The sequence below is a fragment of the Mytilus trossulus genome, chromosome 6 (assembly GCF_036588685.1).
Source record: "Mytilus trossulus isolate FHL-02 chromosome 6, PNRI_Mtr1.1.1.hap1, whole genome shotgun sequence".
Taxonomy (NCBI): Eukaryota; Metazoa; Mollusca; class Bivalvia; order Mytilida; family Mytilidae; genus Mytilus; species Mytilus trossulus.
The window spans coordinates 84,228,835-84,300,923 of record NC_086378.1 but is presented as its reverse complement, the minus strand read 5'-3'; the positions used below and the strand labels follow the sequence as shown (position 1 = coordinate 84,300,923).

General features: G+C 32.0%; 4 protein-coding genes across 4 annotated transcripts in view; 1 reads left to right on the top strand and 3 right to left on the bottom strand.

The window, feature by feature from the left end:
* LOC134723824 (solute carrier family 23 member 2-like) overlaps positions 1-13,303 on the bottom strand; it is a 14,410-nt gene extending 1,107 nt beyond the window's left edge. The window contains exons 1-10 of the mRNA XM_063587371.1: positions 13,244-13,303; positions 11,764-11,921; positions 10,823-10,923; positions 10,444-10,529; positions 9,531-9,712; positions 7,671-7,791; positions 4,340-4,484; positions 3,359-3,612; positions 2,718-2,991; positions 1,817-1,912 (exon numbers count right to left, since the gene is read on the bottom strand). Of these exons, the coding sequence (XP_063443441.1) occupies positions 1,817-1,912; positions 2,718-2,991; positions 3,359-3,612; positions 4,340-4,484; positions 7,671-7,791; positions 9,531-9,712; positions 10,444-10,529; positions 10,823-10,923; positions 11,764-11,921; positions 13,244-13,303 (1,477 nt within the window). The remainder of the gene's footprint in view (positions 1-1,816; positions 1,913-2,717; positions 2,992-3,358; positions 3,613-4,339; positions 4,485-7,670; positions 7,792-9,530; positions 9,713-10,443; positions 10,530-10,822; positions 10,924-11,763; positions 11,922-13,243) is intronic.
* A 5,316-nt stretch (positions 13,304-18,619) lies between these two features.
* LOC134723823 (GLIPR1-like protein 1) lies at positions 18,620-23,419 on the bottom strand. The gene is made up of 6 exons (XM_063587370.1): positions 23,156-23,419; positions 21,779-21,908; positions 20,891-20,997; positions 20,097-20,212; positions 19,309-19,433; positions 18,620-18,688 (listed from the first exon to the last, which is right to left on the bottom strand). The coding sequence occupies exons 1-5, from the start codon at positions 23,408-23,410 to the stop codon at positions 19,313-19,315; spliced, it is 729 nt and encodes a 242-aa protein (XP_063443440.1). The 5' UTR covers positions 23,411-23,419; the 3' UTR covers positions 18,620-18,688; positions 19,309-19,312.
* A 12,793-nt stretch (positions 23,420-36,212) lies between these two features.
* LOC134722058 (exosome complex component RRP42-like) lies at positions 36,213-44,718 on the bottom strand. Its single transcript, XM_063585498.1, has 9 exons — positions 44,573-44,718; positions 42,723-42,824; positions 42,068-42,162; positions 41,619-41,784; positions 40,750-40,820; positions 39,840-39,960; positions 38,485-38,543; positions 37,738-37,834; positions 36,213-36,496 (listed from the first exon to the last, which is right to left on the bottom strand). Exons 1-9 carry the CDS (start codon positions 44,627-44,629, stop codon positions 36,392-36,394), a joined length of 873 nt encoding a protein of 290 aa, XP_063441568.1. The 5' UTR covers positions 44,630-44,718; the 3' UTR covers positions 36,213-36,391.
* Positions 44,709-62,207, top strand: LOC134722057 (palmitoyltransferase ZDHHC3-like). Its single transcript, XM_063585497.1, has 7 exons — positions 44,709-44,801; positions 48,391-48,727; positions 49,233-49,357; positions 52,666-52,762; positions 53,723-53,804; positions 58,634-58,764; positions 60,736-62,207. Exons 1-7 carry the CDS (start codon positions 44,788-44,790, stop codon positions 60,889-60,891), a joined length of 942 nt encoding a protein of 313 aa, XP_063441567.1. The 5' UTR covers positions 44,709-44,787; the 3' UTR covers positions 60,892-62,207.
* Positions 62,208-72,089: the final 9,882 nt, after the last annotated feature.

Sequence of the window (72,089 nt, the reverse complement as noted above, 5' to 3'; positions counted from 1 at the left end):
CTAGCTGATTATCGTCAAGTTATCGGAATTATGATGGGGACTGACTGTGCACCACTTATTGCACACCTGTTTCTGTATTTATTCCTTAAATTAGCAAACAACACATCGAAACAACATCTTATAAAAAAAAATACTTTCAGATATTTGGATTATATATTGGCTCTCAATAATAAAGACTTCAGTAAACACTTAAGAGATTTATCCTGATGAACTAATTTTAAATTAAGCTAATACTAACAATGAACAAATCCCTTTCCTGGTTCTTGATACCTTTATTATTAATGGGAAGCTTAATACCAAATTTATGATTTTTCATTACCTACCGTTAATTATACTTTTTGTTATGGTGACGTTCCCTTGTCGTACACATAATTGAAGATAGCATATTTTAGCAATAAAAAGTATGTATTACAGAAAAATTATAACAGTACGGTTTTCGCAAATCACAAACTAGCCAACACATTTACTTAATTTTATCATCGGTACAAAGACATTATTCGTAAATATAAATCAAAATTCAGACATCTCATGCGTTCAAGTTAATCACATCCATTTCCTATGGGAAAATTCTTTACAAAGCACAAAAATGCCGACATTAACCTCAAAAGCTAACAAAACCTTTAAAAAGACTTACTTAAAAGGAATATAGTTACGGTACTGTCGTCATGTCATTAAAAATGGCATATTTTGGCTTTAATATGGATTCACTTATAGGGTAAAATAAACACATTTATTATAAAAACATTAGTTGAAATGATACGGGTTATGATCTTCTCATATAATTTATGATGGTATGATACTTAACCCTAACGGGAGGGATTGTGCTGCATATTCAAATGAGGAACACATAATTGGTCAATCAGTTTAATTGAGATTTAGAGCTGGCATGTCAATAACTGATAGTAGTTCTTTTTTAATTTATGTATCATTGTCATTTTGTTAAGTTTCATTTTTTACCTTTTCTGTCATTGGACGTGTATTCTGAACTGCATATTACAGTGTGTTTTCCCCCTACATTGGCTAGAGGTAAAGGGGAGGGTCGAAATCTCAAAAACATGTCTTCCCCGCCGCAGTTTTGCGCCTGTCCCATGTCAGGAAGCCCTGGCTTTTGTTAGTCCTGCATTTTTTTTTTAATTCTAGGTTCTGTTATATATTTCGGAGTTGAGTAAGACGTCCATTAACACTGACCTAGTACATATTGTTTAGGGACCACTCTGGGTGCGGGATTTTTTCGCTGTATTGAAGACCTACTTGTGGCCTTCGGCTTGTTTTTTTTTCTTTGATTTGATGATGTATTTTTGACACATTCCTCACTTCCATTTTGAATTTCATTTAGTTCTACACACTGTGCATAAATATGACAAAATATTGTTTGGGTTTTTTTTCTGAACGAAATTGCCAACTGATTTTTTTCCTTCATCTTTCATAACATTAAATATGAAATAATCTCTCAAATACAGTGGTCAAATTAAGTTTTTACCCATTTTAAAGAGCCTACTCCCTGAATATACAAGACGATTTCAAAACTACAAATATATGCCAATGGACCTTAGTTTATCAACAAATTTCAATATGTGCTTGTTTTATATCCTTTTTATTCTTTTGGGTTTGATGTAAAATGTGTTGTTCTGATTCAATCTCGTTCTCGAGATATATACTTAATAAGTTTATTGTAAAAGATTGACAGTTGGAAGTCTTTTCGTTATTTAGTTGTGGATTGTCTTTAAAATGTTACATATATGTAAAGGGCTTACACCACCTTATATCTAGAACAAGCAAAATCTTGTTGATTTATTCAGTAATTAAATCGTCTTACCTCTCACTGTGTTGTCTAAAAGACAAGCCACAACACCTCCACAAAGATTTGGATTGACTAATAACATCTTTATTACACCATCTCTTGATGTAGATCCTTTAAATAATCATCATATGTATCATAGTATTGCATGACAATATTCATGTTTCATAATATTGGAAAGAAATGTAATCTTAACCTATATGCATTAAAAAAAAAATAGGCCACCAATCAACTGTATTTCTTTTATTTTTAGTCTTAAAGCAAAAGGGAAGCAGAAGATACAAAACGCAACACAAAAGTTGATAACATATTTTAAAAACAATAGCAATAAACGAAAAACGACAAACGAAAATAAAAACACACAACAGTCTACAAAACACAACACGAACCCCTCAATAAACATTGGTGAACTGCTGGAAATGTGGGCAGATCCGCCTACACATGTAACACTCGTCGTGTTTACTCCTTTAAGTTGAAAAAAGTAAGTTTAGGACTTTGTGATAGGGATCACACAATAGAGCATTATTCATTGACTGTTGTCTTACCTTATATTTTAAGATATACAAATTACGTAAACCATTGGTCATAAAATTAGCTGAAACATCAAAACCTAAACGAATGTGAAATTAGGAAATTGAATCGCGTTAAGGTTACACAACAAAGTTACTAACACGAACAATCCAGACATACAGAAATCAAAAAGCACAATTAAAGAACAATATTCAACACTAAAGCAAGAGCAACAAGAGCCCTTTTTAGAATAAACTGTGTGGTTTCGTGTGTTCCGGGAAACAATCAATTTCCATTCCACATTTGGCATACTTTGTGTTGCTGATGTTAGTACAAACTGGCCGGAGAAAAGTCTTACTCGGTAGACCGCATTTTGATGTTAAGTTTTTTGTAGACATATATGGTTTACCTGTTTGTATTGCATCAGGATTTGTCTCCAACCAATATGGTATCATTAATCCAAACAGGATAGCTGTCCCTATGATAGCAAGGTTTCTGGTAGAACTTAGTGATACCACCTGTAGATTTGACAGTACAACACCGTTGAACATACCAAACATTACAATAAGAGCACCGCCAAGTACAGGGTAAGGGATTATTAGAAAAACAGCTGATATCTTCCCTATAAGTCCAAATATAAAATATATAACCCCAGTGGCAATAAAGACATCTCGACTGGCAACCTAGATGAACAATGTAAGAATAGAACTATAAATAAATTGTCATTGGGAATAATATTAAAAAAAAAACTTCGTTGGCATTTGTTGTTATGTTAATAAGTATTTTGAGTGTATTTTTCTGCTTTAATTTTCTTGCTAGAATACAGTTATATGTGAATTGCAAATTTCAATTTTATCTAATGTACAGAAAATGTTCACTAATACTTAGTCAGAACATCACGTACATAATGATAATACTTTTTAGTGTTTCCATATATTTTAAAAACGACTGATCACGATAGCATAGATACGTTTTCAATGTGTCTTATAACTGTTAAATAAGATGTTAAGGTCATCAGAAAAAGATATAAAAATGTAAATTCGATCTTACTCTTGTGACTCCAATTGCGCCAATATTTCCACCATAGGTCGTGGTTGCGTGCCCACATCCCAGAAACCCTGCTATCAAACTGCAAAATCCCTCTATTGCTATCCCTCTGTTGACAGTGTGTGCAGGAGGAGGCGGGAGGTTACACATCTTTGCGCATGCATAATAGTCACCAATGGAATCAAGTATTGAAGTGATTGTTCCGATCATAAAACCGGCAAATACACTGGTGCTAAATGATATCCTTCCAAACTGCCCTAAGGAAGATACACAAATTGTATATTATTAAGTGTTCTGGGTTAAAATGATAATTCCTGAGGCAAATATTTCATTAATACTGATTTAAAATCAAAACAAATTCAAACACATATTCTTCAAAATGTTAAAAAGTGAATGAAGTAAATTTACAAATAATGGCATGGCTGGTAGGGAGGAATATTTTAACTTACAATAAGTGTCTAAAGTATCCAAAAATTGTTAGTGAGAGAGTTTGTGTATGTAACGAGCACATGAGCTGGTGCGTTCCTTTCTTAACAACATTAGTTGTGCATTTATAGATCCCGCACATCTGACAGGGTGTTACTGTGTAATGGGAAGTCAGGGTGATCTTATTTCTACACCCAAGTCAGCCCAGGGATATATATTTAATCGTGTTAATAGTGGAAAAAATTATAAATTAATTGATGTATTGGTTTTATCGCTTTAATTTCTACTACGAGAACCAAATTCAATAAATATATTAGGTACTATTTGTGAGTGACTGGACTGAATTTACTATGACTTCCCACGCATATTTTAAATAATGCTAGCAATAAGTAGTTTTTTGCAACATGTTAGATACAAATTCCTAAACAATATGCAATGGTATTCTCCAAATATCATATATCTAGGTCAGCAAAAAAGAATGTAGGCAATATTTGAAAAAGAGAGACATGATTATTATGAGGTATTGATAGTAATCTTGTTCAATGAAGACTTGTTTACCTGGATATGGAAATTTGAACCATGCTGCGTCTCTTATAACATCTAATCGGGAATCTGTTCTTGCGTAAATATCATCTGGTTCGAACGCACCCGCTGCTGTCATGATTCCACAAACCAGCCATCCAACTAATATTGCTATTAAAATCTGTTAACAAAAACATCAAAATATACCGGTATAGTTTTCAAATATTACTCTCATGATGCTATTGTACATGTACAAAGAGCAAAAAAATAACTAGCGATAAATTAGTACCAAAGCTGATACCCATACATGTATTAGTCTGCATGAGTTAGTTTGCAAGTCGGTAGTATATGATAAGAGTAAAACATGTCCTTTTTCATATCAACCCTGGTATCATTCACTAATATCAACCTTACATTTAAGTTTCGAACTGAAGGGTATAGGGGTCTCAGTATGATACCCGGTCCGATATGACAGATCGCTTAATCATCTGTATTTATGACACTGGGTGGTTGATTCCAAAAAGAAAATATAAATAAATAATAAAATGTCCATGAAAATAACAAGAAACATGATCATTCGTCCCATTTACACAACGACTTATCTTTAATTCAACCTTAAGGATGTACTAAGGTGTGGTTTTGGAAGGAGTGGGTCCAGTAAGACCCCTTTTTGGCACCAAAATATAGCAGTTTTACAAAATTGTTAAAATGAAAACTTTTAGTTATTTATTAAAAGGAGAATGCTTCTGCTATATAGATATTAGCAGTTTTGGACAATGCAATGCACAGATAACGGGTAATAGCATCATTACATCATGCTTATATAATTCACTACTGAATTCTTAACAATTTTAGCACTTGAATTAAATTTTAGACTGTTTCCGTCTTAAATGAAAGTGGCCGCTTTGTGTTCATTCTTGATATTGAAATGTAAGTTGTATTTGATGATAATACATAACATATATAAAGGTTGATGATGAACACGTATGCAGCCACATTTATTTTTGACAAAACCATATGAAAAGTGATTTTTTGGGATATATTTGTTTAAATTAAACTTGAATTGGGGTGTTTTAATGACTAAATCAGTTAAGATATTTTACGTCAATTAAATGAATCAATTGAAATAGCCACTTTAGTGTTTAAAAAATGTCAAACATCTTTCTTCAGATAAACCTGTAATTTGAGGCCAAAATCAGCCAATACCGGACCTCCTCAATTTTGTCAGATTTTTTTTTACCATTCGATACAAGGTAAAATGTTTTGCCCAATATAACTCAATTAGTCTTCTTATAAGACTTTAAAATAGCTCATAGGTCATTTGCCAAATTTTAAGCAGGTTTTTTTATTTTTTCTTCTGACTTGAGACCCAAATAATACCAATGCAAGATATAAGATAAAAGTCCGAGTCAGCTTTTCCCGGCCATATTTTAAAAATCAAATATCCCGAAAAGGAGCTCCATGACCCTTTTAATATTTTAAGCTTATTTTGTTCCTTAACTAATGCTCTTCCGACAGTGTGATTCTTCCGATGGGAGTCATAATCTCCAGGTTTTCATACCCTCTTCCGTCCCTCCTGTTAAAATTTGAAATCTTCGGCTTTTTGAAAATGTCAACCTAAAAAATTTTCAATAGACATTTTTGATTATAAAATTTGAATACAGAGAGAGATTTCCGAGAAACTAAGAAAATTGATATTGGAAAAGTCAGATAAACCAGAAGTCACCATTTCTTTTTTTTTTGATTTTGTGTCAAAGAAAAAATAGGGAATTAACCTGGATGATTAGAACTGAAATAGTGACAAGAGATTAGTTGTATAAACAACGACTTCATTCTTTAATTAATTTGATGCTGAACCTCAAATACGAATGAAATCAACTCAAATATGATATTTATGGCTTGAATATCCAGGCCAATGGAATACCTATATGAGTATGTTTGTCTTGGACAATTCTTAAATTTGACAAAATGCAAACTGCGTGTTATCACCAAATACCCAAGCAGTAAATTAAAGAAAACCAAGTATCTAACCAAATGCAACTCTGCTTGGAGATCTGATTTCAAAAGGTGCACTGCTTTAGCTATCGGGCCCTTACTTGAATTGAACATAGACAGCTACCCAGCAGAAAGCCCACTACAAATGTATGTCATTTCAACATCTTCTGTTACTAGCATGTTTAGTAGTGGTGTCAAAAGTCGACAACTTGGCTTCAACAGATATTCTTTTTGCCAACTATGTTTGATGGATTATCACTTAATATTGAATTATACATAATAATAAATAATTGAAAACCCCTTCCAGTTTTATCAAGTAAAAATGACTATGCAGGTGTTTAAAGGTATCATTGCTTTGTTAGCACAAAAGGAAGATACATGTATGGAGTTTAAACACACACAAAAAACATTGCGAACGTCGATAAAAGGTCGATTAAAAATCTCCAGTTATGAAGCCCAAACTCTAGCTGAAAATTTCCAAATGTCCAGTTGTGGCTTGACAACTCTGTCACATGTCTGCGACTTATAGTGTCAATTTTAATTTTTGAATTTTTTGAATTTCACCTTAATACACCCTTAACTACATTTGCATTTGGTTTTATTTTTCTCCTTATATAATACTTACATATAAACTCAGCATTTATAGAAAAAACAAAAGAATACTTATAGACAAGTTTCATTGTATTAAGTAAACCATAATCTGTTTAACTATAAAATTGTTAATATTTAAGAGGCAAAAAAGTAGAGAAAGTCAATAAAAAGAAACATGAAAACGTCATTGAAAAAACTAAAAACGACGAAAAATAAAGATAAACAGTTTTCAAAACACTAATGGAAAACAAAAGGCTGATCAACACAAACCATAGCAAAAATTAGAGATTCTAGGTGGCCCGGATTGGTAGGATATCCATCTCCACTTATAACACCTTTCTTGTCACTCATTGAAGAACATGTCAGGTGGTGCAATAGTGTTTTATAAGCTATATGACAAAAATAAACAGGTTTTCTTTTGTGATTTAATTTTTTCATACATAAAATGCAACATAAACAAGACTATAGATATAGGAAAATGTGGTATGAGTACTAATGGGACAACTCTTCATCCAAGTAACAATTGATAAAAGAAAACCATTATAGGTCAAGGTACGGCTTTCAACACGGAGCCTTGGCTGCAGGAAAAGCAATAAAAATTAAGCTATTTACAACGGAATTCACAGTAGATTTTTCAGTTGTGTGTAACACCATTGTTCCAGTTTAGGCCAGGGTTAACCGCTCAGAATAAAAGTTGTCTCATTGGTAATCATTCTACATATCCTGAATTGTATAGAAAACTAGCAAAACTAACATATATATGTATTCTCATAAAACTTACTGAATAGACTTGATGCAAAGGAAACCATAGAATATGGAAACCTTTTTTCTTTGTCCATAATGGTATTGGTGTCTTACGGTGACTTAGGTATAACGATAAAACTAGAGCAATCACAACAACCCTGTAAATACATAGTAAATGTATCTTGTTCAAATTACTTTAGATAAAGCTAATACTAACAAGGACCAATGGTCTTTCCCCGATCTTGATATCTATATCACTAACGGAAAGCTTAATACTAAAATTTATGATAAAAGAGATTTTTCATTTCCTGTCGTTAATTATCCATGTTTAGATGGTGACGTTCCCTTGTCACCATCTTACGGTGTTTATATATCTGAACTTGTACGATTCGCTGTGTATGTAACAATGTAGATTTTAATGAGAGAAACTTATGTATTACTGAAAATATTATTACACCAGGGTTTTCGATATCACAAACTAGTCAAAACATTCACTAAATATTTTATCATCGGTTTAAGGAAATCATTCGTAAATATAGCTGAACATGCAGACTTCTTATACGTAAAGGTATGTCACATACAATTTCTTATGGAAATATTCTTTATAAAGTACAAAAATGTCAGTATTCACCCCAGAAACTAACAAAACCTTAAAATAGACTTAAGCTTATTAAGAAGGGAAATAGTAACGATACTGTTGTCAGGTCATTAAAGATTGCATATTTTGGCGTTAATATTGATTCACGTATAGGGTCTTTGCATCGGAACTAAACACATTTATTAAAAAAACAGTTGTTGGCATGACATGGGTTATGTTCTTCTCATATATGTTATGATGGTATGATACTAAACCCATAACGGTAGGGATTGTGCCTCATATTCATATGATGAAATCATAATCTTTCGATCTGTTTAATTGAAGTCTGAAGCTGGCATGTCAGTTAACTGCTAGTAATCTGTTGTTATTTATGTATTATCGTCATTTTGTTTATTTTCTCTGGTTACATCTTCTGACATCAGACTTGGACTTCTCTTGAACTGAATTTGAAATGTGCGTATTGCTATGCGTTTACTTTTCTACATTGGCTAGAGGTATAGGGGGGGTTAAGATCTCATCAACATGTTTAAACCCGACACATTTTGGCGCCTGTCCCAAGTCAGGAGCTTTTGGTCTTTGTTAGTCTTGTATTATTTTAATTTTAGTTTCTTGTGTACAATTTGGAAATTATTATGGCTTTCATTATCACTGCACTAGTATATATTTGTTTAGGGGCCAGCTGAAGGACGCCTCCGGGTGAGGGAATTTCTCGCTACATTGAAGACCTGTTGGTGACCTTCTGCTGTTGATTTTTTCTATGGTCGGGTTGTTGTGTCTTTGGCACATTCCCCACGAGACAATAGTGTTTTTTGAAATGCTTCGCCATTTGATTTATACACCATTTATGGTTTGTCTTCAAATTATCACTTTAATATGAACTCTAAAAAGGTTCAATATTTATCTAATTACTAAATAGCGTATCTGCAATGTAAACAAAAATCGCTCCTTCCTGGACGGCACAATATGTAGATCCTTAATATAAGTTGGAGCGTTAAATTGTTGTCCTGAATAAGCATGAAATACTTGCCGCTGTAAATTTAGCAAATTATAGGCAACCAATCTATGCTAAACTAATCAAAAACTTAAACAGATATCTAACTGTGGTAGATTAAATTTATATCTTTAATTGCTGATTTGCTTTATACTTTGTATAGATTTTCCGTTAGATTTATTCTATCAAATTATTCCCCTTTATTACTATACATCCCTCATACAATTGGGATTTATTGAAAATACGAAAATCATGATTTGCAGGATAAATTCATCAATCAATATCAAATAAATACAAAACTAACTCACATCATTGCAACTCCCCAGTTAACTTTTGCAAACTTTACACATGCACGAACTATAAAGACACAACTTAGAAACAATGTAGGGACAATGGTAATTGGTCCAATGAATTTCAACAGTAAGCTGACTATTCCGGTTGCTCCAATAAGAAACTGACAGGTGCCTGCAGCTATTAAACTCCCCTGTAACTATAATAAGAGTCGATTTTAATGTGGTTCTAAAGTAGGACTGAAAATAGAAACTATGAGTAAGGGAACGACCATCAAATAAACTTTAAAGTAAAAGTGAGTATATATATATTCAAATCATTCACATAAGGACGTGTCCACTAAGGACACATCTATGCCGGTGTATTGTTAACTAGGTACCTTAAAAAAATGGGTTGATTTCCTTGTCGGTCTTAAATGGGACTGCTTCTTTAAAGTTTTACGTATGTTGAAGCAATTAACAGCAACAATATATCCTTTAATTCTTCTTCATTGGTTCAAGCAAAACAAGTGTTGAGATACTCGTTTACATTAAGTATCCGAATTAGATGCAAGTATTATACAAATTTTATTTTGAAAAAAAACTAAATTTCTCTGTTTTTCTGTTGAATGAATGAAAGAGTTATAAATCGGTGTGACAGTTATATTAACAGTCAATATTATCCATGTCCTTGAATTAACAAAATTAAATTTATTTTTACATATGGCGCTTAAATATATAGATCCGGTACACAACTTTATACGGGTATATATGTGTGTGCATACTAATGTTCCCACCAGTTTGATTGTCATGCTTACATAAATCTTGATTTTACCGGCCGGAGTGATTGACAAGTCCATTGAAAAGGATGCAATGCTGCATAATTATATTGCAAAAAGGATCATTAAATTCTAACTTTGGTCTTGATATTTTGTAAATTTATTATACATACGTCTCGAATGTTATTCACAATAAAGTCATACTGGTACACAGCGTCGTCAAAACTGATGTTTGGTGCTGTAGTGGAACTGTTGAAATCTTAAAAGAAAGAATTTTGTTTTCAGTCGAAAGTCGGCTCATTTGTTATTGATCTTTTAAACAGCTTGTGTATTGTTATTAAAGGATAAATATTGAAAATCACCGAGACAACGTAGAAGTTAATTTGAGGAAACAATGCTTTTTTCGATGTTTAATGAATTTACTGATTTTTCATTTTGTATAATTGCAATTCCCATGTATTCATTTTGATTGTGAAATATTCAATTTGAAATCAGACATCAGTATTTAAGAACGTTTCTGAAAATAACATTTACAAAGAAATTATAAGATACCATTCAAAACGCTACGAACATCACATTTAGTTGGATCTAGAACTTGCATAGCTAGAAGTGGAATAAGGAAATCCCCAGCAGCGCCTTGTAGTAATGGTAATCTAAAAATATAATTATGTAATACGATTACATAGTCATATCAAAGTAAAAGTAAAATATGGATGTTGTTAGAATATAATTTTAAACGTTGATCAAAATATCCGTCACCAATAATTAATACCAAAGAAGTACAGTTTGGCAATGAAATCGAGGTTTTTTTATCCCTAAACAAGCGATTATGCCTCTGCAAAAGCATTTCCACTGTATGTCATTTTATCAAAATGTTTTGTTTCAGTAAAAGTTTTTGAATATCTTGAAGATCAATATGATATTTAAACACTATAAAACAGGTTATTGCATGTAGTAGGTTATTTATATTTGGTAAGATCAATATCATCTTACATACATTTAAGTTTTTCACAATTTAACATATGACTTTATGCTAATACTATCGTTTATGTTTTTACATGAAACATTTTGGTCACTACCACTTCGGATACTATTAAAATTCGTCAAATGAGATGCAGGTAATATTTTATTCCACGATGAAATTATTATTTTGCCGGAAATATATTTTTATGGTACCGCTAGCGAAAGAAAAACACAAAATTTCACTGATTTGTTAAAAGTAATCAATCAAAAATATGTTTTTGTTATGAAACTGGGCATCTGACAATGATTAGTACTATTAGACCTGACGTTACTGTGCATTTACACATCCATCAACAATAACCAGACAAATCTTATTGCAGCAAAATCACATTAAACATTTTGTTCACTGATTAGTTTTTGTAGATATTACTTCTAACTAGATAATTAGTTTTCGATAACGTATCAAATCTAGAGTTACATACAGTGTATAATGTTTCGAACTTTCCTAACACAAGTTAAAATATCAGTACCTTGATCCGACAAGTGACATTAAAATTGTACAGATGCCACACATAAACATTGTGGAGCTGAGTAAAGTTGTTTTGATATTCTCGTCTAATGTCGCGCATGTCACATCAACAACCAGCAGGGATACTGCAATTACTCCAGACAGCGACACGAGTGTGTGCTTAAAGATAAATAGATATAAAAAAAAATTATAACTATACATACAAAAAAATAAATTAGCTATTGATAATTCTAGAGTAAAAGCAATTGCATGTGCATACAGCAATGAAAGTTTGACTATCATGTAAGAAATCAGGTTCAAGTGAATGTTATCACAATATTTATTAATTCTTTTTTCAAGTAACATTTTGATATTATATGCAACATCATACAGGGTACATGAAATTTACCAATTATAAGCTTAATACAAATGCATTTACCAAATCATATCTTAAATGATTATAATATAAGTAATTTTAAAAAGTATGGTCTGTTTTGGTTATTCGTCAACGTGCTACCGAAAAACAGTAATATCTAAATTACACACTCGAAAAACCAGAAGAGGTATTTCAGACGACAACAATTCTAAAACAAATACTATGAACTTGACCTTGTTGGCCTGAAAAAAAGTATATCGACCGAATACAATGTTCAAGGTTGATATATACATACTTTTTATGTCAATATATCCTCCGTTCGTCCTCATTCAAATGCTACGAGATACCACTGCTGGTGGACGTTTCGTCCCCGAGGGTATCACCAGCCCAGTAGTCAACACTTCGGTGTTGACATGAATATCAAAAATATGGTCATTTTATAAATTTCCTGTTTACAAAACTTTGATTTTTTCGAAAAACTAAGGATTTCCTTATCCCTAGCAAAGATGACCTTAACCGTATTTGGTACAACTTTTTTGAATTTTGGATCATCTCTTTCGCTATGTACTTGTTTGGCTTTATAAATATTTTGATATGAGCGTCACTGATGAGTCTTATGTAGACGAAACGAGCGTCTGGCGAACTAAATTGTAATCCTGATACCTTTTATAACTATAGCTACACCTGTTATACTATTATTATTGTCTATACAATGGGAATAGAGCATTCGATCCATTGAATTGCTGTACCGATTACGTCACAAAGAATTGAGGTTTGAGATTTCTTTATTAGATAACTGAAATAATTATGTAATATTCTGCTGTTTTTTGGTCTTTATTTGGAAATACGGTTGAGCAAACGACTCTCTAAAATTATCAAATTACTTATAAGTATTTGGCACATTTTTTTCTCGGAATTTTGGATCCTCAATGCTCTTCAACTTCGTACTTGTTTGGCTTTATACATATTTTGATATGAGGGTCCCCGATGAGCCTTATGTAGACGAAACGCGCGTCTGGCGTACTAAATTATAAGCCTGGTACCTTTGATAACTAACTTAAAATACATGAAATGATAATATAAGATAATATTGAACAAAACAGTATGTATACTTGTCTAACATTACCTGAATACCACAAAATATAGTCAAATATATAGGAGGATGGTCGGAAGCTTTGTACAGCATGTTGTGGTCCCTCTCGTCTATTACTATGACATCAGTATCGTTCTCATTACTACTTAATTGACCTTTCTCAATGTCTTGGGTGTCTTTACACAATAGTTCACCATATTCTACATTCTTATTGTCATTATTACTGTAACTCATCTTATCTGTGGAATTATCCATTTGTTGTTGCAATCTTATTCAAACTTATAGGATTTATTTTCATAAGCTTTACAGTATTATATCATTTTGATTTCATTACTGAATGTAAGAGCCTGAAATGAAATAAGTTCATTGGATATATAAATAAAATTATACTGAAACTCTCCGTGGTGTTTCCTAAATATATTAACATAGCTATATTTTGTGCAATGTCAATTTCATCTTGAAACACTTTTCCCACAATCAGGTGTTCATTCAAGGATAAAAATGTATTTGAAATTTGTGTTTTAATTTAGATAGCTATCAATGTTTAATTTAAGTTGATGTAAAAAAGCTATTTTCGTTCAATGTATTACTCATTTTTTTTGGGGTATTCGGCACAAAACTGAGAAACGGCTCTGTAAAACCTCCCCCATCCCCGTTTTCTCAGCTCCATACAAAAACGTTTACATTTTTCTGACATTGATCTTACACTGTAAATTGAAATTTAATGGTTTATTTATCATGTTTATTGTGCCGTAAAAAACAATCATCCGAATTCTCTAGCAAAATTAGATTTGGTTATTTATCTTCAGCGTTTTTATAATATTCACAATGGACGTTTCCTTTCTATTGGAGTATCAATCATACATATCAGTGACGCTCGAATGAAAAGACAAGAAAATGTACATATTAATGAGTTTAGGTAATTTGTTCCCGAGTTAAATAAATCCTCGTTCTAAATTTTGTAACCAGATAAATTTATTAATTTACTGAAACTCAATTAAATACACTAATAGCTATCTAAATTAAAATACAAATTTCAAACTTATATTCATTTCTTTAATGAACCCTTGATTGTGGGAAAAGTGTTCCAAAATGAAAATTATAATTCATGTCAAAACGAACGTGCTGAATACTAGGCCTGTAACACCATCGGGGAGAAATTGATTAAAGATTATCAGGGCATTTGCTCTTAAACTAGCAACACGATAAATGCTTTCACATTTCAGAGACCCTACCCCAACCCCACCCTGGATTTTTGTTGCGGTTCGTGTTGGTTAATCGTGACCCTGATATATAACTTTGGAAAATCCCTCTTCAATAAAAAAAAAAATAATAATATGACCGTCGTCACTTTTTAACAAACAATCTAAACAACAAAACGGTTCTCAACAGGCCGTAAACCTATGCCATTACATGTGAAACCAAATAAAAATCATTCAATGGTTATATTAATCCTCTTCATTGTAGGGGGCATAGAACAAAACTCTGGACCATGAACAAAACAACAAAATATCGACATTGTGAACATCCAGTCACATGGAACTGCAAAGTAGTATGCTGTGATAACTGGCATCACATAATTTGTATAGAATTATGTTTCTCAGATTACGACCTACTGCATCTATTCTAATGCAACAATGTAACATCGTTTGAAACAGTTGTTCTGATTGAATAACGTTACTAATTGTCATGGCAGCAATTCACAATTGATGCTATGAACAGATACGCGTTAGCGCAAACGACGTATGCCAGATTTTAAATGTATGCTTAACGTTGTTTTCTTTCAGTTTAATTAAAATGGAGATAATTATGTTGCATTTTTAGCTCCGACTGCATCAAATGGTGATTTGATGGAGGCAAATATCCGTTTACTGGATCCGCTAACGCGTCGCCATTAAACTAATTATGCGGCCATCGAATCACCAATTGATGCTGTCGGAGCTTAGAATACAACACAGTTATCTCCTAAAATTACAATGGCTATATAGTATTGTGAAAGCATCACCGTTTCAACCTTCGAATTCACTTTTCAAAGTTGCGAAGTGAACAAACTATCTTGATCCTTAAACCCACAGCAGCACATTTGAATCAATCAAGTCAAATGCATTCAGTATACTATTCAACAGCCAGTAATCATAAAGGATATAACTCAATGAATAATAATACACTAAAAAGTAACAAAAACAAGACCAGAACTAACAGCAGCATTGTATTCAACATACTAAAGGAACAAAACTTAAGGATCAGTACATTAAACTGTAGAAGCATCAAGAATAAGACCTCTTAACTTCGAGCTGCAGTAAATTACGTCAAGCTAGAAATAATCTGTGGCACAGAAATTTGACTAAAAGAAAAAAGATCTGGAAAAAAATCCCACTAATTCAATCAAACCTAGTGGAGTTTATCTAGAAAACTACACAGCCTACCGAAATGATCGAGGCACACTGAACAGCGCTGTTTTTATTCTTGTATAAATAGATATCATCGCAATTGAAAAACAAGAGTTTGCAACAAAATGAAGATCGACAAGTTACAACTTAAAGACAAAAAAGATCTCACAATAGGTTTATTCTTTATGCCACATCGGAACATGGAAGACATCAAAGAATGAGACAAATCATTAAACATGATTTAAACCAAATATTAAACCATCATATTATCATATTAACTGCCCAGACACACACTGGAATACTATGTCCGTACACCAAAATGTGCAAGACAATGACATTCAAAGGGCTTAATGGAAGTGATCATATCACAATCAATAATTCATACACATGAGATACCAACAAGGGGCAATAACCTACTGGACATAGGGTTGACTACAAACCCATTTCCCATCAAAACATCAAAAACGCTCCAGGAATATCTTACCACGATCTGATTGTAACAGTTTGTGACAAAAAAAAATCCACATTACCATAGTAAATACTATATATACTCCAAAGCGAAATGGCAAGCTCTACATAAATACCTGACTACACTTTGAACCAACATCCCTGTATCATACTATTATAAAATGTGAAAAGAGATCTGAAAATAGACGGACGGACGGACAGATGGATCGATAACTACTTAACAGTAAATAAACCGACTTAAAAATTCAAGAATTCCTTGAACAAGAAGTGTAACATGTTCTCATATCTACTAAAATAAAATAGTAGTTGCTGGTTATCAACCGGAAAATCTATAATTCATAGTTGTGTTTTGCAAAATTAATTAATATAATTCAAAATATCATATATCATTTTTTATCGACACTTCAAACAAAGCATGATCTTAAAAACACCAAATTACCAACATATTCCATTTTATAATATTGCAATACCAAGGTCTTATTCAAGACAATGGACACTCAAAATTGTATTGCGATTACATTTTGTTTAAATTGTTTATATTTCTTATTCTTCTTTTTTCAATTGAAAACTTGTAAAAAGCACAATCCTAACCTTACCTTTAATCGGTGATTAAATTAGTGTACACTTGTTGATGGAGTAAACTATAACGTTGTATCCCGAATGGTATGCCTTTACATGCTAAGTTGACATAAGGTACATGTCGGGAAATAAATTAGAATATTATTCAGTCTACCTTCTTTTATGTACCTCATCTTTCTGTACTCATTATCTTTACTACGATTTAATAAGTAAAGCTTGACCAGCCCAAATAGATATAATCAAATTGAGCAAATTATTTTCAAAAAAAAAATAACATTTGTTTTGTGGGGGTCTCGATGCTATACTATTTAGTTTTTATCTGGGCAGTGTATTATGTGAAACGTTATTTTATTTGTCCTCATCTTTTTAATTGCCCCGCTTTTGTTAATCATTCGTCGATTTGTTTTATTAGTATCGCCGTCTTTCTAATGAACATGCTGATGTTCCATTCGTCAAATCATTCTTGTTAATCTTTCGAATTATTATTTTGTTTGTCGGCATCTTTCTTTTCGGCCATGATTTGGTATATCATCAGTCGAATTATTTATATATCTATCGACGTCTCTTTAATGGCCATGCGTTTTTATATCGTTCGTTGAATAATTGGTTTGTTTGTCGCCATCCTTGCTTAAGGCCATATTTTGTCTTAATCGTCGAATTATTGTTTTGTCTAACATCATCTTTCTGACGGCCATGTTTTTTTCTGCCGTCATCTTTCTAACTGTTTTGCTTCTGTTTTATCATTCGTCGAATCATTGTTTTGTCTTTCGGCAGCTTTCTGACACCAATGATTTTGTCTATTATTATCAAGTTATTGTTTTGACTATTATTATCCTCCTAACAGCCATTGTTTTGTCTATCATGTGTCGAATTATTATTTTGACTACTGTTATCTTCCTGCGAACATGCATGCATGATTTTGTCTATCACCCGTCTTTTTATTGTGTTGTCTGTCGTTATCTTTTTACCAGCTATGGTTTTGTCAATCATCCGTTGAAATGTGTTTTGTCTGTCGGCATCTTTTTCTTACGGCAATGGTTTTATCCATCGTTTGTTGTATTATTTGTGTATGTCTATCGGCATCTTTTCTTAAATCTATGGTTTTGTATATTATTGGTTTGTTTTGTCGTTATCTTTGAAACGTAATGAATATGGTTTTGTATATCACCCGTTATTGTATTGTTTCAGTTTCCCTTTCCGGTATCGATTAGTTTTATTCAAATGATTTTATTTATGACTACCGGGAAATATCATGTTAACAATGCATCAGTCAATTTGTTTAACTTTTAGATAAGGCACGACAGTGTTATATTGTCAGCTATTGAAACAGAAATATAAGATTATATTTCTTGAAGTAGGGAAGGTACACATCTTATTCCGATATGAACTAGAACAGTGAATAAACTACAATGACATTCACACATTTGCATAAAAAAATACAAATTAAGAAAAATATGATAAGAGAGTACACTAAATGAAAATAACACTATAAATGTTCATGCGTTCGAAGTACTCCTCTGCACAAATTAGCAAAAACACACAAAGTCAAAAACCTAAAAGCCGGATGCACAATTTTGAGCAACGGCTGTCATAGACTCAGGTACTAGGTAACCACTATATATATACAAATTAATATATGTGTCTAGGTGAGTTGTGATATTGTTAATACCAAGGCTAAACAGTTTTTTTTTGTGTTTATCATTTACGACATCTGATAAAGTTAAACACAAATTGGTGTTGTGCTATCAAAAATTCGGAGTTAGTATCACTCCCCAAATTCGCCATCTAATGTATCTGTATAAAGCAATAATCGATGCTTTGTTTGTCTAAATTTTAAGAGTGGTTGGTGTGATCTAATTCACTGTCAGTTTTGTTTAGTCACATTAGTCATCCTTTTAATTTATGATTATATACTAGTATATGCTAAATAATTAGGAACTCTAGTTAATGCAAGAAAGATTTTAATCATAAGGTTGAGGAGAAAATATGGTAGATGTCAAGCTGCCGGGTTTCTTCAAATCATTCTGTGTGTACACATCTTCTAAAATAAAAAAAAAATAGACGTTTTTATATTTTGATCTATACTCACATGAGTAACTAAAGTTTGCGTACAAATAAATGGATACTATAAACATTTGATTTTGATATCAGTGATGCAAAAAATGTTTCAAGTAGAATATATATTGTTAGAGCTTTTTCAGACATGAAATTATTCATGGCTGTTGGTCGTTTATATAACTTGTTTTATGCGTTTATTTGTAAAAAAAAAAAATTCGTTGAAAGTTGGTTTTTGGGGGCATGGTTTATGAAAATAAACTATTTACTAGGTTCAAATGTGATACGAAATTTTACCAGTAGTGTAATAATCTTACATTTGTTTATTTCGTGCCGTATCTTTTTTTTTAAATAATAATATTCAGGTTAAATTATTTCATATGCAGTCAGTGTAAAATCACTGTATCTCAACATGAAAATAGAACACAATTCAATAAACAAAAATACCACAGTAGTAATGGAGATCAAATTATTTAGAACATTTCGTAATTTTTCATTTTGGTTTCTATGTATAATATGAAAAACAATATCTAGGTGAGAACAAGCTGCCGGCGTGTACGATTTAAAGTTTTAAGAGGCAACCAGAATACGCAATTCTCAATTTACCTTTCTAGTTGCAGTCGCTGGATGTTCCTGCTGATTCGTCATCATTGCTGGCTGTCCCCGCGGATCCATTATCATTACTGGCAGTTGTGCCTTCTTCGTAAGGTTTTCTCCCATTGAAATTACCACTTCAAAATTAACGACAGAAAAAGATATTAAATTACAAAATGGATAATCAAACCATATCAACACTTAATTTATCATACCGCGAAACACTTCATACCTTTCTATAAGTTTAAACTTTTGTTTATTATATAAGTTACAAGTTTGCAGTATTAAGAGTTGATTTCCATGCCAATTTCCAATATTAAACAGTATAAGGCGGAACGTTGTCAGAGAGTAAGGATACAATGTATCAGGACTAAAATTCATAATGGAACGTCATAATTTGTTTTATTTAATTTCTATTTACAATAATTACATTGAACGCATGTACTTTAAAGAAATACAGACTTTTATGTAGGCAAGAACTTTTGTCAGATTCCGTATGATTTTGTTGTTTGACATGTAAACATTCTTATTCAGGACCAATGAATGTCAATAACGTTTATTGCTATAGTGTGACTTCATACGTAGGTCTGGCCACGGGCATCAATTTATGCCTTTGGGGTCATATGTTTGGTATTTGTTAAATATTTACTTATTTATATTTTGTTGATACTGTTGTGTAATGCATATATACTTGCACTTATTTCACGAGTGAAAATAGGCATATTAACACTCAATGTTATGTTAAAGTTTATAATTATATACCTTTATATATTGTTTTAAAAGTAGAATATACAACTCACCCTGGTCCATAGTTGCATACAACAAATTTGGCATTCGTGAAGTAAGAGGGCAAATTAGACATAGAAGGACAACTTCCTACTGCACATCCAACTTTCGTACTGTCAGCCCAGACAACCTGATGACGAAATATTAGAAAAAATTGTCAGATTCAATTAGTATAACATAATTCAAAGAAATTGAAAGGGACACGAAGCGAAACATATATATTCAACCTAGATATTTTAGAGTTAAGAGCTGACTCATAATGCTTGTCTTGCGTTCTGTGACACATAAATGTATTTGATCATTTGCAGGTCGGAGCACTCTCTTTAATCTTTTTAAGAAATTAACACAATAACTAGTTTTAAATTTGACGAAACTTCTTACAGGGGCACAAATTAGTACGTAGATGGGGGTAGGAGATAAAAATTGCCATAATCGCAGATGTGTAAAGTGCAATGTGATACAGATAGGCCAAATAACTAAATCACAGTCATCAAACAGAATTTAAGTATGAACTGGAAATCAGAAAATGTTATATAATGTGCATTCCATTCGAATTGCAAATTTCAAAGGTCTAAGGATAGACAAACTGATTGAGTCCACAAATTTACAAATAAAGGTCCCATCAATACGGAATTCGTCATTTTCTGAAACGAAGCAGCAAATCTTGAGATTTCCGTAACAGGCTATATCTATATATATCAGCAACTTAATGAGAACATTTTTGTGGACTTCACATTTTACTTTTTAAAATGCTAACCTTTTAGTCCAATAGTAAAACTCTGTTGATATTTTAGTACTGGATTCTCACCTGCGTATAGTGTCCACAAACACCACTGCATGAATTAGATGCATAATCATAGTCTTTCTTTTCATTCACCCATGACGCAACACTTTTGTCCAAATATCCAGTAGAACCTATCAACAAATTCATGCATGTGTTAAACTAAATATTATGGATCTGTCATATCAAATGTTAATTTCATTTCATTAAGCGCGGTACGGGTTTCTGGAATATTCTAGTAGTTCAGGTTCGGTACATTTATCGTTCAGACATATTTTGAGTTGTTTGCGGCAGCATTTAGTGCAGAGCACTAGTATCATACCAATTATACTTCGTGGGTTAAAAATGAGTTTAATTTCATAAATGTTTTTTTGAATTTTTGATCTCTGATAATACATAAAAGCAGTGTTTATAATATGACAAATAAGCCATATTCTTTATACAAATGTGGTCAATCAAGGAAAATGTATGCTGATAAGGTGACGTTTCCTTCTGAAAACGAATATTAAAACGTGATATAAATCTATCGAATAACACCTTGCATTGGTTTACATAACGGAATTTGCACCATTTTCTACATTTGAAAAGGCCTGTACCAAGTCCGGAATATGACAGTTGTTGCCCATTCGTTTGACTTGTTTTGTCATTTGATTTTGCCATGAGATTTAAAGGGACTTTCCGATTGATTCAGTATTTTTGTGATTTTACTTTTTTTACAAGATATATTCTTATCCAATATATATTTTTATATTTTAGAAGTGTGTGTTGCATATATTTTTATAGGATTGAAAGAGACAACACAAATCAAAATCTTAATGCTTTCTGTAGCGGATTCAGGTAGTTCAATTATGCTTTTTAACCTCCTCTAAAATATTTGAATAAGAACTGTATTGCAATGTAAATAAAATGACTTACTTGTTGTAACGTAAAGATTTTCACCGACGTAGCTGAAACTGTTAGCCTGTGATGACCTTGCACTGTTGTGACCCCAGATGCATTTATCAGCGTAAGCCTGGGCAACAGAGGCCAGTTGCTTGCTCCATGTCTACAGAGAAAAGAGAAAACGATCATGGTAAAACAGCAAATTTTAATATGAATATAAAGTGAGAGGGTTAGCGCTATAGAACCAGGTTTAATCCACCATTTTCTACATTTGAAAATGCCTGTACCAAGTCAGGAATATGACAGTTCTTGTCCATTCGTTTTTGATGCGTTTTGTAATTTGATTTTGCCATGTGATTATGGACTTTCCGAATTGATTTTCCTCTAAGTTCAGTAACTTGTGATTTTACTTTTTAAACATGTATTGGAAAAATAATGTTTGAATCAAGTTATCAATATAAACAGACCTGTATTTTGCTTGTTTGTAAGTATAATTTATGCAAATATGACTAAAATAAGATGTGGTAATATTTTCAAAGCGAGGTCATTTTTGTTTTGTTCAGTTTTGGATTTAAATATTTCAGTGTTAAATTCTTCTGAATACTACTAATCGTGTTTGATTAATCTTAAAGTTAAGTTTGTATGTAAGATTTGAATGTACATTTTTGTTAAGGACTTTTAAATTATACAAAAAACAAACGTTATTTACATCGTCATAACGAAACGGGAACATTTGGAATTAGATATGATACCGATACCAATTTCAATGCACAAGGCATAGCTTATGGGATATTGTTACATACAGTATCACACCGAACCCAATTTTGTAAAAGAGAAAAGTCAAGATGTTTTAAAAAAGACAAATTCCAAACTAGAACAAATACTGGCAGCTGTAAATTTGAAACCTAATAGTTAAGTTGATTTCTATGATAATTAAATGACATTTTGCAGTCAATGTACATGAATACTGATGCTTTGACTGTTTGCAATCGTTGGAACTGCCAGTCAACTAGCAGCGGCAATGATCATGTTGTAGTAATAAAACTATACAATACCATTTTTTTTTAAGTAATTAATGGTTTGATTAACTTTCAAATAGACGAAATGTCCAAAGTACTTAGATGTTAAGTTTGTGAGTCAACGATCCAGTGCACACATTAATAATCACTAAAAAAAAAATGTTTGCTATATAAATCTCAACCCAAACATACGGGTTTTTTTTTGTTTTTTTTTATTTCAATTTTTCTGGACCTTCAGGTCACATTATATCAAAGAAATTTGGTATTGCAGTCTGCTCTGATGAACAATTTTAAGACAATCCGATTTATACTCGAAAAATGTGTTTTTCTTTTACAGAAAACTATTGGAAGAGAAGCAAAATGACAAATAAAAAACAATGTTCATATTTACCATTTTCTGCATGTTAGATGCTGCTGGTTGAACATCATTACGAGCCTGTCTGTGAAGCTTGAGAATTGTGCTCTTCTCCGTTTTAGTCAATAAACTTCCCGTCCCTGTTCCGCGTGTTGATACTCCCAAGCCTTTCAAACTTAATTCTTTCTCATCAGCAAACAGAGTACGTAGTTTCTCCTCAAGTTCTATTGGAGAACTGAAAGCAACAGCCACGCAAGCGGTCATAAGAATTACTTGGAGATTCATTTTCATTTGGTAAGAATAAATTACAAACTGATGATAAATACTAATTACTGTGGATTTTATATAAAATGTGTGGGTCAGTTGTGACGCATGTTTGGTCATTATGGTTAATTTGTACCAAATCGTACTTATTCTATTTGTTCCTGTTGAAAGTTAAATATACATTCAAAATTTTACTGAAAAATTTGGATTTGCATTCGCATGAAATCAAACTTATTATTTATCTATTTTTATTTTGTATTTGTCTGTGTGTATAAATATATATTTTATAGAGTTACAGACAACATGGAATATATTAATTCAATACATATTCTATTCTACAATTATTCTGGGTCATAATTGAAAGAAATTTTTGCCCAAAATATGCCGATAACTTGTTTTTATCTTTTTTGAAAATGTTATCGTCACTTTATCCAATTTTCGCATTAAACAGTTCATATGATTCTTCATTTAAGAAATTGCACAAATAACACTCTCTTGACATTCTTCTGTAACACTTTATATTCAAACATTATCAATATTCAAATGAATGAGTCTTTAGTGACACCAGCCACAATGTACTAATTAAAATCATGTTACGATATGGTTATGAGGAGCAGCTAGATTATTCAACAAGAATTGATGTTGATATTCACCAATATTCCCATAATTAGGAATTAAAATGACAATTATGCTCCAGGTTATATTCAAGAATAGAGCTGTTCGTTTCTCAGTTAACAGAAGAACGTCTGTGTTCTCCTTTTTTATTACATTACTTGAATAACCCAAGTAAACTAACAGGACAATCATCGCCAAAACAATTGTAAAGATTCATGTAAAATTTGGTAACTGCATGTCTTGAATTAAACAATTACAGACAGCGTATGGCCTATGTTTGAATAGAAATAACAAGGGAAAACACATCTAAAACTTCCTCGTTTGCTGTCATGGCTAATGTTGATAAGGTACAACGTAATTATAGTTCTATGGGACATCGCATTACCTGCAACAACGAACATATCACGTCATTTGAAGTTTGGTGGATAGTTGTCTAATTGGAAATCAAATCTTATCTCCATTTTTTTTTATATCGTAATAATTTTATACTTTTTTTTATCATTTAGCTATATATGAAAACAATCAACAAAGACATCAATCAGCATGCAAACTAGTTCAAACACCAATTAGTTAATAACTCCATATCTATAACGAGTGTGATACAATATCGTTTTTCAGTCCAAATTATGAGTGTATGCGTATTAATTATATTTGTTATATTGAAACATGATAATTACTCATATGTGTTCAACAGTTAAATAAATGGTTGGTAAAACAAACAGCAGATATCGACATAATTAACAAAATAAACATCGAGCTTATATTATTTACTTAATTAAATCTCTTCTTATATATAAATATTTAAAAGTATTTCATATTTTTAATTATATTTGATTTGTTATATACATATTTGGAAACATTATGATAATTAACCACAAATCAAATATTAACAGCTCCTATTAATATTTAACATTCGGTTGACATGACATGCTGATTCAGTTTTGAAGGTTGTGAACAGGTTAAAGAAAGGAAAATTTGAAAGTGGGTGTTGGTATTTGATTGGACCAGGTGCATATTCTTTATAAAATATATATTATTCGAAGGACTAAAAAACATTTATACTTTAAAAGAAAAAATCATAGAAAACAATAGTTAATCTGTTAACGTCATTCATACTCCTAAATAAAGGCAACAATAATATACCGCTGTTCGAAAGTAATAAATCGATATAAGAGAAAACAAATCCGGTATACAAAATAAAACTAAGGTAACAGATCAAATATAAGAGAAAAACAACAGAACAACTGAAACACGGAAGTGCAACAAAAACAAACGCAAACATACACAGAAACGGACTACTTCAGGAATATGACAGAAGTGGACTATTCAATTGATGTGTTTGAGCTTTGCTATTTTATCATGGACTTATCGTTTTGAATTTGCTTCGGATATTTTTTGTTATTTTACTTTTTGATAGCAATCATATTACTGACTTGGTATAGGACACTTTAAGAAAAACATGGTGATGTGAACCTAGTTTTATGGATAGCAAAACCCTGGCTTATATGGCAATGTAAAATATCATCTGGTTCAGGTGTGGTCATAACAAAATTCAAAGTACTTATAAAGAGAGTGCCCGTGATTGCTTGTATTACGTATGATTTAACATAATTTAAGATTTTTTTCTTCATTTAAACATGTTGCATTTGATATTACATATAACAATAAGAAACAGAAATATGGTCAGTCCTATCTGAAAAAAAATGAATTAAATGATAACTAACAACACTATAACCACGAAAAAAGAGTACTACCAGACATGGGATTTCAGAATTAAGTATATCAAATATATTGGAAAATTGTAGCTAAGTATGCCATTTTGTTTAAAAACTACGTACTAGTATAAGATCTCTATTTTGGAAGTCCCTATGGTAAGCCACTTTCCTTTACACAAGATATAACATATAAATAGACTTTGTAGTCTAGTCGCATGCCTTAACTGAATATAATGACCTGATTCTACGATAAATATGAAAAAATAATTGAACCCTCCCTTACGGGATAGACGTGGGGTATGTGGTACAACCCGAACGTGCGTTTTAATGTATCGATTATTGAAACAGTGATAAAGCATTTATGTTGCTTATTTTGAATTCTGAGAATGATGCTGCAGCATCTAAGAAATATTGGTACGAACTAAGCATCATATTAAACGTAGAAAATTAAAACTCGTGCATGAACCAGTTTGGGATTGTTGTTCTATGCAGACGACTGTTCTCGAAAAAATAACAGTTGTGTTTCGTCTTATCGTCGGTGTGTAAAGCCCTGCTAGTGTATTGCGTAATTATACGTTCTTTTGTAGACAAAATGCGCGTATCGCGCAAAAACAAAATTTCTTCAAATGTCCTGTTCCAAGTCAGAATTGTTTTAACTACATATACAAAATTGAGAAGGTGTGATCTGGTTGCCAATGAGAAAACTCTCCACAGGAGACCAAATGACACAGAAATTAACAGCTATAGGTTACCGTACGACCTTCAACAATGAGCGAAGTCTATATTAAATAGTCAACTGTCAAAAGGCCCCGAAATCACAAATGTAAAACGATTTGAACGAGATAAATAACGGATTAATTAATGAACAAAAATGAATGAAAAATAAATATGTAACAAAGCAACAAACGACAACCACCGAATTACTGGCTCTTGACTTGGGACAGGCACATACATACATAATGTGGTGGGATTAAACATGTTGGTGGGATTTCAACCCTCCCGCTAACCTGTGAAAGTGGTGTAACAGTACAACTAAAGAACAAATTATAACAATCTGTTAAAAAAAATGAAATCATCAGATGGATACAATTAGAAATATATATACTAGCCAACAACAGAAACGACACAAGGCAATGTATTTTCCATATATAATGAAATTGGATACACTATACCTAGGTAAATGATTGCCCAATTGTTCTAATTATTACAGCGTTATTTTCTCAAAGTCATATGAAACTTCAAATTTATATGCATATGTTTTTATAAATAAATGGCTAGATTTTATTATAAAACTTATGAGTATATACTTTTTTAATAAAGAAAATTCTTTATTTTGTCCAAACTAAGAAGAAATTTCCTTTTTTTTTAATTGTTTGCTTCCAGTTAACAATTCGTCGATATGTTTTCCGTATGCAGTGAACTCAGCGTGACCTTTCTCGTAAAAATCGAGTGCTCAAAATCCATGCTTCTTTGTTGATTGTTTACTATAAAGCTAACAATCGGTTAACTAAGGCTTCTAAACACGACAATTAATTAGCAGTCATAGCAGACCGAGAGAAATTTGTTGGACGATTATACAATAAAAGAGGGACGAAAGACACCAAAGGGACAGTCAAACTCGTATATCTAAAACAAACTGACAACGCCATGGCTAAAAATGAAAAAGACAAACAGAAAAACAATAGTACACATGACACAACATAGAAAACTAAAGAATAAACAACACGAACCCCACCAAAAACTAGGGGTGATCTCAGGTGCTCCGGAAGGGTAAGCAGATCCTGCTCCACATGCGGCACCCGTCGTGTTGCTTATGTGATTACAAATCCGGTAAATAGTCTAATTCGGTAGGTCAAATTCATGAAAGGGAAGGGGATTGTAGTTACGACGTAAGGAACATATCCGATATCATTTGTGAAACGGTTATTCCATAACGGTCAACCAACTCGTGATGGCGTCCGTAAAATTTACGAAGGGATGATTTCAACTTCACCATTTGGAACTCTTGGTTTAATAGCTTTCTTGTGAGCAGTAACCCTCTATCAAGAAAATCATGATAGGAAATGCAAGCACGGGAATATCGTATCAATTGAGAGATATATACCCCGTATGCAGGTGCTGCTGGAATGTTGCTACTTAGAAATGGAAAGTTCACAATTGGAAAGCTGTCTTTTGTCGTAAAGTTTTGTCTTCAACCGACCCTCATTGTCAATTTCTAGATGTAAGTCAAGATATGAAGCCTACTTAACTGTATCTGTAGTATCCTTTATCTCCAATTCGATGGGATAGATGCGATCCACCAAATTTTGAATTGTTTAGTGAAAGAACGTCATCTATATAGCGGAAAGTAGAGTTAAAGGATATTGCTAACTTCTTATCTTTCTTCCTAAGAAATCCCTGCATGAAGTCAGCCTCATAATAATAAAGAAACAAGTCAGCAAGTAGAGGGGCACAGTTTGTTCCCATTGGGATGCCGACAGTCTGTTGAAAAACACGTCCTCCGAACGTAACAAATATGTTGTCAATCAAGAAATCAAGCATCTTGATAATATCGGTTTCAGAGAATTTTTCGTTTGAATCAGAATGGTTCTTTACAAAGTATGATTTATCCCTCCCTAAGACAAGATACTTGTATCTACGTTGGCCATTCTTTTTTATGAAGCAAAGTATAAAACCAACTCTTTTAATTTGTCTTTTAGTTTGGAATGTGGAATACTTGTCAATGTGTAAAGTGTAGAAAAGTCAAATGTTTTAATACTGTTACAAGATGAAAGAGAGTTAGATTGTATGTACTCTAAAAGATCTTTGGAATTTTTAAGTATCCACATCTGATTCACGCCACCTCTAGAATAGGCAGTTTCACAATAACTTTGAAGCCCGTCTTTGATTGCTGATAAAATGGATGTTAATAATTTAGAAAGGGGTTTTGTGGAGCACTTGGAAGACCCAGCAATATACCGTTGTTTGTAAGGACACTTATGTAGTTTAGGTATCCAATACAGTGATGGAAGATCCAGTTCTTCATCTTTGGTTGAAATACCAAAGGAACAAAGAACAGACCTATGATTATCCAGGATTTCCTCTTTGGTAAGTGTCGTGAGGGTATATGTTGGGTTTCCAAGTGAATTGTCTATACCTAATTCGTTTATCAAGCAATTAATGTAATGACTTTTACAGATAAAAACGATGTTATTTGGGGCTTTGTCTGCGGGGACAACAACATATTCATCATGGAGGTCAGATAGGTGTTTAGCAACATTTGGATCTTTGAAGATTGACGTAGCATGGGCATTGATGGACCCATTCAGTTTCTTAATTCTGATTTGTATTAACGACCTCACTGCCTTAATTCATTCGGATAGAGTGTCTACGTCTTCCTTCTCGCGCTTTGCCTGGCATAATCCTCGACTGAATCCATCAAAATTTTAAAGTTGTGTTTCCAATTGATGGATTTAGGCTCACGATATTTCGGACCTTTCGATAACACGTTTCGTAGAGAAGTGTTATTAACAATGTTAAGGTCACCGGTAATAACGTGGCCAGCAGGATTATATGTAAATTGGGAACTAGCACAAGTGCAATCAGGAGGTTTAGATTTGAAGTCGTCAATATCGAGATCCTGCAAAACGCGTTTGTAACTGAAAATTTTAGTTGCAATAGGTTTGGTATAGGTATAAGAAATTATTGGTACAGACTGGTCTTTGAAATAAGGAGGTATTTTCGATTGAACTAATTTATGGTGAAGGATATTGCCTAGGTTGACGCCATCGAGACCTTTGTTTGCAAAGGAAAGATTTAGAAAACATCTTTTCTCTTTTTCATCTTTTCCAATGCGAACTGGCTTGAAAAGTCTGTGACTAGCAATATTCGAAATTATAGCTTGTAGTTTGTATTGGTTTGAATGAGGGTTTGTTACAGTGGATTCCAAACATAAATTGAACAGAGAATGAAGTTTTGAAAGGGGTAATGAATAAAGTTTCGTGCGAATGTGATGAATACCTAACGGTTTTTGTATGCATGGCAGCAAGTCATTAATAGAGACATCATCCCGAGAGGGTGATGTATAATGACGATGGCCATGACTACGTCTACGTCGAGTTGAAAATATTCATCACATTCACCGAGTTACACGAAGGACTAGATAGAATACCTATACCATCAATTTTGTCATTGCAGCCATACGGTGTTGCAGTTCCCAATTGTCTAATCCAGTAGTCTTCTTTTTGTCTACGGAGAGTCGTTGAAAGATAAAGATGCTAAAAGAAATGATAAACTTGTGCAAAGAGGACTCAGTTTATGGTATACATGCATTGATTCAATAATTGGATAAACATTATTTTTCATCAGTCATTCGTTTCACTGAGTTTTTCCTATTTGTTATATTTTATGATAAATTGGTGTTTAAACTTGTGTATTGTTTCTTTCGTTGACTACTTGTATATATCAAAAACAGAGTGGATTTGATCAGGTACTTGTAAATTTCAACAACAAAAGTCCTTTTATTTTCGATTTGTTCCTTTATTCGTATGAGGCTGGCTTTTTACAGGAGCTTCTTATGAAGAAAAGAAGATAGCATTAAACTGTCAATTGTTCTTGAACAATTGAGAGGTCTTTCCTTTTTTAATGTAAAATACATGTTCCAACAGACGTAGAATGTATTGAAAAGGTCAAGGTCAACCATAAAACGCTCGAAAACACACTAAAAATCCTTTAAATAAGGTTAAAAACACTAAATTTGCTGTCTGGGACATGACCTTGACCTTTGACCTTTTGACCTTTGTCAAGGGCATTGGTCCCCAATGCCATTACTGAAGACCCCAAGGGTCTAGGACCTTTGGTAATATAGTAAAAGCTGATTTTGTCTTTTCAAAAACCTAAAACAGGGGTTATGCCCCTTAGAGAAAGGTCAAATCTCTTTGGTCAAAATGTAACAAAGTTGCGCCATAATGACCCAAACATTTTCCACCATTTAAAACTTCTGTAAGTATAATGGTTTCTGAGATTATTCCATAACAAGGTGTTAGGTCAAAGGTCAAGGTCAACATACAAATTTGACCTTGAGGTATTTTTTAAGATACATGAAATGATGATGATTGGTGAAGATCCTATGTGTCTACGACTTACGGTTTCTGAGTTTTGGTGGCCAACCGACACCGGTTAATTTTCATAGGGGCATAACCCTACCAATGAGTCGTTGAATCTTTTCGATCCAAATGTAACGAAGAACCGGGGTCTGGTCCTGAACAAATTTCACCCTTCATTTTTTTTCTACCTATTACGGTTACGGTGTTGGAACGATAACAAGGTTTTTGGGTTTCGGAGGGATTACTCCGAACCGACAAAATATTTCGACTCACAGGGTGAGTTCCGGATAGGTATTCATGACACCGATACAAAGTGTGAACATGAAAGCGACACGTCTTACGGTTACGGAGGGAAATTTTGTCAAAGTTTGGCGGAACAAGAAGAATAATAATAATAATTAAACTGTCAATTGTTCTTGAACAATTGAGAGGTCTTTCCTTTTCTAATGTAAAATACATGTTCCAACAGACGTAGAATGTATTGAAAAGGTCAAGGTCAACCTTAAAAAGCTCTTAAACACACTAAAAATCCTTTAAATAAGGTTAAAAACACTAAATTCGCTATCTGGGACATGACCTTGACCTTTGACCTTTTGACCTTTGTCAAGGTCATCAGTCCCCAATGCCATTACTGAAGACCCCAAGGGTCTAGGACCTTTGGTTATATAGTAAAAGCTGATTTTGTCTTTTCAAAAACCTAAAACAGGGGTTATGCCCCTTATAGAAAGGTCAAATCTCTTTGGTCAAAATGTAACAAAGTTGCGCCATAATGACCCAAACATTTTCCACCATTTAAAACTTCTGTAAGTATAATGGTTTCTGAGATTATCCCATAACAAGGTGTTAGGTCAAAGGTCAAGGTCAACATACAAATTTGACCTTGAGGTATTTTTTAAAGATACATGAAATGATAATGATTGGTGAAGATCCTATGTGTTTACGACTTACGGTTTCTGAGTTTTGGTGGCCAACCGACACCGGTTAATTTTCATAGGGGCATAACCCTACCAATGAGGCGTTGAATCTTTTCGATCCAAATGTAACGAAGAACCGGGGTCTGGTCCTGAACAAATTTCACCCTTCGTTTTTTTTCTACCTATTACGGTTACGGTGTTGGAACGATAACAAGGTTTTTGGGTTTCGGAGGGATTACTCCGAACCGACAAAATATTTCGACTCACAGGGTGAGTTCCGGATAGGTATTCATGACACCGATACAAAGTGTGAACATGAAAGCGACACGTCTTACGGTTACGGAGGGAAATTTTGTCAAAGTTTGGCGGAACAAAAAGAATAATAATAATAATTAAACTGTCAATTGTTCTTGAACAATTGAGAGGTCTTTCCTTTTTTAATGTAAAATACATGTTCCAACAGACGTAGAATGTATTGAAAAGGTCAAGGTCAACCTTAAAAAGCTCAAAAACACACTAAAAATCCTTTAAATAAGGTTAAAAACACTAAATTCGCTATCTGGGACATGACCTTGACCTTTGACCTTTTGACCTTTATCAAGGTCATTAGTTCCCAATGCTATTACTGAAGACCCCAAGGGTCTAGGACCCTTGGTTATATAGTAAAAGCTGATTTTGTCTTATCAGAAACCTAAAACAGGGGTTATGCCCCTTATAGAAAGGTCAAATCTCTTCGGTCAAAATGTAACAAAGTTGCGCCATAATGACCCAAACATTTTCCACTATTTAAAACTTCTGTAAGTATAATGGTTTCTGAGATTATCCCATAACAAGGTGTTAGGTCAAAGGTCAAGGTCAACATACACATTTGACCTTGAGGTATTTTTCAAAGATACATGAAATGATGATGATTGGTGAAGATCCTATGTGTCTACGACTTACGGTTTCTGAGTTTTGGTGGCCAACCGACACCGGTTAATTTTCATAGGGGCATAACCCTACCAATGAGTCGTTGAATCTTTTCGATCCAAATGTAACGAAGAACCAGGGTCTGGTCCTGAACAAATTTCACCCTTCATTTTTTTTCTACCTATTACGGTTACGGTGTTGGAACGATAACAAGGTTTTTGGGTTTCGGAGGGATTACTCCGAACCGACAAAATATTTCGACTCACAGGGTGAGTTCCGGATAGGTATTCATGACACCGATACAAAGTGTGAACATGAAAGCGACACGTCTTACGGTTACGGAGGGAAATTTTGTCAAAGTTTGGCGGAACAAGAAGAATAATAATAATCAGAAGAAATACAGTAAGGTCTTTCCCTTTAGTAAAAGGAAAGACCTTAATAATTAAACTGTCAATTGTTCTTGAACAATTGAGAGGTCTTTCCTTTTGTAATGTAAAATATATGTTCAAATAGACGTAGAATGTATTGAAAAGCTTTAAAACACACTGAAAATCGTTTAAATAAGGTTAAAAACACTAATTTGCTATCTGGGACATGACCTTGACCTTTGACCTTTTGACCTTTGTCAAGGTCATCAGTCCCCAATGTCATTGCCGAAGACCCCATGGGTCTAGGACCTTTGGTTATATAGTAAAAGCTGATTTTGTCTTTCCAGAAACATAAAACAGGTGTTATGCCCCTTAAAAAAAGGTCAAATCTCTTCGGTCAAAATGTAACAAAGTTGCGCCGTGATGACCCAAACATTTTCCATTATTCAAAACTTCTGTAAGAAAAATGGTTTCTGAGATTATCCCAATACAAGGTGTTAGGTCAAAGGTCAAGGTCAACATACAAATTTGACCTTGAGGTATTTTTTAAAGATACATGAAATGATGATGATTGGTGAAGATCCTATGTGTCTACGACTTACGGTTTCTGAGTTTTGGTGGCCAACCGACACCGGTTAATTTTCATAGGGGCATAACCCTACCAATGAGTCGTTGAATCTTTTCGATCCAAATGTAATGAAGAACCGGGGTCTGGTCCTGAACAAATTTCACCCTTCATTTTTTTTCTACCTATTACGGTTACGGTGTTGGAACGATAACAAGGTTTTTGGGTTTCGGAGGGATTACTCCGAACCGACAAAATATTTTGACTCACAGGGTGAGTTCCGGATAGGTATTCATGACACCGATACAAAGTGTGAACATGAAAGCGACACGTCTTACGGTTACGGAGGGAAATTTTGTCAAAGTTTGGCGGAACAAGAAGAATAATAATAATAATAATAATAATCAGAAGAAATACAGTAAGGTCTTTCCCTTTAGTAAAAGGAAAGACCTTAATAATCAGAAGAAATACAGTAAGGTCTTTCCCTTTAGTAAAAGGAAAGACCTTAATTATCAAAAACCGTCCTTTTCTGCTATAGAGATGATGTTATTTCACTAAATGTTTCATAGTTCAAGGTGTTTATGTCATCAAACTAGAGATGAATGACATACCGGTAAAAGATACAATTAAACCTGCCTCTTATCTTGAATTACATCTAAAAATTGATACTGAGGAAATACAAAACAGTACGGAAAAGGATCGAGGTTTCCAGCTTCCAAATTATGACATTTTCATTTCTATGTAGCAACATTCTAACCGCACCTGCATACAGTTATGTATCCCAGCTGATACGACATCCAAGTGCTTGTATTTCTTATCATGATGTCCTTGATAGATGGTTGAGGCTCACAATGAAACTATTAAACCAGTATTTCCAAGTGATGCAATTGAAATCATGACTTCTGAGTTTGAATTTCCGTTTGGTATCTTGTACCTCTCTTCCCTATGCGACATGTTAATTTCTCGATGTATTTCTAGTATGCTACTCCTATCTATACTTGTGATTTGATCGTTTTGTAATTATCATATTAATTTTAGTCTTCATCTGTTCTCTTCTTGATTATGAGTCTTCTGAGTGTTTTGTTTCTAATGATTATCTATAGATATAGGAAGATGTGGTGTGAGTGCCAATGAGACAACTCTCCATCCAAATAAAAATTTAAAAAGTAAACCATTATAGGTTAAAGTACAGCCTTCAACACAGAGCCTTGGCTCACACCGAACAACAATCTATAAAGGGCCCCAAAATTACTAGTGTAAAACCATTCAAACGGGAAAACCAACGGTCTAATCTATATATACAAAAAGAGAAAAGAGAAACACGTATATATTACATAAACAAACGACAACTACTGTACATCAGATTTCTGACTTTGGACAGGTGCAAACATTTGCAGCGGGATTAAATGTTTATCTATGTTTGTATTATAGCCGTTTTGATGTTATGATTGATTCCACTAATTCAATGCATTTTGTTTTGAATAATTCATTAATGTTAACGTTGTTTACACTTACACCTGAATAAACAGTTCTTTGTTATTGTGTTTTCTAGGTCTCATTTGATGGATTCCCAGTTTGCTTGTTATACTTGTTCACTCTATGTGGTGCTTTTTTTATCCTCTTATTAAGACAAACTTCTGTGTCAGCCTAGTGTGACAATAAACCATGGTCACTTAACCTAAAACATGGTAGAGTTAAGTTTATTTATGCAAGTGGAATTGTTGATCAAGATGAAGTCCAGTATTTTGGGTTTTTTTTTTGAAGTGTTGGCAATTTTTGTAGGTTTGATTCATTTATTATATCTAGTAACATTTGATATTGATTAGGTCAATCTATGATAATCTATTTAACTACAAGCAGTGGTTTAATTTTGTTTCCTTATCTGTAGATTTTTTTTGGGGGATTGGAGAGAATGCTGCTGATAATGCACCTGGACTGCCTATACGACTAGAATTGGTTTACAAGTTTAGACTCTGATAAGTATTTGATATTTCGATGGTGGGTGTGTTGAAGCTATTAGAAAAAAAATGCCATGTCATATTACTGTTGTTCATGACAGCATATATATGATTTGGCATCCTTGGCAGTCTATTGAAACCATTTTTTCCATGTGTCCCAGTAGATCACTTGTGGTCGCTTTTTTAAACTAAATGCAAGGCCATCTTCTATGACCTACATTGGTTATTTATCATTTCCTAGTAGTATTAGAAATAGGTATTTGTGAGACAATTGTGCTGGTAAAAAAGCTAAGCTTTAGTATGGTATAATTCATCTTAAAGGTTGCAGCAGGGTTGATACTGGTGCCTCTATGTAATCATGATAATAGTGTCTTCATTGGGAAAATGATCTGATGGAACTGGTAATGCAAAGACAGCTATGCATCAAACATATATATTACAACCCTTTTATTAAGCTTAATCAAAATCATAAACATCTCAACATGCTTCAATATACTTATCATGCTAATGTTAATCTATGGAAAGAAAAGTCTGACATATACTGTTCCTACTGTCTTTTAATACAAAATCATATCATAAACATTTACAGTTGAAACAATCATTAGATGAACTTTTATTAGATTTTGTGTCTTTCTGCAGTTCAAAAATAACTCACAATAATACAAAGCTGCATTCATCATTCTTGACTGAACACATCTTATATATTGTGTGAAATATTGTACCACTCATAAATATAACCAGATAACAATGCAAAAATATAGTTTCTTATCTAACAATAACTATATCCATTATATGATACTGCATTGTATTGTTTTCATTGTGGCTCCAATTACATCTGCTTTCAATTCAAAGATGAAGTCATATAAATCAAAATTTTCTGCTACCGAAGGAAACCAGTACGACCTTTCTTTTTTCCTTGTCTCTGTTCTTCCTCTAATGACTCCAGTAATGACTTGTTTAAAGCTATTCCTACTCTTTTACCAGTCTGTAAAACAAATGAGGCCATAACATAAACTGTTACAAAAAATCTTTGAATAAGACTTTTATTATACATAAAAAAAAATAAAAAAATATTTTATCATAATCATAATTTTTGTTTGGTTTTTGGGGTTGCAATGACACATACTAAATGTCTCTTTTAATTCTATTTAAATGAGAGAAAAAAATCCAAATAATTGGATTAGAGTACAATTGTTAACACAAAAATAAGTTTTGCTTGAATTGCAACAAATTGAAAGGTCAAACTGGATAAACTGTACAATATCTGCTTATACACATTCTTTATGAGCCAGTAGTTCAGTGGCTGTAGTTGGTTCGTGTCTCTTTAATTATTTTTTTTCATAAATTGTTATATTATTTTTCAATTGCACTTTTTTATTGTCTAGACAATATTGAATTTTTTTAGGCATGTGGTTGTCCATAATTGCTTACATCCACTTCATTTGAACTTTGGGGGATATTTGTCTCATTGGTAATCAATTGCAACCACATCTCCTTATTTTAAAATTGTATATGGGAAAGGACATTGCTTTTTAAATATTTCTACAGCTTATCTGATCATCAATCTAAAAATCATTAATGTGATTCATTTAAAGGGAGTAATGTGTGGCTAAACATGTGCGAGTCTTCCAATGACCTGCTGTCTCCACATAATAAATAAAAGATAGCTATGTCATGAAGGGAAATGTTGCATACTACTCTACACATGAGGAATATATTTGTGTGTTACTATAACTCCTCTGGGTAAATGTGTGTCCCTGTGTTTATCAATTTTAAAAGCTTAAAAATGAGAATTTTCAGAAAAAATGCTTTGAAGATGAATTTGAAGCAGAACACAGCAACCACTAACAAAAAAACTTAAACTTCATACAGGTTTATAATGTGTGTTACAGGAAAAATAAAACACAAGTTACCTACAGTTTGTAACTTCTCTGTCATTTGGTATTTTAACCCCCCCAAAAAATGTATGTTGTTTAAGGTTACATACTTTGAAAAAAAATAGGGTAGGTAGGTTGGTATTTCCATTTTAAAACAATTTTCATTTTTTCTCAAAAAAAGGGATGGTTTGGTAACTGTATACAGACATATAAATATGTTTTGCCTTATAAATAGTTGTCTCTTGGCAAAATCACACCACATCTTCTTTTTTATATATAAGGTCCTTTTTGAAATATAGTATAAACTCATTGGCTTATAGTTTTTGTTTTACTTGATGACGATACATACATCTAACATATCATCAATACTTGATGGGTCCAGACTTCCAGATCCTTCTTTCTTCATACCAGTGATTGTACCATGTTCTGATACACCAAGCATTAATCTACAAATATAATTAAACAAATTATCTTTTTCTTAATTCATGATTCCAAAATGCAATTTTATGATTTTATCAATGGTATATAGACAATGTTATTTTTTTTTATTTTTTGATACTGAATACTGAATATAAAACTATAAACACTATAAAACAAGTGCCTCCTTAAATATTACATCCTATAAATCTATTCTTAAAATAGTATTGATAACTCTGGGGAATATCTTCAACTTACTTTATAATGTGTCAGATTTAAAATTAATCATTGAAAAACAGCAATAAAAGCACTGTTGCAATAAAAATAATTTGTTTTCTAGTATCTGATATTATTGCATAGCAATATAATATTTCCCACAGAAGGTAACCAAAAGTTAGCATGCAATATATTCTAATATTGCACTAGTGCAATAAATCTTCAAAATCTTAGTTGAAACCAATTTTAACTTTCAAATATTATATTGCTATACAATAAAAGGGTTATTACATAAATATTGGGGATTATTGTCCCTCGTAGAACATATATTGTACTCACAAGCTCGTGCAATATAAAATTCTACTCAAGACAATATTCCCCAATATTCATGCAATAACCCTAAAGTATTACTCTCTCATGTACATGAACAACCTTATACCTTTTTTCTCACAGTTATAATTACCTTGCTAGACAACATGCCTCTTCTTTCTGACTGGCATCAACAACATGGCAATGGCCAATCTATAAAATATCATCAGACTGTTAATTATAGGACATGGAATTAAAACTACTTAAGGTGGTACCCAACACTTTCACTAAAATTAATTTGGCTCGTTAAATTTTCATAAAATTTTGTCAAAGTACTAACTTCAATCCTTGTACAAAAATATGAAAGTTTCAAAAATTTTGAACCAACCGTTTTGTCAGAAAAATTACACTGGTTATATAGCAGTTTGACAAACACCAATGTTGATCATTGAGAAGCTGATATCCTTTTTACAACACAACATAATTAAAACGTTTAGCTGACTTTACAGAGTTATCTCCCTGTAGTGTTAGGTACCACCTTAAATCTAAGTTAATACTGTTTTGTGATGCAAAATTACTAGTTTTCATTTTTTATAAGAAAAGACAAAAAATATCACTTTCAATGTCCATGATGACATTAAGAATATGTAATAAATTGAATAACATCTTATCTTATTTGTTTTTGGTATTTTGCAATTTTTTGGGCTACTTTTTTGCCCTAAATTGATGCAGTTCTTGGCAAAACTTGAACAATGATAATACATTCTGAACCATTAAGCTAATCATAATTTTATGTAGTTAGTTTTTTTTCATGAGTTATTTCACTATTTTTTAGAGAAATTAAAACCAAGATCAAATATCTCTACAATAATCTATATACATGATATATCAGCAAAAGTAAAAATTGGTTGAACATATTAACTTTTTTTATATTGAAGTTATTATGATATGTAGCAGTTTAATGTTGTAAAACCTAGCTTTAAGGTGGTACCAAACACCTTCACTAAAATTGATTTGGCTATTTTTAATTTTCATAAAATTTTGACAAAATATTTACTTTGACCCTGTGACCAAGTAAAAAAAAAGAACCGCACACTTAACAATGCTTAATCAGAAAATTTTAGTTGGATGTATATCAGTTTGACAAACACTTTTTTTATCATTGAGAAGCTTAATATTTCCTAAACAATTGAATGTGAGTTAAAAGTTCATCTGATTTTACAGAGTTATCTCCCTGTAGTGTTATGTACCATCTTAAATTGAATATCTTGATAAAAAATTCAATACATCATAACAATATGTTCACTAAAAATAGTGTATTGAGTCAATTTAGTTTTAAGGAAATCTAAATACTGTAAATTATTAAAATAAATTTGATGTACCATTTCAACATATGAACAGAAAACTTTGAGCATGCATACTGATGTATTGATTTAGATAATCAAAGAATATCCAGCTGGGTCAAGGGAAATTTAAATGGTTAAGAATCAGATAAATGTTGCTTTTTACCTTACTAAGTGTTACAATACATGGGGAAGATTTCACATCAACTGTTTGTACATCATAAGGATCGTCTGATATCTCTAACTCTACATGACCTTCATCTTGTGTTACAGTGACTCTAGGTATTCTGTAAAACAGATATAAAAATAAACAATTAATTAAAATGGCCAACATTTTAAACACCACATGGGCCATGACATTAAAATGCTAACAAGACTGCATTGTTGAAGGCCATAAAGTGACCTATAGTTGTTTCTTTCTGTGCCAATTTGGTCTTTTGTGGAGAGTTGTTGATGACTGTGTGCGTGGGTAAAATTTACAATTTAATATTTACAATAAAATTTAATAAAGAAATAATAACTTGTTTTTGATTTTCACTGTACATATAAGATAAAAATATTTACAAGGTGTTACAATTACATGGTGTAGTATTTGTTGAGAACAGATATAGGAATCTGTTCTCTGTCTCATAGGCAATCATACCACATCTTCTTTTTTATGTAACAAGAACTCATGCATTAAAGTGCAAAGCATGTATATGACAGATAAACCAAAAGTCATATTTGGGGCCCTTTAAAGCTTGGTGTTCGGTGTGAGCCAAGGCTCCATGTTGAAGGCTGTTCTTTGGCCTATAGTGGTTTAAATTAACAAATTGTAACTTGTGGATGGAGAGTTGTTTCATTGGCACTCATACCAAATCTTCTTATATCTTCTTATACATAACAACTCATCACTGTCAAGCTCTTGTGCAAGAATATAGTAATTGCATAAGACAGTTTATGGGAATAGTGTGACAAAATATTGTTGGAAGATCGGAATGACAGACAGAAGATAAGATAAAACAGACTTTGCTGAAAATTTTCAAGAGAAAAAGAGGGAAATATGATATATTTTTTTTTAAAGAATATTTACTAACTTTAAATCAAACAATGCTGCCTTTACTGCTACTGATGCTGCATCAAACAGATTACCTCCACACTCTAATAACTGAAATAAAACAGAATAATTTTAGCAAAAAAATTTTCAAGACCAATCTTTATTTTTAAACATCCTATATCATATAAATTTGATTTGAAACTGTCCAAAGTTCTAAATGTTCTTGGACATGTTGAAAATCTTTAAATCCGTAAAATGCTTAACTTTTTACGTCATCATTCTATGATGTCTGGTACTTCATTCATAAAAAACCCATATGACTTGGGAGTACGATCCGAACAGCCAATGCAATATATTCATATTTTACCATAGGTACCAAGGACGTCATGTTAGAATTTGTCATGTTCATGTTAGTGTTTAAACCATGTTTATAAAAAAAAAAATCTATTTTATTATTGTCTCTCATATTGATTGACATACATATTATACAATAACATTAAAACATATATTAATACATAGAACAATCAATACCCAGCCTTATCATTTGGCTTATGAGACACATTGCACAAAATATATATCCTATGTACTTAAAAATCCAACGATACTTTGAAATACTATATTTTTTTAAAACAAATAACTATGATTTGAGAGTATTTTCAATATATAAAAGAGCAATTTGAAAAATGTGAAATTGAAATCTTATGTTCCTTTCGTTAAAAACTGGTTAAATTTAGGCTACTAAAATTAACCTTAATTCAACTTGAATACATTTGTTCTCAACTTTAATTTTTTAAATAATAAGTGATAAAGTTCTATTTGAACAAAAGGTTTTTGAGTAAGATGACCAAAAGTGGAAATCCACTCATAATTTGTGCAGAATAATCTTTGACTAACATGACTAAGACATACCAGTATATCAATATACAATATCCAGCACTGTTGTTTAGGTATAATACATAACTCCTGTAGATCTACACACCCAGGACAGTCATATACTCTTATCAACATATTACTGATCTCTGATGCAAGCTCCTCACCTCCACGACCCTCAAATTCTGGCGTGGCATTTGCTGAGCTGAATTAAAAACTGTACAAGGTTAAAATACAATACACAAAAAGGCGATTCTGACTCCTATTGATTTCAAATCCTCACCATGAATTGTGGTTAGGTTAGTAACTGATGAAAGACATTACAATAAAAATATAGACATGTTGTTATTGAAATTTATTTTACATAGGTCCTTACATATCATTCAATCAATTTGGAATTCAGGTCTGACCAGAAAACATAATGTTCCTCAATGGGTCTTAAGGTCAAAAAAATGAAGGTTAATCTGTGTGTTCATCAAAATATTTACCAATCAACAAAAAACTCCAGTCTTCCCTTATCATCTTTATCTGGTACAGGTGTACCTAACTCTGCCTTTATACCAACCAATATATCTGTATTAGCCTGAAAGGAAAACAAAATATACTGTCTACCCAAAATTAAGGTACTGTTTACAACATTTATATAAGAACATACTTAACCTTGATAACAAGTTTTTATTTTGAGTTTTATGATTTGATTGCACATATAATGACTTCATATTAGCATTGTTAAGACAATTACTTCTAGATGTTGTGCAAAAAGTGGGAGAATAACTTTTAAGATAAGATCTAAAGATTATCAATTGCAAGTATTCATAAACTATCTTATTCCAGTCATAGTTTATATGAAAATGACAAAGCTATTTTGTGAGAGCAGTAAAATAGCTTTGGGTCAAGTGGAGAAACATTCTCTTAAACAGTTAGTATAATTTTAATTTGTGAGAATAGATATCATCAAATTTCATATCAAATTGGTTTGGGCGCTAGCTTTTTTGAAATTGGGATCAAAATTAATCTAATATCAAAACATGATCCATGTTGTGTATTACTCTAGGTCCTACTATATTTTAGAAGGTCAAATTTTTTACATGTAATTATAGCTTAATTCTTCTGTGCTTCATTTGTGTAGTTTGTAATACAAACCAGTCTAACTCTTGACGATCCACTTGTGTTGGATACGACACCAGTTTCTAGTGTCATGTGTCTGTAATCCTCACATCCACGTCCATCTTCTCTACAGTTGTCCTTAAATACAAGAAATTTTTATTTGTACAAATATTCTATCAGTAAAATATTAACATGATCATGGTGATGAATATATTCAAAATGCACATAATCTACATGTACATTAGGATACATTTTAATGAAAAAGGCAATTTGGAAAATTGAAATAGCAAAATTGTGTAACAGGGCTCTACAGGATAAAATGGTCTAGTTGTATTACTGGTATCAAAATGAACATTTCCTTAATACCACAAATTACTGACTAAACATTCAAAAATTATAGTGTTGTTTTTATCAATGCAAATAGTGATAAGGTGTATAAGAACTTGCATTCTGATCATGTTGATTGTGATACACAAATTTACATGTACATTTGCAGATTTTTCTGAAATTTGTCACAATAATTCATTTTCATTATTTGTCCATTCTTCAACCATGTCAACACGGTCAGATGATCTAATTCACGATATTCAAATAGTGCAACAATACATTGACATGCATAAGGTCCTCCAGTACTAGTCAAATCAGCACTCTAGAATATAAAAAGTTCATCAGGGATTTTTTTTAAATTAGCCATTTTAGAGGGTTGTAATTTAATTAACAGGTGTACCTTTTTGACCAATTGAGATGTAAAAAAAATTGCCAAATGATGTTAAACAGTAATGTTTGGTGCATGATGATAAAATGTACACTTTTTTAGACAAGTATAAAAAGCATTTGATTTTGATGAGAATGCTAGTCATTTCATTACCTGGCGATTCTTAACTACATTTTTTTTGTACATTGATTTGTAACTGAGATGTTTTTGTACCTGGTGTAATTATATAAATGACACCTTTAATACATGTAATAGTTTTATGACAACTAATGACAGGTAATAAAAAGTAATTATCTGCATCACACACAGCATCAGAGATTTTACAACTCACAAAAGATGTCAAGCGCTTAGGTGTTCCTTCTGTAGTTGTAGGCTCCAACATCATCAGACTAAAAACATGAAGCATGAAAGAAACAACTTATGATAGAGAAAGAAAGAAGATTGATAAAGAGCTAAGCAACATCAAGATGAATAAGTGCCAAGTATTAGAGGCATCAATGCATCTACAATGTAGCAGAAGACTACATACTTTGATAAAGAAGGGGTACATCTAAATGATGATGGACAATTCAAGTTCTTCTGTTCAACTAGGTACGAAATGACCAGGTTATAAAACGACCTGAACCTTTGATGAATCACATTATTTTTTCTCTCTCCTAAAGTGAAGATTGCAATAATCATTTGAGACCTCTGACGAATCAGAAAAAGGGTGTTTTGACAACTTTCGGGAAAATATCAACCAATTTGTAACACAAGCCAAATATGAACGTTTGACACCTAATGTATATGTTTGCATTTTGTTTGATTTTTTCATGAGGGCCTCAGGGAAGATTATTTATATAGCTAACTGTGTAACCCTCTTAAAATAAAGTATTGTTGTTGTTGACAGTAAAGGGCATTAGTTTTTACTACATGTATATGCAACCTCATACAAGACGTCATACCCATAATCATAAGGGGACGAAGTGAGACTTCTGTCCTGTTAATCATGTTATGAGAGCTTTGTTAACTATTGAATAGACACTGAAAATAATGGATCATATATAAACAATCAATTTTGTACAATAGTCAACACACAAAAAATATCCAGGCAGTCAGTGATCTGTGTTTTATTTTTTCAGAATTATTTAAATCAATTGAAATGTGAATAGAACTCATAAGAAGTAAAAACCTGAATGCCATGTATAATAAACACTTTCTCAGCATCACTCAACAAAGCATCAACCATGATGTTATCGAAAATAAGTATCAACAGGGAAGCATGGTAAGAATAAATAAACCGGAAGTGTGAAGAATGCGAAAAACGTCATCAACATTAGGAAAATGTCGGCGCCCTGTGCCTGGTGATCCCAAACAAATCTCGCATCAAAATTCCTTCTTTATAGAATGGATGACCCCCTGTAAGAAGTTTAAGCAAAGCTTTTCGAAGTAGATTACACCATTGTCCTCGAAACGAACAGAAAAAGCATACATAAGAGAACAAAAACATGTTTATTCACCTGGAATTCCTCATTGAAGAGTTTATCCTAAAACTAAAAGATGTGATATTTCTTTCACATACATTTTGTTCAACTGATAGACTGGTTTATTCCCTGTCTGAAAACCCCACCAGCTTCTTAAAATAAACAGTTGTCTACACAGAATTCCTCAAATTAAGCCATGCAATTTACAAAATGGCACGTTCTAACTGGACAAGATCAATCCTAACAAAGCAACTGGTCCAGATCAAATTTGCGGAACAGTACTCAAAGAACTTAGTAGTGACATTTCAACCGCAATCACCTACATCTTCCAAAAATCATTCGACACAGGAAAAATCCCAAAAGATTGGAAACATGCAAATGTCTGTCCTGTTTTTAAAAAAGGTGATAAACACAACGCAATAAATTATAGACCCATATCTCTCACATGCATACTTTGTAAGATCATGGAACACATAATAGCCAGTAGTATGATGGACCACCTAGAAAATAACAATATTTTGTACGACCTTCAACACGGATTTCGAGCAAATAGATCATGCTAAACCCAACTAGTATCCTTCATCCAATGCAAGAACTAGCAAAAAATAACAACAGTAACATCCAAACGGACATAATTGTGATGGACTTTGCCAAAGCCTTTGACAAAGTTCCTCACAAAAGACTCCTCTACAAACTAAAACATTATGGCATTGATGACAACACCTTAAAATGGATAGAAAATTTTCTCACATCTCGGACACAAACAGTGATCATTGATGGTGCTCAGTCAGACAAAATAAACGTAACATCTGGTGTTCCCCAAGGAACAGTTTTGGGTCCGATCCTTTACCTTGTATACATAAACGACTTTAACGAATACATCAAACACAGTACCCTCAGATTATTTGCAGATGATAGCATAATTTATAAAACAATAGGAAACAAAGAAGACACACAAAAACTGCAAGAAGATCTCACATCAGCTGCAAAATGGGAGAAGGACTGGCTCATGTCATTCCATCCAGACAAGTGCTCAGTCCTTCAGATAACAACTAAGAAAAACCCATTAAATTTTGACTATACTCTCCACCAACATGTACTTCAAAAAGAAACATCCACAAAATATCTGGGAATAACTATACAAACTGATCTCAAATGGAACAAACATGTAAACAATATCACAGCTGCAGCCACACAAAAGCTGAACTTTATTAAAAGGAATCTAAAAGTCAACTCAAAAACAGTCTAAGAAAAAGCATACATTGCACTAGTAAGACCAAAGCTAGAATACAGCAGCTGCGTCTGGGACCCGCACACCAAATCTCAAACACACCAACTTGAGATGGTCCAGCGCAGAGCAGCAAGGTACACCTGCAACAGATACCATAACACCAGCTCAGTCACTGACATGCTACAAACTCTAAATTGGGCAACACTTGAGAAAAGGCGAATCAGAACCCGCATCATTTTCCTCTACAAAATTATACATCATCTTGTTGCCATATATCCGACAGACCTACTTACACAATCTGATACAAGAACACGACAACATTCACATATTTACTCTTTCAGACCCATACAAACCACTAAAGACTCATACAAGTACTCATTCTACCCTAGAACAATCTTGCAATGGAACCTTCTCCCAGTAGCTGCAGTTCAATGTACTACTCTTGAAAGCTTCCGAGAACAGATTCCAATATCTGTTCTCAATAAACATCTAAACATTTAAATAAATTCCACAATGTATATAGTTTTAACCAAAATGTACAGTACAAAAACAGAAGAAAAAGAAGTTATCAATGTTGAAATTTTTATTTTTATTTTTGTATTTTTCACTGTAAATAAAATGTATATCCCACGCACGCGCAGCATAGTAAAATCAGTGCCCGATACGTTATCATCAGAATGTTGATGGAGTGCTGAATTATAAAGAAGAAGAAACCATGACAAATCACCCACACTTATTAAATCTCACCACTTTTTTACAAACTCGCCCCACTTAAAAAAAACGCCCCAAACTGGTTTTTCAAATCGCCCCACTTGGGAAATGTGTTAAATCCCGCTTAATGGAAAACGGTAAAATCTAGCTAGATTAATATAATATGAGGCAGGCCTTACCTGTAAATGGGGACGAAGTCTGTATGAATTATTTTTTTGTAACTTAAATATTTGTAAAAAAAAATAAATGGAAATACCGTAACGTTTCCGATTTTGGTTCTGTTGTTAGGGATTTTAGTTGTGACGTTATTTAAGTTGTGACGTCATATGCAATGTAAACAAAGAAAAGCTATCATCAGGTAACGTTTTTTCATATGAAGGAATTATTAAAAATGAAATTGGTATTGCTATTTATACTAGACTGATAAATAAATATTTTACTCAAAGATTCATACAAACAAACCGGAAAAAGGAAGTACATAGTAGATTTCTGCGCAGGTCCAGGATTTTTTTTTTCAAAACACGACAAAAAAAATTTGAACGATTTTGAGTTCATTAGTACGAAGAAAAAGTCGGGGAAATTTTCCTGATTTTTTTTTTTTTTATTGCATTTTCTACTGTTATTAACAGTAGAAAATTCAATAAAAAAACTTATTGGGGACTGCGGACTTCGTCCTCATATTATCATGATTATTAACCAGGATGAATTTAGTTATGCCAACTTGTCCCACTTATAGAAAAAGATGTTATCCCGTTGTATATGGGTTAAATTCAGTTAATATTACACCTGCCAACTTGCCCCACTTACAGGAAAACGATAATATCTAGATTAATATATTATTAATCGGGATGAATTAGTATTGCCAACTCGCCTACTTATGGAAAAATATGCTATCCCATTGAAAACCTTATAGAAACGTCTCATGTTATTCCTTTTTTGTTTGACTACTTGTATTATAAAATATTGTTATCACATGTACATGGAGAAAATGAACATGTAGAATTTGGCCATTTGTAGATTTTATACCATCAACTGTAAAAGGAAAAGAAACCCTGTATAATGTTTCTTTATCCAGAAAACTGGGGTGTACACTGAATACCCCACTATTCCTGATTTGAGCCAAACCTGTTTATTTTTTAATCAACATGATCAATTGGCCCTTGAAATACATAACAACACTAGATTGAACAAAATAAATTGTGAAGACTGTATATATATAACCATTGTTTTATCATGTTTATACTTCTCACTTTTTCATTGCACTGCAGCAACCCATTATTTATACCAGTATACTTCCCAAGATGAGAAATAAAACTGTAATTAGTTGTTATTTCAAATCAGACTCGTGAAGGTGTCAGCTATGAATGCCAAGAAAGTCTTCTAGCATGTCCTGTCTTTGTTTCTAACATGTCTAAGAAAGACTGAAAAAGTTTACCAAAAAAATGTTGCATGCATAAAAAAAGAAATTGTCTACATAAATGCTATAAATAGAATAAAGAAGATTTAATGTAATAAATGATCAGAAAAGATAAATAATTAATAAATTTACTGTAACAATTAAAAAATATGTGTTTATTTCTTCAGAGAATTTCCTGATGGACCAGTGGTGAAAACATTGAGGTCCAGACACAAAGGTCCTGTTGAAGATGGGGTCAAGACTATTAATTGTGGACCATTCCTGCGGAAAACTGGGTTGTCCTGGCTTGTTACCTGTCAATATTTGTGGTGTGTGAAGGACATCTGTGGGATAATCTGTTGTGTGTTTACATGGATGTTAATATTGTATGCAGAATATGTAGTTTTATACGTCATGCTATGGCACAATCCATATACTACCTGGAGTTTTATAAATGCAGTCATCTTTCAGTTTTTTGCTTTCATGGCGATAAGTTCACACCTGAAAACAATGTGGTCCGACCCTGTAAGTATACACACATTGTAAACATGGTAAATAATTTTTGCATGAAGATTTCCGTACAGTTTAAATTTATACATCAAAATATAGCTTCACAACTAAAATGAATTCAAATTCACCTAAAATTACCAAACAAACTACAGTGGAAAAACATCACACAAAAAGCTAGAGATTGAGCAATACTCTACAAAGCACACTCAAACTTGAATTGAAATTAGGTGTTCTGGATCTAAAAGGACCAGTAATGTTTGCTTCACTTGTAGTATCTGCATTTCACATGTGTTACACTATGAAATTGAAATGAGTTATATACATGAGGTGAACTGATAATGTGTTTAAATGCATTTTATAGGTAAAGATGGAGACCACACCAGGATATGAGTAGCAAAAACAAAAACATAAATAGCAATAATGAATTATGATTGGGCATGTTTTGATTTACAAACTTTATATTATAGTGAAAATATCAGTACAATTTAACATACATTTTTATATGTCTTCATTATTTTAGGGATCTGTTCCAAAAGGGAATGCAACAAGAGAGCACATTTTACGCATGGGACTTCGTGCTGGTCAGGTTGTCTTTAAATGTCCTAAATGTGTTAGTATCAAACCAGAAAGGGCACATCATTGCAGGTAATCAACAATTATGTCCATAGAATTTTCCTTCTTATAAACATTAAAAAATATCTGCTATTTCAGTTGGTTGGGTTGTTGTCTGATTGATACATTCCCTGTTTCCATTTTCCATTTTATTAAAGTTTTCATTCTGATTTATATTAGGTTAGGGTACAGTTTTATTTTTTATACGCATTACTAAGCTTATATTCTTATTTTTATAACCGAATGACTTCAATGTTCAATGTTTCTGACATTCTTATTAATTAATATGTGTGATTTTTAAACAACCGCAACATTCAATTTTTGCATCGTATATTGCTATCAAGTTGGCGTTGTGGTCTGCGTCTGCGTCATCGTCGTCGGAATACTTTTAGTTTTCGCACTCTAACTTTAGTAAAAGTAAATAGGAATCAATGAAATTTTGACACCAGGTTTATGACCACAAGAGGAAGGTTGGGATTGATTTTGGGAGTTTTGGTTATAACAGTTTAGAAATAAGGGGCCAAAAAAGGGCCCAAATAAGCATTGTTCTTGGTTTTTGCACAATAACTTTAGTCTAAGTAAATAGACATCAATGAAATTTAAACACAAGGTTTATGACCACAAAAGGAAGGTTGGGATTGATTGTGGGAGTTGAGGTCCCAACAGTTTAGGTATAAAGGGCCAAAAAGGGGCCCAAATAAGCATTTTTCTTGGTTTTCACACCATAACTTTAGTAGAAGTAAATAGAAATCTGAAATTTAAACACAAGGTTTATGACCATCCCATCAAAGGAAGGTTGGTATTGATTTTGGGAGTTTTGGTCCCAACAGTTTAGGAATAAGGGGCCCAAAGGTTCCAAAATTTAACTTTGTTTGATTTCAGCAAAAATTGAATAATTGGGGTTCTTTGATATGTGGAATCTAACTGTGTATGTAGATTCTTAATTGTTGGTCCAGTTTTCAAATTGGTCTACATTAAGGTCCAAAGGGTCCAAAATTAAACTAAGTTTGATTTTAACAAAAATTGATTTCTTGGGGTTCTTTGATATGCTGAATCTAAAAATGTACTTAGATTTTTAACAGGATTTTTGTGACAAAAATGTCGGTTATTAAATTGGGGATGCTCGGCGGGCAGGCGGCAGGGCAGGCGGGCGGCAATCAAATGTTGTCCGTGCATTAACTCAAGAACCGTTCAACCAAAGCTTTTAAAATTTTAATATGTTGTTACTGACAACTAAATGAAGGTCAAGTTCAATGATGGCCATTTTGACTATTACAGTTCAGGAGTTATGGTTCTTGAAAGATTGAAAAATGGCGTTTCCAGTTGTGTCCGTGCATTTACGCATGAACAGTTCTACCAAAGCTTCTCAAATTTTAATATTTTGTTACTGGTGACAAAATGGAGGTCAAGTTCAATAATGACGATTTTGACTTTTACCGTTCAGGAGTTATGGTTCTTGAAAGATTGAAAAATGGTGTTTCCAGTCGTGTCCGTGCATTTTCTAATGAACCATTCAACCAAAGCTTTTCAAATTTTAATATGTTGTTACTGATGACAAAATAGAGGTCAAGTTCAATAATGACGATTTTGGCTTTTACCGTTCAGGAGTTATGGTTCTTGAAAGATTGAAAAATGGCGTTTCAAGTCGTGTCCGTGCATTTACACATGAACAGTTCTACCAAAGCTTCCCAAATTTTAATATGTTGTTACTGGTGACAAAATGGAGGTCAAGTTCAATAATGACAATTTTGACTTTTACCGTTCAGGAGTTATGGTTCTTGAAAGATTGAAAATATGTTTTATTTTCAGTCGTGTCCATGCATTTACGCATGAACTGTTCTACCAAAGCTTCCCAAATTTTAATATTTTGTTACTGGTGACAAAATGGAGGTCAAGTTCAATAATGATGATTTTGACTTTTACCGTTCAGGAGTTATGGTTCTTGAAAGATTGAAAAATGGTGTTTCCAGTCGTGTCCGTGCATTTTCTAATGAACCATTCAACCAAAGCTTTTCAAATTTTAATATGTTGTTACTGATGACAAAATAGAGGTCAAGTTCAATAATGACGATTTTGACTTTTACCGTTCAGGAGTTATGGTTCTTGAAAGATCGTAAAATGGTGTTTCCATTCACGTTGTTGCATTTACTCACAAACCATTCAATCTAAGCTTTTCAAATTTTAATATGTTGATACTGATGACAAAATAGGGGTCAAATTTGATATTGACAATTTTAACTTTCACCAATCATCAGTATTGGTTCTTGTGATATTGCCAGGACACAAATAAATGCTAATAAATCCGGTTTGCTGTCGTTGTGACAGCCTCTTGTTTATTATTGGCCAAAGGGTCCAAAATTAAACTAAGTTTGATTTTAACAAAAATTGATTTCTTGGGGTTCTTTGATATGCTGAATCCAAACATGTACTTAGATTTTTGATTATGGGCCCAGTTTTCAAGTTGGTCCAAATCAGGATCCAAAATTATTATATTAAGTATTGTGCAATAGTAAGAAATTTTCAATTGCACAGTACTCAGCAATAACAAGAAATCTTCAATTGCACAGTATTGTGCAATAGCAAGACATTTTCAATTGCACAGTATTGCGCAATAGCAAGAAATCTTCAATTGCACAGTATTGTGCAATAGCAAGTATTTTCAATTGCACAGTATTGTGCAATGGCAAGAAATATCTTAATTGCACAATATGGTGCAATAGCAAGAAATTTCAATTGGAGTTATCTTTCTTTGTCCAGAATAGTAGTTGAATCAACTTAAATCATTGTTTTATACAATATACAATGTATATTCACTTTTACTACCAACTGATAAATTAAAACAATCCTTACCATTCAGTGATAACTAGCACTTTTTTTTACATTTTGATATATTATGATGTATTTAAATGAGTAAATATTGTTGCAAACTCGATACGAAATTTGAGTTGAGATCAGTTTTGGAATAATGGAAAGGGGGATGTGAGAAAAAAAAATGGGGGGGGGGGGGGTAAATTTTTCTCATTTGAAATTTCATAAATAAAAAGAAAATTTCTTCAAACATTTTTTTGAGAGGATTAATATTCAACAGCATAGTGAATTCCTAAAAGGCAAAACAAAATTTTTAAGTTCATTAGACCACATACATTCTGTGTCAGAAACCTATGCTGTGTCAACTATTTAATCACAATCCAAATTTAGAGCTGAATGCAGCTTGAATGTTGTGTCCATACTTGCCCCAACCGTTCACGGTCCAACCTCTGCGGTCGTATAAAGCTGCGCCCTGCAGAGCATCTGGTTATAACAATGCTATAGACTATACCAATTTATTACCTATATTTCAGTGTCTGTCAGAGGTGTATAAAAAAGATGGATCATCATTGTCCATGGGTTAATAATTGTGTTGGAGAAAATAACCAAAAATTTTTTGTTTTATTTACAGTAAGTATTTTAAGTAAATGAATTCAATTAACCACTTTTAAGGTTGTTGCATTTCCGTCCAAAACTTTGGTTTTAATGAACATCATTCCTGTGTTCACAGTAGTTGTCACTACTGCTGTTGTGAGGGAATTATGAAGAAATATGTATACCTATCATATGGAACACAAACTTTTTCTAGTATATCCTGCATTATGACAATCATGAATACACTTGATGAATTTTCGTAGTGCAGGGATACAGGAGGTCCCCTCTGTCTGGTAGATAAAGTCATGTGGATTATCAATTATAAAAATTATTAAATTGCTGAATAATTCCTATAATATAGCACCATATGTTTTCAATCTCTTGCTCAACAAAGAGGGATGTGACGACTACCAGATATAGTTTCATATAATTGTTTTGGTTGCCAATAAGGGAAAATTCAAAATATCTGTCAAATAGTGTCAAAATGGAAATTGAAGAGCCTGATGAGATGCTTTTTGTGTTTTGATTAGTGTTGTTTCCATATTACAATATACAACTACTCATGGATTCACGCTGTAATGGTAGAATGTTCATATTGTCTTAATGTACTTATTAAGTGAGTAAGCCATTCTTGAATAGGCTTATTGTTCAAAATCTACCATATTACAATATTTTTGGAAACTTCAACTTTAGAAACGTATTTTTCACTCTTTGCCAATTTGTTATGTTTGTTGTTAAAATATCATGACAATTATATGTTCATGATTTATTCTCATTTATAATCGAGAAGTTTCAAACCCTTAAATGATTTAAGTTGTAAAGTACATGCTGGACTTTCAGTTTTTTTTTTTTGCGATAGAGACATCCTTTAATTTGTATATATGAGAAAAACAAGACAATAATTTAGAAAGCAATTAACTAAACCAATATAAAGATTAGAGAGAATTTATTTGTTATTAAAATTTTATTTCTTTATATTTTTTTTTTCTTTTTCAGATGTATATATGTTTAATATCATTCCATAGTTTGTACATGTCTGTTTATCATTTTATCACTTGTGTTGGGAAGGAGTGGAAGTGTAAGTATACTTTATACATAGAGGCTACGTATAGTTAGAATAAGTGTTGCTAAAGGAGTGGTAATGTGAATATTTACTAGACAGTGGCTGTACTTCAGTCTTCATGATAAACTGTCATATCTACTAGCTGGAGCTAAATTTTTTTTTTTTTTTTAGTTATATTCTGTTGGCCTGAAGATGTGATATTTAAAGGTCTGAGAGCAATTTTGCAAGCCTGGACTGCCTGGGCTGCCACTCAGTGTGAAGACTTGTTCTTAAGGCAGATCATCATTTTATAACTTGATTCTTTAGGGTTTTAGTTAGTATTTTGAAGGCCGTAGTCAGACCATTGCATGGTCATTATTTACTAAATTTCACAGCTTAATGCATATGGATCATATATGTACATTGTCTATTTTATGTTACAAGTTTATTCAGTAAGTCCTGAGTCAATATGGACCTTACTCTAAATAATCACTGGAACATTTTCTTTGGTAAAATAATTAAATTCACATACTTCACTTATCTAAATTTCAATCAAAAGTATTCACTTTGGCTAAAATGCAACAAATTTTTAACAGAATGCAACACAATTAACTTACCTGACTTAAAACTTAAAATATCTGTTTATTTTACAACCAAATACTTGGAAAATGGTGAACTCCTGGTGAACTCCTGGTGAACTCCTGGTAGGGACATATATAATACCAGAACCTGACTCTGTAAACACGTGGTTCTTTTCAGCAATCAAAAATAAAAATAATTTGAAAAAATTGCCAACCAACTCTTCAGGCCATAACTATTATTTGGCTTAAAGAACCACTAATACATTTTGAATCCTTCTTATATTATAAGTAAACTCAGTAAGCCCATATTAAAGGGACATATCTTTAAAGAATCACGGGTGCATTTAGTATCCTATCTAGTATTATTAGCATGTTTATTAAATTTAGTAAGCCCAAATTAAAGGGACATGACATAACTCTAAAGAATTGTGGTACATTTTGTATCAGAGCTTCTATTATTAGTATATTTAGTAAGCCCTAATTAAGGAGTCATAACTTTAAAGAAAAACTGGTTCATCTTGTTTCATATCTTGTATTATTTGTATGTTCAGTAAACCCTTATTAAGGGGATATAACTCTATAATCACTAGTACAGTTTGTATCCTATATTGGTATAATCATTAAGCACTAATTAGGGTGACATAACTCTAAGAAATAGCTCATACATTTTGTATCCTATCTTTTTATTTTAGTATACATGTATATCAGTAAGCCCTTATTAAGGGGAAATTACTCTAAAGAATCACTGGTACGTTTTGTATCATATTATGTAATTTTGTATTATTCATGTTATTAGTATATTCATTAAGCCCTTATTCAGCGCTCGACATTACCGTTTGTCCGATTGTCCCGGACAAGTGGAATTAGGTGTCGGGCAAGTAGATTCATCATACTACTTGTCCGATGGGACAAGTGAAAAAAATCGATGTCTGATGTTAATAGATCAAATTCAAGACTTATACATTCCTAAAAATATGAATGATTGTTTTATTGATCATACAAAATGAAATAAATATTCATTGATTGAACCAGAGACATATAAACTTGTATATTATGTCTCTGATTGAACGTATTTGAACATGCTGGCAGCCATTCTCAGATCCGGACATCCTGGCATTTACATTTGACAGGAGGTGATGAAATCCGAAATCCTCTAGATTTTTCATCTATTTGAAGGGGATAACTGATTATTTATATTGCCGATTATTTTTTAACCAGAGGTTATAGTATGTTAAAAAACAAAATGGAGATAGTATATAGTGTCTTTAACAGTATTAAAAGAGTAAAATTACTAAATTCAACTGGTTATGATATATATCGATTAAATTAATTTGCAATAAGTCTATGGAAAATCTAGAGGAATCTTATCCGCATCACCTATCAACATTGTTTACATAACAAAAATGCTAATCATTGATTGGTCAGTTACATGTTGGGATGTCACTGCAGATCTGAGAATTGACCAGGGGAAAATAAGTAAGGGGAAGGAAACCAAATGTAAATGTTTCTTCTTAGTATAAGCCTCTTGAATTAGGAGCACCTCCATATGCATGATATGGAGTTTTACCTTAACTTTAAAATTTTAAATTAAAGTTTGTATCATTTGATTTTGCTTTTAGGCATAACATTAAATTAAAAAAGGTATTTTTTAATAAGATCTATATGTTAAAATAATAAGTAAATTAGATAAAATCTAAAAAGGCAGATTTTTTACTAAAATGTTTTATGTACTTCATGATCATATATCAATGTATGTAAAAATCAAGACAAATTGTAAAATCTTGTTTGGCACAATCAATAAATTAAAAAGGTTTTTTTGCAAACAAGGTGCCAGGTATATTTAAACCATACCACCACTTCAGAATGAATATAGGTCCATGAATATAGGAGAACCTAGTGGTATGGGAAGAGATGATTTAATGAACGACACATGATAGTGACAATGTGTTAGAGAGCTCAGTCTTGCAAATAAGCCTTAAAATGAATTTTGATGTAGTATTCATATAACATAACAAAATGCTCCCTTTATTGATCTTTATTAGGTATAATCAAAGGGCAAGTGTTATTATTGCATATAACATGTATAATCAATATGGAGAATTTTCAATTATAAATTCGGACAAGTGAGTTATGAGTTCGGACAAGTTGATTTTCTTGCAACTTGTCCGAAGGGACAAGTGAGAAAAAATGATAATGTAGAGGCCTGTTATTACAGGGATGTTTCTCTAAAGAATCTTTGATACATTTTGTATCATATCTTGAATTATTAGTATATTCAGTTATCCTTAAATAAGGAGACATAACTCTCAAGAAACACTGGTACATTGTGTGTCATATCTTGTATTATTACAATTAGTATATAAAGTAAACCTTAATTAAGGAGACATAACTCTATAGAATCACTTGTACATTGGTGTCCATGATATTTATAAATGTATTTTGGGCTTCTGACTAGTGTCATAGGTTATTGTGCCACAGGCTTTGCTCTAAGCTTGTCCACTGGGAAGAGCCAACATACTGCATGTACTATGTCTCCATCCCTCACAATAATTACTGAATTTACATAATATATATGTAGCTCTCAAGTGTACCATTCTTGATTTTTTTATGAAATTCATATCAATGATTTATATCAGCAATTTCTTTGAGTAAGTTAAAAAAAAATAATAGATTCTCAATGTTCTGGTATAGATATTGATGGTATTACATATTCAAGATTATAATATTCTGGTGCATGATTGCAGCTGTCTTAATATGGTAATATAAATTTGAACACGTAATATGCACTTCAAAATATTAATTATAGATTTTCGAGAGTCAAAGAACTTTTGTAAAGTACAAGTAAATTGATCTATTAAGTTCTTAGAGGCTGTTGGATCATTAGGTACAATTTGAATGTCATACTAATTGCAGGTTTGAAAGTTAAGTTCTAAGAGGCTATGGTATCAGAAGGTACAATTAAACTGTCATACTAATTGTAGGTTTAATATGTAAAATACAGCTTTTATTCATCATTCTGCTGTTTAAAGTGTTTGTATAAAATCATGAATATATAATTGTGTTATCAGCTGATACATGTTTTGGTTTTGTTTTATGCCTTGTTTGCTTATTTATTGATCCTGATGAACTTTAATCAAATCACAAAATTTGTACTTTAAAATATTTTGAAGGTGCTTATTAAGATTATTTGAGTTTTTTTTCTTTCATACATGTATATGCATTGTCTTACGATAAATATTAAAAAGGTGACTCTATCCTGATATTTTAAAACAGTCAAGATTTTAGTACCAATTAACTGCCATTTAGATATCTAGCTGGATTTGGTCTCCTGGAACCTAAATTTTGAGAATTGTTCAATCATCATGTCCATTTCTTCCTTGTTTGTGCATGTTGGTACATGACCTGTTTGAGCTTTTGATTTTGCCATTTGCTAATTAGGTACTTTCCATTTAGAATTTTCTTCAGAGTTCAGTAATTTTGTTATTTAACTTTTTGGTACATGTTTTTATGGTAAATCTATCAAAATAATAATTACTTTAAGATTTTGAAGAAGAAAATAATTAACTTTTCAAAGATTAATTCACAATTTGTGAAAAAGCTATGAATTATTTGGTTTGCTGTAAACAATGTCATGCTAAGTCATGGTATAAATCCTTAGTACAAGTAAAATGACAAGATAAAGAGGGAAGTTTGTTGTCAATGATAAGTATCAGCTGTTATGTAATTAAGTTGTCTGATTATAGCTCAGTTGTGTCAAGGGTAGGAGTAGGACAGAAAGTCACAAAGAGGTTATTAACCTTACAAGACGGAAAACAAATTCATTATCTATAAGATATACAATGGTAACCTTGATATTTAGTAATAAGGTACCGGTAATTTCCCATATTAAAACTAAAGATTTGCATCTTTATTACATTTATCTTGACATATAAATCTTGATTTAATATTAACAGTAGTTTGAATGACATTGTAATACTGAGGATCTTACATGTCTTAAGGCTCTCCTCATCTTTCATGCTTCAGTTTAATGTTTGTTTATATTAATATTTGCCAACATTAAATAAAAACCAATTTTATTCTCTGTGGGTGCTACATGTAAACTGCAATCCATATGTCCTACCACCTATCAGTCTGTGTGTTTGTCCATCTTAAATGTCAGCAGCTTGACTTTGATGAGTAATGAGTTATCACTCTCTGTTTCTGTCAGATACCAACTTCCTGTTAAATCCATTAAAAGGCTACCTATTTTAAGAACTATTATGTATTTTGGTGGGTTTTTTTCAGTATGCTCAGGGTTTTCTCCACCAGCGACCACAGTTTTCCTGATTTTCCTGATATTTGAGGGATTGCTGTTTGGTATATTTACAGCTATAATGTGTGGAACTCAACTCACAGCTATCTGTTCTGATGAAACTGTAAGTAAAACACTTATTCTAATGCATGTTTTATGTAAAAAAAAATTATTGGCTACTATTCATATTATGCAATGGATTCATTGTTATGTCCCTTTGTACATTTTTCCACAGTGTATATCCTGTACACTTTATATCTGAACAAAACTGGTGTCAAAAATCACAAGAAATTTCCTTTCTTGTATGAAATAAAAAAACAAATAAGTTGAATATCAGCTCTGTTTCCATGTTTTCAATGATTTGTGAATAGAATTGTACTGATATAATCAGTAAGGGGTCTTTATACCATGTTATCAGAATAAAAGCTAAAACAATTTTGTTTTAATCAAAATAAATTTATAATTGATTCAATATATTCCATGTAACTTCTACTAATCCACCACTGGATGCATGTTCTTTGCAACCTTTTAGTTTTTCATGTGCAGACCCAAGGCCAATATTCTGCACTAACTGTGAATGACAATACATTTATTTGACATTTGAAGATATCTGGATAAATTTCTGACAGTTTCTGATGATTCAACAAATGTAATTACAAGATTTTGTAGATTATTGAAAAGTAACATTTACATTTTGTTTAGAAATTGTCAAACGCTTCTCTACTTGGCAGAAATCATTTGATATAGGTGCAGTAGTACATACAAATTATTACAACTATGTTAACTTCTTTAAAAGACTGATTTTATTCTTTTGTATGATCATTAGTGATTTTTTTAAACTTGAACAGTACAGAATTTAGAGCTGATTTCAAAGTCTGATTTGATAAAACATATACTCCTATTTAATTTGTCTGCATGAAGTACATTCCTATCCCTAGTTAATGATATTGATTTTAGGTATTCAGATTTACAATTTACTTAATGTTCAAATGAAAAAGTTTTGATTTTGACGTTAGCTCGTCAAAGCAGGCTTAGTAATTGGAAAAAATGAATTAAAAAATATGATCTAGACAGCAAAATACCATTTAATCAGAAATGATTGATATTTCTCCACAGACAGATATTTGTTATGGAAAAAATCAAATTTTTCGGTTAAGAATTGTGTCAGACTGGTTTAAGGTTTACTTCATTAATTTTGACTCAAAAGGGACTATCTCATTATGGTATTTCTTCATACGTAACTGGAACATCTGAATAACAATAGCTGTAAACAACATTATCCTATATATTCTGCCCTCATCATGTTCAAATGGGATGAACATCAAAATATTGTTGACATGATTAAAATCTCATTAAGAATGACATAACATATTAGAATATTATAAAAAAAAGTCACTGTATATGAAGTATAAACTCAATCTCTTTCAGAAAATTCAGAAAATTACTTCATACATGACTTACAGTAAAGTTTCTACATAAAATTATTGTTCACTGTAGGAAAATCTATACATGAAGTTGACTTTCCCTGCAGGAAAGTTTCATCATAAAATTGACCTTCACTTCAGAAAAGTTTCTGCTTTAAATTTTCACTGGAGGAAAGTTTCTTCATAATATATATTGACCTTCACTGCAGAAAAGTTTCTACCTGTAGGAAATTTTACTCATAAAATTGACTTTCAGTGCAGGAAAGTTACCTGATGATATCTATGACATGTATGACACTACCTTAAATTATATTCTGTGGGTAAAAAAAAAAAATTCAAATCATATTTTTTTAAATTGGTTTGCTAATCTGTCCAGTACAAATGTCAGTAAATTATGTTAGAATACTTTCTTTATTTTCCTAAAAGTACATTGAGATCTTTAATTGGCTAAAAATGACTAATAAAAACTGAACACAGCAGAGGGAGTCTTGCCGATTGACTATTAGGCCATTCATGACTCATGACAAGAAAATGGTTGTGGCATTTTTCAACATTGATAATTTTTAGAACAGTACAAATAAATCAATCTTCTAAAACACATTTTGAATTTAGATACAGTGTTTATGCACACATTTTCAATTTGTATGTACATTTCTCCTTGTATCTTACAGGGGATAGAGAATTTAAAGAAAGATTCAGGTGAATCTGAGAAGCAATCCTATTGGCTGAGTTTAAAATCAGTGTTTGGACATCCGTTTAGCTGGAGATGGTTTTCACCTTTTTCCAATCCTAAGTTTACAAATAATGCATCATACCACTGTGTTTGATTGGACGGAGACTTTCATCTACAGCAAAGAACAAAAGTACTTTATACTTAACATTGAATTAAAGATTTAGTGGATATTTTGTTTAAGCACAGTAGCATAGTTCTATTTGAAATAAGAAATTACGCATACTTTTATATTATGTTCTGAGGTAATGATTAGATGCTGCAGAATTTGTTTACCGCAGTATTTTTTTGCATTGATATAAGAAATAAACTAGTATCACTGATTAAAATGATTATTATGATAATTGCAAATACTACACAGTTTTCAAAATAATGATTATAAAAGGCTTTTTTTCCTATTGAGTTAGACTGCTAAAACTTGAGGTGGCTAGTTTGAAACTTGGTCATAGCAACGTGTATTCAACTTATCTTAAATAATTAGTTTTCTTACTGAAAGTAAGTGGTCTCTATAAGCACTTATGCTTCCTATGTCACAAAAAACCTCCAGCCATGATGGTCAAAAGTGCTAAAAGTGGTGTTCTACTCCAACAATCAATCTATCAATATTACCTTACACAATTTCTAAGAGACGCTTATGTACATGGATCTATGACAGATATGTCTAACTCCTTCATATATGGACCATAATTTGCTATTGGGCTCGTTTCCTATAACTAGAGAAAAGTGATAAAATTGTGAATTACTGTAAGAAAAGTTGTAACTACATCTAAAGATGCCATTATTTTTATCAACATACAAGTGTTTGCTACTCTTCCCTAGAAAAAAAATTGAAATATACAAATTTCAAAGATTCTACAACCGTATTTTTGTGTCGTTTCTCGCGTTACTTTTTGCTTCCGAAGAGCATAACGCTGACTGATTTATAGATAATCGTCAACGGCAATTTCGTAACTTTTGCTTTCAAATAACAAAGAACATCGACCAATAAGAATAGTCAGAAGAAAATGCCAAGAACTATAAGTATTTATGTAGCAAAAGTAAGAACAGTGGCGTGACTTTTGTGTCCGATTTCGTAATGCAAATTTTAGATGATGTAATCTGCTTTGTTGTAATAGAATTCTTAAAAACAATATGCAAATATGAACTCTTGCGAGATGTTCAAACAGGTAAATCAGAGATGATTTACATTCTTGTTTTGATCTTCGTAATAATTAAGTTAGAAAATGACGTTATCCTTATGCGTTACATTTCACACGAAACAGAAGTCCAGTTATTTATTAAAATTGTTTTTGTCCTTAAGTTCTAATCATTTCCGGTCATACGTGAAACATGTGACTAACATGTGATCACGCCATTACAGCCGGACATACGATATACTAGTTCTAAACATTGTTTTTATTTCCAACGGGATGTTAGCAAACATAATCTGTAGACTTGTTTCGACTTGTTTAAAAAAGGAAAATTTTTCAAAGAGATTGCGCCAGGGGTCTATTATTTTTCCTATGTGCATAATGTTACATACGATCTTGTGTGAAAATAAATGCCCAATGACTTGACAAAATCGATTTCAGATTTGACTGACGTTTAAACACACTATGTTTCCCAATAACGATGTAAAGGGTCCTTGGAAAATTCAATCGAAATTACGTCTCTTATCATGGTGCCGATGTTCATTGAATTGATTTTGCTTCAGCAGTAAATATTACTGGATATTTTAGGTGAATAAAGATAATTAAATGAAAAATGCATGTTAATATACCATTACACTTGGAATGTACAAAGTTGGTAACTTTGTCACAATTTTTAATTATTTTTTTTTATTCATGTTCTGCAAACACTTTTCAGAAACGCAATAAACTTGTCCAAGGAAAAGTAAACTTTTACCAGGCATGACTTGAAAGGAAGTACTTTATTGATTTTAGCCCACTAAAGTAGGTTAAAATGTGGAAACCATGTAGATGGTGTGCAGGTCACAAATATCACATGGTGCCTATTTTAAAGATTTTAATTCCAAGTTAAAAGTTTTTTTCTTTACTGGATTTAAAGAATTTTACATTGCCAATGATTTGGAATAAATTTTATATAACTGGAATTTCAAAACCAAATATAAATATATTTTTTGGGCCAAAACATCAAGATACAACAATTATGGTATCCTGTATCAATGAAGAAAATATGGAAAATTCTGAATAAATTGTACTAATTGTTTTCAAAACAAGCACATATTTAGGAGTTTTATAATACTGTTACATTTAAGATGGATATTAAGAAAAAGTATACTGTTCAGATTATTTTAAGCAGATTTTGCAATAAAATAAAACTAAAAAAATGCTTTCGGTTTCTTATGGTTTCCTGTCATGTTAAAAAAAACTTTAATATAACATTGAAAATAGATTTTAAATATTAACATGAAGCAAGTAACACTAGTAATTGTGTTTATTTATGCCTTTTGAATTATATTGTGCAAAATAAAGAAAATAAAGATTGGTTTCCTGTTTGGTTTCCTGTCACGTAAACGGTGAATCAAAATGTATTTATTTTTTCTCGAAAAACTCTATTGTTCCATTCATACTATTCTAACACCAACACAACCCACAAAATAAAAGTTTAAATTTTAGAACTTATAAAAAAGGATACAAAAAGAAACCAAAGGCCGAATACCAAATTATGGTCCATATTAGATTACACTCATTTCAATGTATTGCAATAAGTTTTGATTAGTTTAATTTGATTACTGTTTTTTTATGATTTTTCTACAATTGTTTTTGAAAGAAGAATTAATAAGCTAACAAAGAGTAAACGTAAGTGTTATATGGTCACATATCTATTTGTGTAGAGTATATTGCCTTTTAAGTAATTGATTTTCAATCATTTTGTTTTGTTGATTTCTGCCCCATTAATGTATTACTCAAATCTCCTTTTAATCTTCCAGTTTTGTATTTTTTTAAATAATCAATGAGACCTGGTAATGGGCAACAGCAAAGTTTTATTCAATATTCATACATTGTACCTGCTGACATCTGAATTGCCCCCTCTCTCAAAATGTACTAGCCTTGGACATCTGTAAACCATTTTGTCAATCCAGGTTAACAATTAAGATACAAATTTTATTAGAGTATACACTAAATTGAATTACTTGCATGGAAAATATTAATTGACTCAAGATACTTTTTTTCTTCTAAAGTGATGCAAATTTTGTGTCAATTTGCTCCTTTAGAAATTTCACTCAATCTAGTTGATTTAGTTATCATCTTTTGTTAACACAAACAAGATCTACATGGTATTTACAATAATAAAGGATATCATAGTCCATGTTTAATTGTTTGTTGAACTCACAATATCAGATTTCAACGTAATAGTGTCATTACATGTGTATTGTCTATTGTGCCATTTTTAATTAATCACCCAGAAGTTTGTATGTAAACTTCATTATGTCATGGTTCCATCAACATATATAATTGTAAAGACTATCAACTGTGTATAAAACACTACATTGTGGTTAACTGTTCCTAACTTTCATGGAAGTAACAACAGGATTGTTTCATTAAACACACAAATAATAATCAACAATCTATACTCAAGTTTTTTTTTCACATAATTTACAAAATATGTAGGCATTCCCATACTATGTATGCTTTTATGCAGCAGCTCCTTATTTGATTGAATATGACAAGAACAAATTCAAAGTAGCCTGGTAACATATTTTTTTATTATTATTTATTTTGTGGACATTATTTATTTATAAATGTATGTAAAATCAATTTCTCAATCAGACTTTAAATTAAAAGAACATCTCTCTTGAGGGCATTCTTATTTTGGGTCAAACAGGTTCTTTTGAATACTACAAAACTATGTCAATTGGACATTACATTGTCTACGCATGATAAAATCAGTAAAGTTTTAAGTGTCTAAAACAAAACATGATTCCTAACTCTGCCAGATAAAAATATGTTTCAATTATCCTGATAAGCATTGTTAATTGTTATTTTCTCAAATGTTTAACACTTAATAGGGTAGGTGATTAAATTATTGCTAGGTGACTACATTATTTTATTTGATTGGGATATTGAACATGATACCTTTTTCTAATCATAATTTGAGTACTACTTTAAAAAACACATTTAAAATGTTAAAATCAATCCTTGAAATATGATGTTTGTCTGTATATGATTGTTGTCTGTATAATTTGTTGGTTAATAATTTTGTCTGATTAGATGACTTGTTATATTTTGTCAATGCATATTAGAGAACAGTGTCTGATTTATTTTTTGTGTTTTGAGAACATATTTGATTTTATAGAGTATTTATCAATAAAGTGTTTTATATCTAATATATAGCATTGAATTTGTTTTATTTAATCTTATTTGGCCAAAATGTTTTACCTGTTGGCATCATCTATTGTCTTTCTCACATGGATTCTGGAGCCAATTGATGGATATTCTTTTTATGCCCCACCTATTATAGTAAAGGGGCATTATGTTTTCTGGTCTGTGCGTCCGTTCGTTCGTTCAGAATTAAGTATTTGGTCAAGGTAGTTTTTTATGAAGTTGAAGTCCAATCAATTTCAAACTTAATACACATGTTCCCTTTGATATGATCTTCCTAATTTAATTGCCAAATTAGACTTTTGATCCCAATTTCACGGTCCACTGAACAAATTTCAGGTTAAAGTTTTTGGTCAAGGTAGTTTTTGATGAAATTGAAGTCCAATCAACTTCAAACTTAGTACACATGTTCCCTATGATATGATCTTTCTAATTTGATTGCCAAATTAGACTTTTGATCCCAATTTCACGGTCCACTGAACATAGAAAATGATAATGCGAGTGGGGCATCCGTGTACTATGGACACATTCTTGTTTATAGCTTACAAAAACATCCCAATTATCTGTGAATCCCCTCCTAAAAAAATGCAAATGTCTTCAACAATTTTCCCTCTTTTATTAGAATTCTGTCATTTTTAATATACATGTACTATTTGCTAACACACTTTCAGCAGATTTTGGTTGATAAACTTATAAGGATTTATATAATATGATACAATAAAGAATAGGTTGGCAATTCTACTTATAGACAGGCAGATAGTTCCATATGTAGATCACTAAAAAGCTGAAGGAAATTAAACCATAATGCACTAATAATCTTCTTTAAGTTCATTGACAAGATTTGTCATCAAACATGACACTTTTTTTTATTTAAGGGTATTGTTGAGAGAACACAATGCAATCCCTTGAAGCATTTAATCACCAAAAAAGAGTACTTATTTAAAACTACATATTTTTTCATGTTTATACAGTTCACTGTTTCTTACCCAACAAACATTGTGATTTGAATGATATCTGTTCTTTATTTTGAATATATTTAATTAAAACAAAAATTGTAACGTGTTATGATTATGAATAGTGATCCGATTAATTAGAACTGAGTTTTGTATTAGAACTGACAGAATTCTTTAACTTGAGTTGCAGCATTTGGAAATTCAATCGATTAGCCTCAAAGTTTTGTTAGTTGATCAAATATCTCATTAAAAAGTTTCATATTCTCCTGCCTTGTGGCATCTGTTGACTTTTTTCTGTGATGTAGGTTTAACATTTGATTTAGGTTATATGTATTCTGTAGCTGTATAATTCAATGTTAACATGGGAACATTTGCAGAATTCCTTTTCAGATTATCTTGTAAAATTGGGAATTTTTGGTCTTCAATGATTTTCCATTTCCTACTTTATTTGGCCATTAACATTTTTTATTCGAAAGTCACCAATGAGTCTTTTGTAGATGAAATGCATCTGGCTCAAACATAAAAATCCAATCCTGGTATCAATATGATGAGTTTATTTATTTACTGTGTTTTTGGAGTAAAAATATTGCTGTTTTCACATTCTGTACAGTAATCCAAGATCCTTTTAGAGCTTACTTTACAGCATGGGTTTTCTAATGGTTAAAGTTCACTCATTGACACGTTAGTTTTCATATCTTGGTCCTTTGGTATTTGATGGATAGTTATCTCATTGGCAATCATACCATACAATGTGTTTCTAAGTGAAACAATATCAAAATTCATTAGAGAATTTGAGTTATTATAAAATGTTATTTTCAATTCTTTATTGATAACTTCAAATTATATCATAATTTGCCATAAATGTTTTATATTTAGAATTTCCCCCATGATTGAGTTTTCTATGAAATACAATGTCTGACTGAAGATTCTAATTAGTTTTTATTTAATATTCAGTCTGATGTATCTAATTATGTTCTTTTTACATGTGATTTTTATTTAAAACTTGTATTATTTGTATCTCATTCTGTGTGCAGTACTCCATTAATTATTAATAGATAACTTTTATTACAGTTCTGTTAATTTCAAATGATTTTAGACTTCTTCAGTTTTGTTTGTTTTGATGACTATTTATGTAATGTTTCATTACATTTTTGTTTACATACAGCATTATTGTTTACTGAACACTTGTAGATATATCATCAGTAACATATAAAGTATGAAATATTTAAAGATAATCAATGGTTTTGAAAACCAGAGGAAGTTTGTTGTCTATATTCTCATCAAAGGCAGAAGAATTCGTCCAGTTGATAGACCAAACATATTCCCGTTTGAATGGTTTTACACTAGTAATTTTGGGGCCCTTTATAGCTTGTTGTTGGGTGTGAGCCAAGGCTCTGTGTTGAAGGCCGTACTTTAACCTATAATGGTTTACATTTTAAATTGTTATTTGGATGGAGAGTTGTCTCATTGGCACTCACACCACATCTTCCTATATCTATATAGTCTGTTAGTCCAGTTCAGTTTTCTTAAATTCTCACTCTTGTTGCTTGAAATAGAAAATAATGACACAATTTGTAAACCAAATTATAGAACATTTTATTAATTTGATTACATGTTATATGAAACAAAAATCTGCTTTACAGAACTTTTTTCTCTGGTATTTTATTTTTAATCATTAAATGTCTTGAGCCCTGTGTTAGTAATGATAAAAGAATCTTCAATTTGTTTAGCAAGTTTTGATCTGTATGAAGAATAAAATGTTTACTGCAACTTAATATTCAATAGTAACCCCCAGTATTTGATCGATTATTCTTGCATGATATATATAGGACTCTAAGAACGATCACTTGGTGCAGACCAATACCAAACAGATATATTATCATTACTAAACAGATATCATTGAATCATATTTTGTTATATTTCATATCAGTTTGTTCAGTGCTAGATTTCTTTCTTTGAGTCTTTGATATATAATTTCTAATAAAGATGTTTTATAGTTTATTTTTTTTAGTTCTTCATTTAGATCTTTATATGTTATTGATAATGAAGAGAAGAATATATTGTGAAAAAAATGAAAGACCTGTTTTGATATTGCAATCAATTTTTACACCTGGAGTATTCACTTTTTAAACCATTATTGAACGGGCAATGATGAATCAACAAAATCAAAAGTTGTATATTTTGTGTTAATTCCTCAAAGTCTTATAGAGGAAGACAATTCCCAAAGCATTTTTCTTAAAATCTTATAATTATAAATAGAAGTCTGTCCACCTAAACAAGGGGTTGACTTAATATGTTTCACATTAAATAAATGACAAACTCGTCGATAAACAGCATGAAGTTCCAGGAAAATATTCTATATCAGGATTGAAGCAAACCGAGATGCGCTTAAATTGCTATGACACATTTTCAAAGGCGTTGTTTAAGTGCAGAAATGTTACTTGCAATAATTTCACAATGAAAATTGTTCTTATTTTTAGAGTGAAAGGTTTGAAAATCACATAGCTGATCACGTTTTCTACAATTTTCTATTATTTATTTATCATAGAAAATATGTATTGCACATCGAGACTGAAAGAGTGCCAAAACAACAGTGTCAAGTTGCAAAGAAAATTTAAAATGTTGAAAAACCGAGTAGATAATTTTAATAGTGAAAAATAACTAAGCCCGCATGTAAATCACAGGGTATACTGAAAATAAAATAATTAAAATTACAAACACGTCAGAGAGATAACATATACTCAGGAAAATAGGCATATCCAGATTTGTACATCCTTTCTATAGCCCAATAAATCAAGTAATATACAACATAAGGCACTTATACTTATTCAAAATAAAAGGTAAAAAACCTGGAAGCATGTCTACTTTAATCTGTTTAATATATATATTGGACAAGGACTGCTATTAACTCAAATTAGTTCATGACAGACTGGCAAAATTAATAAGACACTTGCCAAAATGGGGGACCTGTATGCAGCGTCCTCATGGTAAAAAAAGTTAAACTTTATATTAAGTGGAGTTGTTCGAGATTCACTGCAACACAATGGTATGACAATTCATCTTAATTGTAAAATAACAAACATACCAATCTTCAAGGAAAATTCTAATCTGAAAGTCCCTTGTCAAGTGGCAAACTCAGAAACTCAAAAACATCAAACGAATGGTAAACAGCTGTCATATACCTGAATTGGTAGAGCCATTTCCTTGTGTAGATAACTCATATTTGTATGACAGTCGATCAAATACTATAATATTGTGGACAACACATACAGAATAGGTAGCAATGTAACAAAAATGGGTACGGCAGTCCGCATTGTGTTATATTTTTAATCACAATGAAAAATAAATAGTCATTTAAACAAAGGAAAACGCGATATGGTCGCTTGCAGACAAAGATACAGATCACGTGTTAGCAACATAACATGTGAACTTTGATGGAAAAGTCTAAACAAGCAAAGAGAAAAATCACTGTCAAGTACTACAACATTAAAGAGGGACGAAATATACCAAAGGAACAGTCAAACTCTTAAATCTCAAACAAACTGACAACGCCATGGCTAAAAATGAAAAAGACAAACAGACAAACAATAGTACCTATGACACAACATAGAAAACTAAAGAATAAACAACACGAACCCCACCAAAACTAGGGGTGATATCAGGTGCTCCGGAAGGGTAAGCAGATCCTGCTCCACATGTGGCACCCGTCGTGTTGCTTATAACAAATCAGGTAAATAGTCTAATTCATAACTGATACTAATGACATGGTAGCTGTTGTTTTTGATCGCTTTTTAACTGTATACAACTTACCATACTATTCAGCACTGTAATTTTGAATGTGGGCACTGATTGGAAGAAGAACATATTATAACATATACTTTACTGCGTTATCACTTCACGGACAGGATCAATAGAACACAAATTGACATAACTGCATTAGACATCAGTCATAGATGTACGTGACAGTAGTTTATGACTATTTTTTAATTGCGTTGACACCTGAACTGATTCTGGTGTGTCTATGCTGTATTGAACTTGGCATCATGTATTCGGGTTTAGTTTTTCTGTATTAAGTTAATAAGTTACTTCAGTTTCATTATGAATATATCTTTCACATTCATTTGTTAAAATTTACTGTTTGCAATAGCATGAATCGTTCTATATAATAGTGTTCTTATCCCGGGCATAAAAACAATGCCGTATTTGACAAAACCTTTTCAACTTTTGATCTTCAGTGCTGTACAACTTTGTACTTTTTTCACTTTCGATCTTGTATATCTGGGCGTTATGTATTCGGGTTTAGTTTTCTGTAATTAGTTTTCTGTAATTAGTTAATACTTCAGTTTCGTTATGTATATCTCTTTCATATTCATTTGTTAAAATTTACTGTTTGCAATAGCGTGAATTGTTCTATATAATATGAATGTTCTTATCCTGGGCATACAAACAATGCCGTATTTGGCAAAACCTTTTCAACTTTTGATCTTCAGTGCTGTACAATTTTGTATTTTTTTTTCACTTTCGATCTTTTATATCTGGGCGTCACTGGTGAGTCTCGTGTGGACTAGACGCGTTTTTGGCGTATTGAATTTTAAACCTGATGCTTTTTGTTATCTATTAATCATGCTTTTCTTTGTCTTATATGTTCTCCTTTTTATTTGTATTGTAGCCTGTAATATTTTGTTTTCATTTCAATGTTATATTTAACTGTGCCATTAAAGTGCGAGGTTTGGCATGCCATAAAACCAGGTTCAACCCACCACTTTTATTCCCCTTTAAAATTGTCCTGTACCAAGTCAGGAAGATGGCCATTGTTATAATATTGTTCGTTTCTGTGTGTGTGTTGCATTTTTACGTTGAGTCGTTTGTGTTTTCTCTTATTTTTGAGATAAGACGTGGCACGGTACTTGTCTATCCCAAATTCATATATTTGGTTTTGATGTTATATTTGTTATTCTCGTGGTGTTTTGTCTGTTGCTTGGTCCGTTTCTGTGTGCTGTTGCGTTTCGGTGTTGTGTCGTTGTTCTCCTCTTATATTTAATGCGTTTCCCTCGGTTTTATGTTTGTTACCCCGATTTTGTTTTTTGTCCATGGATTATAAGTTTTGAACAGCGGTATACTACTGTTGCCTTTATTTATCGATGTGCAAAACTTGTAAATCTGTTAAAAAGAGACCACAAAGTATTAACGAAAATATCAAACTCAAGGTACCAAAACAACTGACTTGAAGGAATCACAAAAGGTACAGTGTCTGATACAAAACTGAACTTCCTCTATAGGGATGTGATAATTTAGAGCTTATTTGTAATCTGATATAATTTTAGAATCCTTTTTTTCTTCAAATTTTTACAGACAAAATTTTAAATCAATGATTTGTAAAGTAATATTTACTAAACACATCCTTGTTTTATTATGATGAATTTATTAACTAATGAAAATAGACGATTGAAATTTCTTTATCTATGTTTGTCGAATTGCCACCGTCTAATTCTCTGATGTGCATATACATGTCATTTAGTTATTTACAATGTATCTCAATTTGTATTTAATACTCGATATCGACTCATTATTCGTCATGATCGCGCTTCATGTGAATAGTACAGGTCTTTACGTTGTCGATTATTACCATTATTCTGGAATTTGCAGTTTTGAAACGTTTTCCTAGCGATTTCATTAAACATTTTGACGTCAAATACTGTAAACCAACTTATTTTCGCGAGCGATTTATTTTCTCGATTTTCGCGAGTAGAAAAATAACGCGAATATAAATCGTCGCGAATATGTACAATTTGGTTCTTTCCTTATTAAAATTCATCAAGTAAATCAGATAATCGCGAAATTTAATAGCCGCGAAGTTGTCAAGAAAGGGTGAAACGCGAATAAAGTATCCGCGAAAATAAGTTGGTTTACAGTATATGTATTATCTTAAACAAAATAGATTTGATTACATTTAAAATTAAGGTGGTTATATATAACAGACATTTCAATTTGAGTTTACTCTCACTTTCAAAGACGTC

What these genes read in the sequence shown, in the direction of transcription:
- LOC134722058 (XM_063585498.1), bottom strand. Translation starts at nt 44,629, where the DNA reads ATGGTTGATGCTTTGTTGAGTGATGCTGAGAAAGTGTTTATTATACAT. An exon ending in CTGGAGTTTTTTGTTGATTG is followed by an intron (nt 41,785 to 42,067) that starts GTAAATATTTTG and finishes TTTTTAATTCAG; the next exon opens with CTCAGCAAATGCCACGCCAG. An exon ending in GCAGCATTGTTTGATTTAAA is followed by an intron (nt 39,961 to 40,749) that starts GTTAGTAAATAT and finishes TCTGTTTTACAG; the next exon opens with AATACCTAGAGTCACTGTAA.
- LOC134723823 (XM_063587370.1), bottom strand. Translation starts at nt 23,410, where the DNA reads ATGAAAATGAATCTCCAAGTAATTCTTATGACCGCTTGCGTGGCTGTT. An exon ending in CATCTAACATGCAGAAAATG is followed by an intron (nt 21,909 to 23,155) that starts GTAAATATGAAC and finishes TTTTCTCTGTAG; the next exon opens with ACATGGAGCAAGCAACTGGC. An exon ending in GTATGCAACTATGGACCAGG is followed by an intron (nt 19,434 to 20,096) that starts GTGAGTTGTATA and finishes TTAATTTTGAAG; the next exon opens with TGGTAATTTCAATGGGAGAA.
- LOC134722057 (XM_063585497.1), top strand. An exon ending in GAAAGGGCACATCATTGCAG is followed by an intron (nt 49,358 to 52,665) that starts GTAATCAACAAT and finishes CCTATATTTCAG; the next exon opens with TGTCTGTCAGAGGTGTATAA. An exon ending in AATTTTTTGTTTTATTTACA is followed by an intron (nt 52,763 to 53,722) that starts GTAAGTATTTTA and finishes TTTCTTTTTCAG; the next exon opens with ATGTATATATGTTTAATATC.